This window comes from Gadus macrocephalus, chromosome 19, assembly GCF_031168955.1.
Source record: "Gadus macrocephalus chromosome 19, ASM3116895v1".
NCBI classification, from domain to species: domain Eukaryota; kingdom Metazoa; phylum Chordata; class Actinopteri; order Gadiformes; family Gadidae; genus Gadus; species Gadus macrocephalus.
Window position 1 is genome coordinate 3,688,615 of NC_082400.1, and position 71,706 is coordinate 3,760,320.

General features: G+C 45.9%; 3 protein-coding genes and 1 long non-coding RNA gene across 13 annotated transcripts; 2 read left to right on the top strand and 2 right to left on the bottom strand.

The window, feature by feature from the left end:
* The first annotated feature begins 966 nt into the window (after nt 1–966).
* Nucleotides 967–2,795, top strand: LOC132447544 (claudin-23-like). The gene has a single exon (XM_060038368.1). It carries the CDS (start codon nt 1,114–1,116, stop codon nt 1,927–1,929), a length of 816 nt encoding a protein of 271 aa, XP_059894351.1. The 5' UTR covers nt 967–1,113; the 3' UTR covers nt 1,930–2,795.
* A 2,563-nt stretch (nt 2,796–5,358) lies between these two features.
* LOC132447596 (fibropellin-1-like) lies at nt 5,359–10,243 on the bottom strand. 2 transcript variants are annotated; one of them, XM_060038446.1, is made up of 5 exons: nt 9,951–10,243; nt 8,160–8,319; nt 7,464–7,600; nt 6,977–7,034; nt 5,359–5,947 (listed from the first exon to the last, which is right to left on the bottom strand). In XM_060038446.1, the coding sequence occupies exons 2-4, from the start codon at nt 8,310–8,312 to the stop codon at nt 6,995–6,997; spliced, it is 330 nt and encodes a 109-aa protein (XP_059894429.1). In that variant the 5' UTR covers nt 8,313–8,319; nt 9,951–10,243; the 3' UTR covers nt 5,359–5,947; nt 6,977–6,994. The 2 variants fall into 2 exon arrangements, with proteins under 2 accessions (XP_059894429.1, XP_059894428.1); XM_060038445.1 differs by having other exon boundaries at nt 8,160–8,394; nt 9,951–10,230.
* A 561-nt stretch (nt 10,244–10,804) lies between these two features.
* si:dkey-88l16.3 (low-density lipoprotein receptor-related protein 2) lies at nt 10,805–46,132 on the bottom strand. Of its 9 annotated transcripts, none has more exons than XM_060038358.1 (47): nt 46,061–46,132; nt 45,282–45,404; nt 44,722–44,967; nt 44,238–44,351; nt 43,791–43,910; nt 43,408–43,530; nt 39,743–39,946; nt 39,444–39,612; nt 39,053–39,221; nt 38,430–38,655; nt 37,747–37,866; nt 37,112–37,327; nt 36,573–36,884; nt 35,938–36,156; nt 35,538–35,684; nt 34,918–35,166; nt 34,529–34,777; nt 33,068–33,316; nt 32,679–32,927; nt 32,063–32,311; nt 31,660–31,908; nt 31,214–31,462; nt 30,832–31,071; nt 28,406–28,672; nt 27,917–28,132; nt 26,787–26,987; nt 26,186–26,308; nt 25,634–25,792; nt 25,128–25,343; nt 24,537–24,766; nt 24,088–24,217; nt 23,525–23,718; nt 22,638–22,821; nt 21,975–22,187; nt 21,433–21,616; nt 20,978–21,179; nt 20,549–20,713; nt 20,061–20,279; nt 19,476–19,703; nt 18,518–18,655; nt 16,730–16,928; nt 15,523–15,648; nt 14,523–14,630; nt 12,399–12,563; nt 11,456–11,714; nt 11,204–11,306; nt 10,805–11,018 (listed from the first exon to the last, which is right to left on the bottom strand). In XM_060038358.1, the coding sequence occupies exons 1-47, from the start codon at nt 46,107–46,109 to the stop codon at nt 10,938–10,940; spliced, it is 8,850 nt and encodes a 2,949-aa protein (XP_059894341.1). In that variant the 5' UTR covers nt 46,110–46,132; the 3' UTR covers nt 10,805–10,937. The 9 variants fall into 9 exon arrangements, with proteins under 9 accessions (XP_059894341.1, XP_059894346.1, XP_059894344.1 ...); XM_060038363.1 differs by having other exon boundaries at nt 34,529–34,747; nt 45,282–45,407; XM_060038361.1 differs by having other exon boundaries at nt 32,679–32,897; nt 45,282–45,407.
* Nucleotides 46,133–51,448: 5,316 nt separating this feature from the next.
* On the top strand, nt 51,449–53,600 carry LOC132447520 (uncharacterized). Its single transcript, XR_009523098.1, has 3 exons — nt 51,449–51,522; nt 51,994–52,069; nt 52,217–53,600. It is a non-coding gene; the product is annotated as an uncharacterized LOC132447520 (long non-coding RNA).
* Nucleotides 53,601–71,706: the final 18,106 nt, after the last annotated feature.

Here is a 71,706-nt window from a genome sequence, read left to right on the forward strand (position 1 = left end):
CAAATAACCCACATGATTATATACATAATAGATTATCAAGGAATGTTAATTGAAAGTTAATGTTAGAAATCATTGATGTTTAGTGTTTGTTTATTTATTCTTTCCACTATATACCGCTAGCCGGCCTTCTTGCAGTAGGCTACTAATTGTGTAAAGGGGGCACTGGCACTCAGCCACTGCATGTATATTTATATATTTACCTCTTGTTTTTGAGGAAGTCCGTGAAAGGTCTTGAATTTAGTGGTAACTCTTATGTCAAAGGTAGGAAACCACCGACCTAAAATTAGCCCAAATTAAACAAACCGTTGCGTCTTCGAGGTGTCCCAGGGGGTGTGGGCCATATCAAATTGGACATTTCTCAAATGTTTTATTTGTACCTAAAAGCAGAAATAACGTGTGAATTTTGACTTTATATCAATAATTGTCTTTTTTTTTTTTACTGCTAAATATCTACACTTCTGTCGATAATGTCAATTATGTAATTTTGACATTTTGTAAGTATAGGCTAAAGGGAAACGACTGCATGCATTAACAATTATTTGACTGACATACCGTTTGGTAGTGATAGGCCTATCAGTGTTAGGTTGTGGAACACATAGTCACAATGACTGGTGGTTTCTGTGTGAAGGAGAACTATTTAAATCCAGTGAGAGCAGAGAAATGCAGTCGTTCCTGCCGATCTGCATTCTGATCGATGCATCCTCTCACTGGCACCTGTCACTCAAACCAAGAACCCAACTGCTTTGTAATGTTTTGATCGGGTGTTGATTTGATATTTAATGACAATAGTGGAAGTTCAACAAAGCCACATTTCATCAGCCGTTTCTTACGCATTGCTTATCACGATAAAATCATCTATCTTTGTTTTGAAATATGTCTTTTTGATTTCAATGAGGACGGACCGAAACCCCTTCGAGGTGACGTCACCGCAAACTCCGCCTCAGCAAAGTAGCCTACTCTATAAGTACAAAAGGAGTTGAGTGAAACTCAACTCCTATTGTCTGTCGCTGCTCACTGCACCGCTGATTGCACTGCAAAACGTCCAAGCAGCGACACAGGGACCACAACACCAGCACCACCTGCACCACCAGCACCACCAGCACCACCAGCACCATGCCGTCCCAGGAATGGATCCGCACCTCGCTGCGGACCCCTGGGATCCTGATCTTCGGGATGGTCCTTGCCCCGTGCGGCTGGATCCTTGACCTCGTCGCCACGGTGGCCCCCAGCTGGCGCACGATACACGGGATACCGGGAACCCCAACGAACGAGTTCATCCAGCAGGGCATCTGGGACATCTGCCGGGCAACGGAAACCAGCCAGCTGGGCTGCGGGCTGCAGGACACGGACTACTTCAACGAGCAGATCATCGAGGTGGCCCAGGGGCTGATGGTGGCGTCTCTCATCGTCACCCTCATCGGCCTGGCCGTCGCTATCCCTGGGGTCCGCTGCTGGCGTGAGACCCCACGCTGGACCCTGGCCGGCCTGGGCGGGCTGCTGATCTTCCTGTCGGGCGTCATGACCCTCATCCCCATCGCGTGGTACACGCACATCCTGGAGGACATCCCGGTGTCAAACCTCTCCACCGACTTGCGGGTGGGCTACTGCATCATCCTGGGCTACATCGGGGGCATATTCGAGGTCCTTGCGGGGCTGGTCATGTTCATCGGGATTTGCAGGTGCTGCGGCGGCAAGAACCGGGGGGAGAGGCCGGTCGACGAGGTCAGGAACTCGCAGTTCCGACACCGGAAAAACCCGCCGCCAAGGCGCTTGGAGGTGCCCAGTCTGTCAAGCTCCAAGAGCAGCGCGAGCAGCGTCGCTTACTCCCGGGACGACGACGTGTCGTTCCCGCGCGCCAAACCCGCTCCGGCCCGCTCCGTCCACACACCATACTCCAACACCAGCAGGCCCTACGACGTGGACCTCTAGAGACTCGAGCACCCCGCTGAGCAGATGCTCGGACCCGGACACAGCAGGGGGTCGGAGGTTAATCGAAGAAGCATTGGTATCCTGCGATATGTATTGTGGGATCGGGACTCTGGGCTGTTATGATTAGGACTACGTATTGGGATGGGTGTCATTACAGGTGGTCCGGGGTTCAAACCCCAATGACCACAGCCTCACCTGCATGAGGTCCGATCCTCTGTTACATGGATATAAAACACTGATCCGCTGTTGTTGAAGCGAGATTACCTTAAAGTAAAAGACCTAGAAGTAGTAGTAGGCTAATATATTGTCTTAACATCCGGAACATGGAAGAACAAACTTTTTTTTTTAAAATTTACGAAAAGTATTTGATTTTAGATGCTGTACATAGATTTTTGTAAAAAACCCTTATCTTGAAGGAACATATAGGTTAGGTTGTCCTGGTGTTAGCTGATATTTGTTGGCAACCATTTTTTGTACATTGACAATACTTTTATTTTGATATGCACTTTACATTCCTCGTTGAGATTGTAGATTAACAAACAGGATTGTAGTAAACTATACTGCTGACAGACAGACAGTAGAAAACGGTAGTCTTTAAAGACTGTAGAAAATTGTAGTCCTAAAGACTAGTGAACTGTAGTCCTAAAAGACTAGTGAACTTTAGTCCCTAAAGACTAGTCAACTGTAGTCCTAAAGACAGTGAATTGTAGTCCTAAAAGACTAGTAAACTGTAGCCCTAAAAAACGAATGAACTGTATTCCTAACTGACAGTAGTGAACTGTATGCCTTGTCCTAAAGACTAGTGAACTGTAGTCCTGGATTATGGATTAAGTGTTGTATAAATTCCATTAAAAACTCTGCAAGAAGTTCCTCATCGCATGACTCATTCTTCAGAATCAGAATCACTTTTATTACATCTTAATGTACAGTAAGAGTAAAAATCTTAGGCTTGGGTCCTCAACATTCACATAGCAGCAACAGTACAAGATAAAATAAATACAGATAAGAAACCATATGAAAAGAAACAAAGTAAAAAAATATAAAATAAGAATAAAAATAAATAAGTAAGTAGCAGTACCAATAATACTAAAAAGTAATGAGGTGTAATAAAGTGTGAAGTGTAGGGTGTTCAAGTGGTTGGGATAGCAGCCACAGGTAGGGTTATTGTGCAATAGACAAATGCTGTGCAAATACAATAGATGGTTAAACACCAGTCTGTTGTTGTGGTGTGCGTGTGGATGGTTGGGGGTCAGTGTGTTTCTCCAGGAGTCTGACTGCTTGGGGGAAAAAACTGTTTGTCATCCTCTGGGTTTTGGCCCTTAGGCTTTGGTACCGCCTCCCTGACGGCAGTAGCTCAAACTGTTTCTGGTTGGGGTGGCTGGGGTCCCCAATGATTCGGAGAGCCTTCCTGACAGACCGGGCCTTGTAGGTTTCCTGGATGGAGGGAAGCTCACATCCGCTGATCCTCTCAGCTGTCCACACTACCCTTTGCAGCATTTTGCGGCTTTGGGCAGTGGAGGTCCCGTACCAGGCAGTGATGCATCCAGTCAATATGCTCTCCGTTGTGCCTCTGAAGACCAATGGGTCTGTTACCAAGACCATGCTAACGTGTACTACCATAGCAAAACATCCAATGCATCATCCAAGACCATTAGGTAGTGAACAGCCGGCCTACAGCCCCACAATTACTGAGAGAGAATGTATACAGAGTTCAACCCTCATTATATAACAACCAACTATACACGTCTAAAAGGAATTCCGTACGTCACTGAAATGTTGCCTATCCTGTTCACCAAGAAGTTTGAAAGGTACAAGGAGACGGCCACCTATATTTAACAAGTACACACACACACACACACACACACCAACCCAGCCTCACGTCACAATGTGGTATAGCTACATTGGTCCGAGGTGGAAAACGTGTCCCGTTAATAGTTCTACATTGGTCAGAGGCCTACGTTTCTTTGGCCTCTTCTTTTCGATAGGCCATTTGATTATCAGTGGAAAATGCAATATCAACATTGTTTCAGCAAAATGTTAAATGTGTTTTGATACACGTTTTAGTTTGTGCCTTTCATTTTCATAATCAGGGTATATTCTGTAATTATTAAATAACTGAAATGACATATTTGATTACACAAGTCTTTCAAACACGTAGAGCAGTGAACAAGACTTTTGTTCGGAATCTCCTTGCCCCCCAGTTATTGTATATATTCATATGAGCGTGTTTATGACCTTGGCCATTATAAATCTTCTGTAATACGCACGCATATATCCTGTTTTTCATACAATGAATACATTTAATACATACTATTCTGAGACAGAATATAGCCTAACCCGACTATAGTCCCTCAGAACCCCAAATGAGCAGGAAAAACTCCACAAGCAATTTAACTGACTAATCAGACACAATCACTGTACGAAGATTATGACGATAAAAGCCACATTTATAACTATTTCTAACTGCTATCAAAACACATTTTAATGCAGAATCTGTATCAAAGTATTGCACTTCCCAAATTGTGACGCAGGCCTATAGAAAAGAAGAGGCACAAATGTTTAGAGGAGTTATATTACAAAGGAGTTACAGTACATTTTAGTGACTGGGTTGCACACACACACACACACACACACACACACACACACACACACCCCCACATTAATTAAGCCAGAAACAACGTTAACCTAACGAGGGATAGATTCTGGTCTAACGTTAGCACACAGCCCTTCATCTCCCCGACAACGTGGACCAGCACAGGAAGGGGTTTGTAAATATCTGCACTGCAGGAGTTGTGTACATGCCATATCTTCCGAGACGCTGTTGGAACAACGCTCCAAGTATGCATGCAATGCAGGCCTACTGGTTCACTGAGTCCTCTGGCAGAGCCACCTCACCCCGGGTCTGAACAAAGCAGTGCTGTGAGAACTGGACTTCTCTCACACCTTAGAGGGGCGAGGCTTCACTGGCTGGTGGGACAGGCACAAACACTGCAGAGATATATTCCAATCCCTCAATCTATAATCAGAGCACACAATAAAACTGCAGGTTCTAGCCTTTGTATATCAAAGAGTAGAGTATTCAGCTCATGTAAATGGCTAATAAATAGGTTTCGTCGTTCTTTGTGCCAAGTTTCATTATTTAGTAAACACTGATACTTATCGGATTTGAACACCATCAGCCACATTCTTTAACAATCAAAAACTGCAAATTTTGCATTTTATTCCAACACTACAACACTACAGAGTCTGTACATGCATTGAAAATATGAGTTGCTCAAGAAACACTAGCGCTAAACAGTCAAAATAAGAGTTGAACAACCAGCACTAATCCAAGCTGTTAAAATAAGAGCTGTTGTACAATGTTAAACACTTCTTTCAAATCAAGGCATTTTATTGTCATGTTTGCATTCAAATAAAAGGACCAACAGATATAATCCTTTCTCAGGAATATTTTAATGGAAAATACAAAAACTAAATAGAGCATAGAATAATGTATAAAAGCATAAACATATGTTTTATAGCCTACAGCTAGTTTAGCACAGAACCACTAAATAGCAAAATTAACTATAAAGGACATTTAACGGAAGGTAAGTGATCAATAACGTGAAATGTTTTTTGTTAAACATGAAAAATATTTCATAACTGCGCGGACCAATCAGACGGTCCCCTAGTTCCCAGCTAGCTCCAGCCAATCACAGGAGACCTCATGTTAAATGAAGACGAACTGTTTTTTCAAGTATTGACTCCTGTTAAATATGATGGGATGCAAATACAATGCAGGGAACTAGTTTAGGACACACATCTACCTTGCTTACAAAGCCTTTGCATGTCTGATAAATACTACACATCATGGTTAGGCGAAAACACAGTTGGCTGCATGTAAAGAAAAGTAACAATGGTCATCGTGATCGGTATTACAGCATTCATGTTATATGTTGGTGGTTTTCATCGGTCAGGTCTCAATGATCTTCAGTCAGTTTTGTGATCGTTGTGAATTATTCTGGTCCACGCTGCGCATCTGTGCATAAAGAATAAGACGACTATGTGAACACAATGTATGCACCTGATTCAGCAGTTAAGCACAACACTATCGATGTGATTTCATAACCCCCTCACCCTTAAATAATTAGTTGTTACACAATTAACATGAAGGAACAGTTGACTAAACATGAGTGCCATATCTGCCCTTCTCCGTGTGATAGTTTGAGTCGGTTCTGCTTTATGAAGTTGTCTCATTAACATTAGCTGAACACCGCCGCCTACTGGCGACCGGAGGTAGGACAACAACAAGGCCAGCCCTGCGCTGCAAGCTCTGGCTCTCAAAACTGGGCTCTTACTCAAAATTGGTGGGGAAAGACTGATTCAGGTGCTAGCATAGTGATGCTGACAGGATACAGCTTTTCGATTGAAGATGGTGAAGTCTTTGAACCCCATTAGACCCTGCATGCATACTGTTGTATAAGAGGGTAAAGCGCACAAGTTATGCAAGTTCTCAGTAAACAGCACTGAACGTAAAACTGCCTCCTTTGCCACCTATACAGTTTTTTGATCCGCGCTTTGGGGTTACTAGAGATGCTCCGATTGATCGGCGTCTGATCAATCGGAGCATCTGTAGTTTTAATGATCTTTTATAATTGTTCAGACACTTTTATCCAAAGCGACTTAATTCAGATGCATATGTGATCAAGAAGTAGTTAGGGATAAGGGGCGTTTTGATGGAGAATGTCGGCTTGTAGACACTGGGGATGTACTGAGAAGCAGTCCCTCGTTGGGTTCTTATACGCGTTAGTCCTTATGTGGTATGAACAGACGTCCTCCCGCAGTGTCCATATTGAACTGCGTGACTACTAGCATCCTTAACTGGTGTTCTTCCGAGTGAGGCTTGACAACCAGTCACGTGACATGACGTAGTATTTATCAGTGTGAATGGCAGCATAATGATTTACTTCACATCAGCGGAAGGATTTATACCACCACTACATTAGACCAAATGTACCCAAAATCTAAAATGAGGACCAATTTATTTAGCGTGTCATGTCCTGCCTACCGTGCTCAGACCTCCCGGTCACACATCCACCCGGTATCCCCTGGTTATTAACTCTGACCTGTGGATCAAAACGCACATTCAAAATCAAGATTCACGTGAACGATGTAAGGAGCAGCCCCAAGAGGCAAACACAGAGTCCACCATAATACCCATATAGTAGTACACACATGCAGTACACCCTAGTAGTACAGACCTACAGTACATCCATATACGGTAGTAGTAAACACACATAGTACACTCATAAAGTACACAAAAACAGTACACACGTATAGTAGTGCACCCATATAGTAATGCACACATACAATACACCCATAATATCGATATAGTAGTACACACATACAGTATACATATAATATCGATACATTGCGCCATAATATCAATACAGTACCCATAATACCCACACAGTACACCCATAATGTCTATATTCTATATATTAATATATACATTATAGTGCACCCATGCCACACATTGCGCTCCCAGTACCGACCTCTTCCTCTTCTTCTGCCTCTGTCGGATCTTGGCGACGAGGAAGGCGATGAGGATGAATCCCACGATGAAGGCCAGCACCCCGAGGGTCAGGGACACACTCAGGGAATCGTTCACCGTGTCGTCGCACCTATCCCCCTGGGATTATGGGACGGCACGTCAGAACCACAAGTATCCACTTCCCAAATACATCCACCACTCATCATCCATCGATCATCATGAATCATCAGTCAGTCAATGACTGCAGGTCAAGATAAACAAATGAGTTCCAACGTTAATGTTTTCACTGTGGGATCATCACTAACCGGTTTCAGGTCTTAATCCTGTGACATCACAAACCTGTGTCAGTACTTAATCCTCTCCGACATCCCTGTTACCTGTGTCAGGACTTAATCCTCTCTGACATCACTGTTACCTGTGTCAGGACTTAATCCTCTCTGACATCACTGTTACCTGTGTCAGGACTTAATCCTCTGACATCACTGTTACCTGTGTCAGGTATTAAACCCCACAATATATCTGCTAGACCTTCCCAGGGCACACTGGTTGATACCAGTTCCTTGTGATTTTCTATAGAAGCCTTTCATTCACATCATTTCCCAAACATCCCCGGTTGCCATCCAATGGCGTGTATATGCATACTGGAGTTCAGAGCGCACAGCATGTCCTATGCAGACAGGCCACAATCCCGTCCTACCTTGTATCCTAGCATGCAGTCACAGAAGCTTCCTCCTCCTCCTGCTATGGGGTCCTTGCAAGTTCCCCTCCCATTGCACTGCGTCTCTCCACAGGGGGGCAGGCTGAGGTCCGCCACTCGGGGCAGGAAAAAGGGGGCTATGGAGTTTGCCATGGGGGACCTGACGGATGGATGGATGGACCAGGAGGTGGAAGGTGGGATGGCTGGGTTTAGAGAATGGTTGGGAAGGCACTACCTATAGAATAAAAGATAGAAAACTATGAGGTTGATCAATGGTGTCGGGGTGAATATTGTATTGATTGTTAGACAGTTAGATATTGTTTTGCTCCATCCTGTTCTCCCTGCCTCTTACCCTATTTTGTTCTTTAAGCCATTGATCAAAGGAGCCACTGAGGGGTTGGCATTAGCATCAAATGGCCCTTCCCTCCGAAGACAGCCCAACGACAGATCCCTGTCCACACATCCCTCCCTACCAGTGCCCGCCTCTGTCCCCCACGTTGAGTTCATTTTTCAGCGCTCAGGACAGCCTATATTGTACGCGCTCTATTGAGCCACCGGGGCGTCACCCACGTTTTGTTCCTTTGTGTGTATTCTGTTCCTCCTGTTCTTCTGCTCCCTGTTGTCTGTCTCCAACATCAAATGGCCAATCTGTTGTCTTACAGCCCAACAACAGATCCCCTTCTCTGACCCCTCCTTTAAATTGGTATATCAACTAATCTCTCTTTCCCCCCCCCCCCCCCCCCCCCCAAGTATTGACTCTGCAGCCTTTTTGGAAGCTCGCAGACTTGATAGCACCTGAATTCGGATGAACTTCTATATTTGGCGAGCAAGTCAGGAGTGTAGAAGAGGACCGCATCAAATCTAAACTTCAACAATATCTATTCACTAATGAGGAGCTACATACGACTACACATCTTCCATGCAGTCCAGCATGCAGCCTTCATCAGTCTACAATGTGTTGTGTAGAAGGTGTGTTTTGGAACCAAACGTATTAAAATAGGGCCTCTGGGATATTTCTTTTTAAATGGTTCAACCAGTCCTTATACCACGTCTCAATGGAGTAATTACATGACAAGGTGGGACCCTATTTCATTGTGTTCATGTGCACGCCCATACTCTAGTAACCACAACGGAACTGGTTGGCTCTGGTAGTGAGCACAGCATCCACCCAAACTAGACTTCTGTCTGGAAAGATTTGACGCTTCTTTTTTTAGTAGGTCTGCAAAAAACTTTCAGATGCAATAAACTGAAAAATAAAGTCATGCGTTGCTAGAAGTGGAGTCCCTTCACTTTATTACCCTGGCCTGATCTGCCTACATTAATATCACCTACTAGAGGACCTCAAGGGCCTACGACACATCCAAGCTATTACTAATATTATGAAATACAACATTTAGAATTTACCTCGTCATACAATCACAACATGTTCTCCCTCATTTAAAGTTTCTGTTTGAGTTCGAAATAGAGTTCCACAACGTTTGAATCTATGAGGCGTTCTAGATGTGAGTTTGAACACATTCCTTCACTCCTTCTGAAGGACACATGGACATCACAGGTAGAAGCTAACTATTTAAAAATGTATTCAACAAATCGGTACATATGAGCAAGGCATATTCTCCAAACTCAGTTCCAACAGCATTCAGGTCAGCTTATGAAGACATGAAACCAAAATGAGGAACTGATCTGGTATGCTTTTGTTCTATGACAAGTCTGCACAGGCAGCCAGACATGGCTGTAGAACACGGGAGAGCTCCGAAACGCACACAAACGCACACACTGCAGTCAACTCACCAAAGAAGACTTTTGCAGGCTAGAGTTGTCTCTCAGGGCGGCCTCTCAACTGGTCTGTTGTCAGGGTGTGGGAGCAGAGGTGGGTTTCTGTCTCCTCTAGAGGAATCGGAGTACAATGGAAGGGGAACCCAACACCAGGTTTTGAAGAGCTGCCTCCCCCGTTCACACACACACCCCTCCCACTACCTGGACCTAGTCATGCCCCTACATGCCGTTTCAACTCTGTTCCAGTGATTTAGGAAGCATATCCCAAAGGAGTCGGCAAACAAACGCAGTCTCTAGAGATAAGACCGTTGCCCAACTATTGTTCTAGCATGGTGGTGGGTGGATACATCCAAGGAACTTTACATCTACAGTAGGCAACTTGTTGAACAACATTACACACATCAGTGATTTGGCAAGAAGGAACAAGAATGTGTGGCTCCTTTCATATTGAGGTCAGCCACTGCTCGGAGGAAACCCATTCTGCTCTGGTCCATAGGAGCGTTAACTCGGTTACAGGATTTTTCCTGGTGTTTCCAGCAGGGTTCAACTGTATTGAACCCAGTCAGTGTCTTAATTTGGGGCACGTGAAACCCTTTGGGACCGACTGATGAGAGCAACTTTATTTGTCTTGGAACTAGGTCAGCTGTTTGGACAAAGGTGACCAGTCTAGCCAATGGAATACCTTCTGTTGTGGACGAGAAGCAAAGAGGAGAGTCTGGTTTCAGCAGCATGTTTATTAGTAAAGATATCAAGCTATGACACACCCAAATAAATTGCCCAAGCATGACCGAAGTCAAAGCAGATGACTCATTGAGGCAACCAATATTTGAATAATGTCCAGCCATGGTAAGAAAGACTAACGTGGAGTATTTACATGTATTTTTGAATTATTTCATGATTACACGGTCGAGTCAAATGTCCATTTAAAAAGGGTATAATGCACTATAATGTCACATGTGGCCGGTTCATCCAGGAGTCTGGACAGTCTTAAGTTACTAGTCCTTAGGGTTGGGGCCCGGGGGGTTCTTTGTCTGGTTCTGCTGGCGTGCCATTCTCCCCCGGGTCCACGGGGGAGTCCAGATCCTGCAGAGATCAACAACGCAACAATGCATCTAAATTTATGAAGAACCCTGTGTAACATTCAAAACATTTCTAGGCAATTCATCTTTAACTCTGCATCTATTTCTTTACCGTCTCAAACGGACCTTCCCCGAACATACAAGCTCCAGGCTGGAGGAACCCTTTATAATTCAAAAGGTGTTTCTCACCTCAGTGTCGGAGTCATAGAAGTCCTCTGGCAGGGACATCGCCATGTTGGTCATCAATGTCTCCTTCTCCATGGACCGCCTCCTCCCCAGCCCACACGCCCGCCTGCGACAACACCTCACATTTAAGTCCCGCCCACCAGTTTCCACATGGAGACCATTATAAAGCCAAGTACATTAATAAATTGTGTCGTGCATGTTAAAAGACATAAGATTTGGACAGAGCAACGCAGCCCGAGTCAAGTGGTGCGTTACCTCTTCTTGTACCCCACCGCCGCAGCAACCAGTCCAGTCAGGGCACACAGGGTCGCTATGACAGCGGGGGCGTGGCTCCCTCCCTCTTCCACTTGGCAGAACTCGCCACTGTAGCCATGGTTACACTGGCAGGCCAGGTCCACGCCGGAGCATCTTCCCTGGCCGCTGCAGTGCGTGCTGTCACAGGAAGTCAAGTTCTTCTGGACGCCGGGAACGGCAGCGATGGCCTCATCCACTCCAACCCAAGCTTTGATACCGCCTGAAAAGAAGACCAGTGTTGCTTAAAGTGGAAGGGAACTCCTGGCTCAAACTCAGCCTTTTTTTCGAGTTTGAGCTGACCTAGGTCCTCATTGTTGTAAAATCACATCTGCCACTAATCTGAATTTTATATTCTTTACATTGAACGGGTAAGTCCTAAGGAGGCTTCAATGTCATTCCGTACTATGAAAAACTATAACGGCCGAGAGGGACATAAAGCACCACGTGGTAGGCTACTAGAAGGCTAACCGCGTTCTCGCTGGGAGCCAGCTCGACCGAAACATAGGAGCTCAGTGTGGCGCGCTTGTCACTGCCCCGTCAAATTAGAAAGCTTGCACTTATGCCCGTCCAAATTTAAGGACGTTCACAGAATAGTTTGCAGGGACTGGCATAAACATTTTAATCCTGGTTTCTTTAAACATCTTATTGCAGTAATTGACAAAAGATTTTGAGTCATTGGCCTTTAAAAAAAAGAAAAAACACTAGTGGGGCCTAATAACCACCCTATCACTAATAATCAGGGTTAGGCAGTCAACCAGCCTCAAGGTGAGGCAGTCAACAGCATCAGGGTTATGTAGTCAAACTGCATAGGTGTTAAACAGTTGAACTCTGAGCCCCAGGGCGTGCTATTGGAAGTACTTGAATGTTTCTGATTGGGGTAGACGTGTGTTGTAGGACTACTGACCTCTACCTCCGCAGGACTCCTGGCCAGGCTCACAGGGCGGCACCGAAACACAGGAAGTGACATCGGAAATGCGGAAGTCCCACCCACAGCGACAGGTCCGCCCGTCAGGGTGTGCGAGACACAGCTGCGCACAGCCTCCATTCTGAACGGAGCAGCTGTTGCTCCCTGGAAGACACAAGAACACAGGACAGAGCCATGACAGTTCTAGTAGTCACAAATGGTAGCAGTAACAGACGCTTTTATCCAATGTGACCGAGTGAGAACCGAGCCACGCAGTCGTGGAACACTGCCAACAGATTTAAAGGATCTTCATGTTGAACCCAAAAAGTTAAAGGGGCACTGTAGCATTTTTACTTATGTATTAGCTAAAATCAATGTCTTCATTGGTAAATAAGTCCTCATTGGTGTAAAATCACCTCTGCCAATAATCTGATTTATCCTAGGCTTCCATGTCCTTCTGGACTATGAAAAACTATTACAGCTGATAGGGACATAAAGCACTACGTGGTACTAGCAGGCTAAACGCGTTCTCACTCAGAGCCAACTTAGAAGGAGCTCAGTGTGACGCGTTCGTCACTACACCGGCCAATTTGAAAGCCTGCACTTCATAATGCAAGTTCAAGGAACCCACTTCCCAAAAGGTGCAAACCAAAAGGGAATTAAAACGCCAGCTTGACCAAAGACTAGGGTAAAAATCGCAGTAGCTTTTCCCAGGTTTAAAGAGCTAATGAAGGATTTTGAAAAGGGATGCTGAAGTTGCCTGCTTACTTCGACAGGAAAGTCAATGTTACGTTCTAACTAACAAGCTTTTGACATTGCTTGGATGTTTAATTCATAACATAGGCACTAGACAGGATAATAGTAGAACATGTATAGTTAGAAGCATAAACAGTCGTTGGTGGATAGCAGCGTAGGCCATGTTTGATTGAATAAGAGTTGCATTTCATGCCTTCTCCCTCCAAAGATTATCTGCCTCCCTGTCCCCTCCTCTCCCTACCCTATAGAATGTATCATTACTAATTACCACATGGTTCATGCATTGTAGAGCAATATAAGCACTGTAGTTGCAACGCACAGTTGAAAATGCGAGCACTATTCGTTCGAATGCAATTTTCCAAGTAGATAAAATATTCCTACAGAGTGTCCCTTTAAAGGTTGAAATTGATCAAAGAACAGACCTTTACCTAGATCTTTTTCTTCAGCCCCTGGGTGTGCACCTGCATAAATGTACAGCTGTTTTAATGCTGCTGTCCTGCCAAAACTATTGTGGCCCCTACATATGTTGTATTCAGTTAGCCTCTTAGCTAACTGACTACATATGTCTAATTAGTTAGTATATGCTACACGTGAACCACTCAAGATGGCAATGGATATCGTCTTACGTAATGGGGAGTCACGCTAATAAAAACAAATAAACCGTTTATAAAAACAAATAAATTGTTTTATCTTGCTTATTTTTGGAGCGTTAACGTGTAGCATATACTACATGTGAACGCTCCAAAACTAACCACTCCTCATATACACTACACAGAGCGGTTTAATGGAGAATCCACCTCTTCAAGCCATCCCTCTGGAACCAAGTCTTCCACCAGGCTCTCTTGAGCTTTACAGAAAGCCACTTTAATACTTACCATGTTAATCGTCTGGTTGTGCAAGCTGAGCACAACAAAGTACAATTGTGCTACTCTACTACTCATCCGATTCATTTGACTCTTCAGCCCATACAGGTGAGCATGTCATTAACCACACCCCCACCCCCACACCCACACACCAGGGAAGTACCATCAGCAACATAATCACCCCAATGTCTCATGCTCAACACTACAATGATTAGTGCTCTTCGCAGTTCTTCCGAAAATACAAAGATAGTTAACTTAACATCAACTTTTAGGATGAGTTGGAAACGTAGTAAGGTCGGTAAAATAGTGCCCTAGTAAGAAGATGGTAACATGTATTCACATTTGGTAACATAAAAACTTTGTCCTAGTAAAAGATGTTACCAGTTAAGGCAAAAGTCTCATCGTAAGCTAGCAACAGCAGTAAAAAAAGACACGTTTTAAAAAGAGCCAGTAACATGGCAACAGTTTTAACAGGAGCTAGCATCAGTAGTAAGGTGATTGGTACCCGTCTGGCTGGACCTGCTGTAGGCCTTGAGAGATAGCAGGGAGGACCTTATCTGGAACCAGAGCCGTCTGGGCTGAAGCCCGTCGCTCACCCACAGTCTGCTGGTTCCTACAGAAACAGTTATGAAACAGTTACATAGAAACTATGCAAATGCTCATTACCTCATATTCATTTTCATAGCTTTTTCAAATAAGCAAAACAATGAGAAACATCTGTTCAGGAAACAAATTAAATTTGTTTCCATCTAATCTCAACATGGAAATCCCTGGCCAGTAGAGAAACTATTTTACTTGTTAGGGTCTAAACATGAAATATTTGTTTGAGCATTCTGTTTTTAATTCTGCTTCCTGCCCTTTCAAACATTGTGCAACATGCATGACAGGCCTTCAAAACAGGCTATTTATTGTAGTTATTGTGCAATTTGTAGTCTACATGTTTGTGCTACAAAGACATGGCATGAACAAGACTCAAGCGGAAGTGACCAACACTGACAATTCTCTGTAAAACCTGTTCTGTGAGTTACTGGCAGCCCATCATGAAATACAAACATCCACTTCATCAAAACACTTCCTTGTTAAATCCTAGTGAATTGTAATCTAGCCAGCTGTCTAGACCATCTACTGCAACCTAGCCAGATATATACACAGCTACTACAACCTAGCCAACAGTCTACACAGCTACTAGAAAGAACCCACTCAACTGTCTAAATAGTTACATAAACCATCCGTCTATAGTTTTCTACTTTATGTTCGTTTTCTAACATACACATCTGCTAACCAGAGGCATAACTACTACAGCACTAGGATCGACCAATTGTTTAATGCAAGTGTATTTGGAAATGTCATTAATATGCATTTATTTGAATCACTGCTAGAACTGATGAGGTGAATCTATTATAAAAACCAATACATTCTTCCTCAAGCCAAAACGGGCCATCTGTAGAAAGACGCTTGCATGTTCTGAGGCATGGGCGTCCAAGAGCGTGTCGAGTCAGGCTCACCCTGGTCAGAGGTCACCCAGAGCAGCATGTTGTCCACACGGGTGAAGAGCATGAGGAAGCCTGGGCCCGTCTGGTAGGCCCTGTACCCAGTACCGTCCACGCCCATGGAGCCCACCACGCCCTCAGCTGGACACAGACATTACATCATGGGTGCAAGAGGATTCAACTATTATTATACTGAAATGTAATAATCTAATATTTTAATATTGAACAATATCTACTGAATGATCAAATGTTGCAGGGCTCCAGAATAACTTTTCTCTAGAAGCACTGTGGCCCCCCAACTGAAAATATTCGGGGCGCAACCAGAAATTTTAGGGGCATACAGCGTAAATCAACACGCCAACCAAATATTCACATTTCTACAAATGTTTGGTGTATTACTTATAAATATCTTGATAATAGATGCAGAAATTAAAATGTGCCGTTTTAAATTTGGGGTCACATTTTATTGTGATTCTCATCCATACCAAAGGTTTCCACGTGTGCGCACATGCGTTTGACGAGCACGGAAGCGACGGTTTCACGGGAGTACGCCCGCTTGTCGTACCGCTTGCCAGGACGCTGCGCCTCCTCTCTCCCCGCTTGCCTCTCCATTGAGAATGCATTAGCAGGCGCTACAAACGCCTCCCGTGTGAAGAGCCCTTTATGGCACCTGAAGCAGAATCCTGCACGTGTTCGGGTACCCGCGGGTAATTTGGATGAAAAATAATGTACCGGGTGTGTGCCGGACGCCCGAACAGCGCGGGTCAGTCGCAGGTTTTGCGTTTTTTCTGTCCTTTCTTCAGTCCTGGATATGTTACTCAGGACAGGAGGAGTCAACTAAAACCCTTAACAGTGGATGATATGCTTTTTTTGCACAGCAATCTATAGCACCACGACAAACACCAGATAGTGTATCGAATGTGCCTAATTTTCCTTCGGGTGCGGGTCGGGCATCTATATCAATTTATAGCAGGTCATGTCGGGTGCGGAATGTAATTCGCGGTACTGTCGGAACACGGGTCGGATGCGGTTTTAGGTATTACGGAATAAAAATAGCAAATTGACTGGTCGCATGTGCGCGACCAGATATAAAATTCAGTCGCACACTCAAATTTTGGTCGCAAAATGCGAACATTTGGTCGCAGTCTGGAGCCCTGTGATGGCCAACATCACACTATGCCCCGTGTGAGTCTGTAGGGTTATCCAACGCTCCAGTCCGTACCTAAATCAGCCCAGAAGATCCGCTTGCCGTCTTTGTCAAAAACCAGGGAGGTAGGGATGTTGCTTTTCTTCCACAGGACCACCCGTTTACGGCCGTCCATGTAGGCACAGTCAACCTGTGACGCAGACTTCCGTGACATCCCCACTGCCGAGTAGCAGAGACGCCCGGAGGGGGGGTGGACCGCAATGGAGGTACAGCCCTGAAAGACATCCCGCCATCTCTAGCAGTGATCCATGTATGACACCATCCCGCTAGCAATGATCCGTGTTCGACCCCATCCCTCTAGCAGTGATGTACCATTCCATCTCTCTAGCAGTGATGTGTACCATTCCAGCCCTCTAGCAGTGATGTACCATCCCATCCCTCTAGCAGTGATGTGTACCATCCCATCCCTCTAGCAGTGATGTACCATTCCATCTCTCTAGCAGTGATGTACCATTCCATTTCTCTAGCAGTGATGTGTACCATCCCATCCCTCTAGCAGTGATGTGTACCATTCCATCTCTCTAGCAGTGATGTGTACCATTCCATCTCTCTAGCAGTGATGTGTACCATTCCATCTCTCTAGCGGTGATGTGTACCATTCCATCTCTCTAGCAGTGATGTACCATTCCATCTCTCTAGCGGTGATGTACCATTCCATCTCTCTAGCAGTGATGTACCATTCCATCTCTCTAGCAGTGATGTACCATTCCATCTCTCTAGCGGTGATGTGTACCATTCCATCTCTCTAGCAGTGATGTGTACCATTCCATCTCTCTAGCGGTGATGTGTACCATTCCATCTCTCTAGCAGTGATGTACCATTCCATCTCTCTAGCAGTGATGTGTACCATCCCATCCCTCTAGCAGTGATGTGTACCATTCCATCTCTCTAGCGGTGATGTGTACCATTCCATCTCTCTAGCAGTGATGTACCATTCCATCTCTCTAGCAGTGATGTACCATTCCATCTCTCTAGCGGTGATGTGTACCATTCCATCTCTCTAGCAGTGATGTGTACCATTCCATCTCTCTAGCAGTGATGTGTACCATTCCATCTCTCTAGCAGTGATGTACCATTCCATCTCTCTAGCAGTGATGTACCATTCCATCTCTCTAGCAGTGATGTACCATTCCATCTCTCTAGCAGTGATGTGTACCATTCCATCTCTCTAGCGGTGATGTACCATTCCATCTCTCTAGCGGTGATGTACCATTCCATCTCTCTAGCAGTGATGTGTACCATCCCATCCCTCTAGCAGTGATGTACCATTCCATCTCTCTAGCAGTGATGTACCATTCCATCTCTCTAGCAGTGATGTACCATTCCATCTCTCTAGCAGTGATGTACCATTCCATCTCTCTAGCAGTGATGTACCATTCCATCTCTCTAGCGGTGATGTACCATCCCATCCCTCTAGCAGTGATGTACCATTCCATCTCTCTAGCGGTGATGTGTACCATTCCATCTCTCTAGCAGTGATGTACCATCCCATCCCTCTAGCAGTGATGTACCATTCCATCTCTCTAGCGGTGATGTGTACCATCCCATCCCTCTAGCAGTGATGTGCCATTCCATCTCTCTAGCAGTGATGTACCATTCCATCTCTCTAGCAGTGATGTACCATTCCATCCCTCTAGCAGTGATGTGTACCATCCCATCCCTCTAGCAGTGATGTGTACCATCCCATCCCTCTAGCAGTGATGTGTACCATTCCATCTCTCTAGCAGTGATGTGTACCATTCCATCTCTCCAGCAGTGATGTGTACCATTCCATCTCTCCAGCAGTGCCGGTGCTGGTGGTACCTTTAGCGAGCCCTCTAGGAGGGCGGTGGTGTAGGCTCCGTCGATGGAGGTCAGGTGCAGGTCGGGCAGGTTAAGGCTGGTCCAGTAGACGTTGGAGGTCACCCAATCAACAGCCAGCGCAGTTACCTCATCATCCTTCTAAGGAAGGAACAATTTAAGAACACACGTTGTACCCTTTAAACACTAGAGGAGTGTAGGCATGTAAATGACCAATGTACATTAGGCAGAGTATTGTTAGACAGTAACAAATACGCCTTCCATCAATTGAAATGTTGTCAATATAATGCAACATCAATATTGCTCAATCTGTAGGCGAATGAGGGGAAGGGGCTCGAGTCACACCGGGGCTCTACCCAAAATGCCATAACAGCAAAAGCAGTTTGCCGACCTGCCGTTACAAGTGATCCAAAAGGGCACGTTAATTTGTCTTTAGAATAAGATTAATTTACTCAACAAAAAGTGAATATCATAATTATTGAGTGAAGGTGTTTTTCGCCATCGACGCAGCGCGCTAGTTGAAGTCCTTCCACCGATTCATTACGGCAGCGTTTCACATTGGATTCATTAGTGGACTGAACAATAAGTCAAAACACTAGCTCCAGTGGAGCTGACAAGTTAACTGTCCGTCTTTCTCAGGGTCTTGACCCCGAGGGAGAGGGGGGGGGGGTTCTGGTTCTGGACCGCGAGCGAGAGGGGGATTCTTGGTCTTGACCTTGAGAGAGAGGGGGGGGTTCTTGTTCTTGACCTTGAGAGAGAGAGAGGGGGGGGGTTCTTGGTCTTGACCTTGAGAGAGAGAGAGGGGGGGGGTTCTTGGTCTTGACCTTGAGAGAGAGAGAGGGGGGGGGTTCTTGACCTTGAGAGAGGGGGGGGGTTCTTGACCTTGAGAGAGGGGGGGGGTTCTTGACCTTGAGAGAGGGGGGGGGTTCTTGACCTTGAGAGAGGGGGGTTCTGGGTCTACCTTGAGAGTGAGGATGTTTCCAGCTGGAGTCAGGGCCTGCTTGGTCTTGGAGGTGCTCAGCTTCAGGAGCTCCAGTGAGCCGTGGCCGCCGTCGGCCAGGTACACCGACCGCTCGTGGATGTCGGCATCCAGAGCGGACGCCCGGCTCACCGCAGGAATGCTCACGACCCGGTGGACAGCGGGCAGCTTCTGGAGAGAGACGCCGTTCTGGAGGGAGCTCAGGAACACCTGATGGTCGGAGAAGAGGCCGATCCAACAGAAGAACAGGTACTGTTGAGAATACACACCACTATCTGCACTTCACATCCTCTCTATCTTTGCATTGCATGAGCAATGTCAACCATTTTGCATAACATCGTTAGTTGGCAATAAAGTCTGAGACTCAACATCTTCCCATTTAATAATTTATCCCTTCTATTTAAAGAGAATTACAGGGAATTGATATTAGTCGAGTAAATTGAAGAGCAAACCCAGAACCTTTTGTAGGGTAGTCTAACACCCCAGCCACTAGACTACCTCAACATAAAAGCATGGCATGAGCTGTCTGAACAAAGTTTGAGCTGGGCGCTGGGCGTTGGGCGTTACCTGGGTGATGGAGGTCTGGGACAGCAGTAGAAGGAAGGCGCTCTCTGAAGGGGGGGAGCAGGTGACTCTGCTCTGGGAGAGGAACAGCCCCAATGGGCATCGGCACACAGCGGTGGGCCCCTGGAGGGCCCCGGAGCCCGGCCCCAGCAGGCAGATGTGGGAACACCTGGTCTTGTCACACGGGCTGATGAGGGCGGGCTGGGAGAGGGGATGCATCAGCTAGAGAGGGGACACGTTCCCGTTAGACGACAGCCACATGGCGGGGGACTTATAGTGCCTGGGATCTGGCCCGATTATTATTAAAAAGTTGGGGTTGGTGAGGTGGAATGTTCAGACCCAGAAATGGGGTCACAAGCCAAGGATGAGAAGGCAGTCAGGGGTCAGAGAGGGAGGCACTGAAGCAGTTCAGAAGGCTGGACAGGAAGGCCCTTAGTAATGTCGTGTGTGGCTTTGTTCATCTGTGAATATGATATGATGAAAACCCGAACCTTGAGTCCAAATGGTTGTCCTGGTCTTTTCAGCAGAACCTTCTGGTCTTTCCCGGTGGATTTGTCGGCTGAGCGAATCGTTCTCCTCTTGGTGTCCGACCAATACACCCTGTCGTTGAACACCGCTACCGAGAACGGACTTGGAGTTTCAGCCAGCTGGAGGATCTAGCGACCAAACAGCAGCCATCGGGTCAACTACATCATGACGACACCACAACTACGCCACTCACATCATATTAGCGAAGCATTTATGGAATGCTTTAGTCCGAACCATCAAAATATAACCCCCTTAACTCCCCAAAAACACTAATGCGAAAATGTCTTAATCTCAAAAGAAACATACTTTCTTCTATAGATATTAGTTGGTTCTAGAAATCTTGTGAAAGGATGCTTATGGCAGGCAGGTGGAGTCAAAATCGCAGACCTCACCTTCAGGTTGTCTCCGTCCAGGGAGGCGGAGCCAATGCAGCGGAGCTTCTCGTCGACCCAGTAAAGCCTGTCACCAAGGAGGTCAAAGGTCAAGCTGGCGGGCCAGCTCAGGCTTTTGTTGACCAGCACCTTCCTTTTGGACCCGTCCATCCCTGCCTGCTCGATCTGAGGACTGCTGCCGATCTCGGACCACACCATCAGGCTGGGAGAGGGGACAACCAGAGTGAACAAAGTAAGTTGTATCCTTAATCACAGGCTGTAATGGATTGACAGGTCCACATTATACGACCTCAATAAGCCTGAATAACTACAAATGTATTTTTTTTTATCTCGGCAAGACTTCCCCGGTCAAGGCTGACCTACATAGCAACCACTTGTACAATATTCAAACTTATTTAAAGTATAAATAATTGTGTATTGGATTCCCCTGCCCTGGTGTGTTCAGCCAGTGTTACCCTCGATGGGGCAGCAGGACCAGAGAGCTGGGCTGCTGCAGGTCCTCGTCCAGAACCACAGTGTAGTTCTGTGGACGCACCAGGTAGTCCACCAGTGGCACCGCCACGATCTGGGCCAGCAGGCCGTCCACCCAGTACAGGTTCATACCCACCCAGTCCACTGCCAGGAAGTCTGACCTCAGACCTGTAAACCAGTGAAAGGGGAAATCTAAATCCCCTTGATATACATGGCCTCACCCCAGAGTGATGCATGATTATCATTTCCTAAGGTCAAATCAACCAGATGGACTTCAGGAACTAGGTAACGGCACTATTCCTGAGTTTCTCAATTCTTTATTGGATGATTGGATGTTCCGAGTCAGCCGAGCTTTATACCATGTAAGGAAGTTTATACCATGACCAAGTAAATAGCCTACCTTCTTATACCAATCCCTAACATCGACATTTCATTTTATATTATCTGATTACGGTGTGAATAGTTTAGAGTTTGAATTCACCCTTTAATGTTGGGGTCACTGAGCAGCGTTATTGGTAGTCCATACCTTTGACAAGAGTCCCCTTAATGTTTGGGTCACTGAGATGCGCCCAGCGGACGCTCTGGTGGTCGGGGCTCAGCCAGTAGACCCTCTGCTTCTGCCAGTGGTAGTCCAGGGAGAAGACGGGCCGGCTGGCCCAGGACAGCAGCTTGATCTGGGCCGAGTGAAGCCCCACCACCAGCAGCTCTGACTGCACCGAGGCCAGCAGCATCGCCTCATCTGGCCACATCAACATCACATCTAAAAGACTACTAAAACAGACTGATCACAATATCCCTTCACTCACATTGTAGCAGATATTACACCAAACCGATGGTATGAAATAAAAAAAAATGAAATGCACAATTGTATTAGTTCAGTTTGACCGATGGAAACAGGGAGCTCAAATAAATATTGATCTGAGAACTGAGGTGGATAAACCACAAAGCCTCCCTGCAGACCCCGTCCCCAGGGGAGGCCTCCCTGCAGACCCCGTCCCCAGGGGAGGCCTCCCTGCAGACCCCGTCCCCAGGGGAGGCCTCCCTGCAGACCCCGTCCCCAGGGGAGGCCTCCCTGCAGACCCCGTCCCCAGGGGAGGCCTCCCTGCAGACCCCGTCCCCAGGAGAGGCCTCCCTGAAGACCCCGTCCCCAGGAGAGGCCTCCCTGAAGACCCCAGGAGAGGAGTCCAACCTTTGGGTTTGCAGGTCCTCTTGTTAGGCTCCAGCAAGAAGCCAGGGTGGCAGCGGCAGACGTAGGAGCCGGGCGTGTTCAGACAGCGGTGCATGCACACAGCGTCGCCCTGGTTACACTCGTCCTCGTCCACGCAGGACATCCCGCTGGTGTGAAGCCTAAAGCCCGGGGAACAGTAGCACCTCTGTCCCGTGGAACAGATGATTAAGAAACATGAGGAACCACAATAAAAATAAAGTGAACAATTTTCCTTCTCCCAGGTGCATACAGGAGTCATCTGTGCTCAATGTTACAGACAAAATAATAATGCATTTTATTTTTGGGCGCCTTTCTTGACACTCAAGGTCACCTTACAAAATCAAACATCCATAGCAGCAAACAACAAAAAGCCAACAACATGATATAACAGTGTACATGAGAAAAAAAACTGTTCATTCTAGTCCAAAGAATGCAACTGACTTAAAGGGAGTAGGCTTGGGTGAATAGATACGTTTTCAGGTGAGATTTGAAGGTGATAATGGAACTGTGTTGGATGTCATGAGGCAGACATAAGATGTCTGTCGATATAAGATGCAACACCCCAGAATAAAAAATGTTTCGTCCAAGTATATACAGTACTCATCTGTGCCACAGAGATAAAGTTCTAGCCCTCTAAAACTCATGTACCCAGTCAACCAAAGTAAGATAACAAGGAACCACCAAGTACAACCAGACCAGGAAGGAACCTCCATCCACCACAACCCAGCTACAGGAGAGTTCACCACGAAGGCCCAAAGGGAGCCTCCACCAACAAGAAGCCAGCTACAGGAGAGTCACATGACAGCTACAGGAAGACCAAGAGGGAGCCTACCAGACCCCAGCTACAGGCGAGTTCTTGGCCTACTGACCGCTCCATGGGGGGTGGTGACACAGCGGTGGTCACAGCGGGGTGCCGCTGGACTGGAGCAGTTCTGCTGCAGACACCCCGGGCCCTCGTCGGACCCGTCGGCACAGTTGGTGATGCTGTTGCAGACCAGGGCGGGGTCCAGACACTCTCTGCTCCCACACTGGAACGTCAGAGTAGGACACTTTGGGGCGCCACCTGGTGGAGGGCAACAGCATCACTGGCCTATATGCACCTTGCTTTGGACACAATTAAGTCTAGAAGCACAATACAGTCGTGCAGACTGCCATGTCATAGAAAGACATTTATTGGGCTTCACTATGGGGTTCTTTAGATCAATGCGTTTTTGAGGTCACGGCATCTCTGGTTAATTAATGTGGACAAAGACATACATTTTTCTGGGTTCTGGGTTCGCGAATGCATGTTGCATCACAATAAAATGAGCCTGGCCATCTAAACGATTTTTTTATTTACATACACCCATTATTTTTTATATGGTTGCTGCATATTCTATTGCCCAGAGTCATTTACTGGTGATGCCAAACTTCCACTTCCCCCTGTGCTCACATTTGTCTTCGTCCACACCGTTTTGGCAGTCCTTCCGTCCATCGCACCTCCAGGTGAGCGGGACACACTGGCTGCTGTCTCCACACTGCCACTGAAACGCCCTGCACTTCTCTGCAGCAAACGTACAGTCCTGGAGCGGACAAACCAGAACTCATGCTTGAATCCAATCCCTCACATGGGAACCTCTAATTGAAACGGGGTGATTGTTACAAGTTGTCCAGACCTCCGGGGCCGAACAATACCACAGCAGGACCCTAGGTTACCCAAGTTTCCCCTGGGTCATCCAGAAACAACTTGGAACTAGAAATGTAATTCATATGTGCACGGAAGTCTTTTGCATTTCCTCTCTTACTCCCCCGACCCATGCCAAATCCTCTTCCATCCCCACCCAAACCCTTAGCTTCCCTCCCACCCACCCCCTCCTCAATCCCCTCCCTCAAACCCCTCACCTTCTCGTCCGACCCGTCCTCGCAGTCCTTCTCCCCGTCGCACAGCCACGCCTTCTGCAGGCATTCATGGCTGTTGGGACAGCGGAGGTCCGCCTTGCACCGCGGGGGTCTGCTGCAGGCAACCTCGTCTGAGTGGTCCCGGCAGTCTGCGTATCCATCGCACCGCAGGCCGTCCGACACACAATGGCCACTGGAGCAGCGGAACTGGGCTATCCCGCACTGCTGCACAGCTGCCATGGTGAAATGCCGTCAGTATCGGTTCAGTTTGCTTTTTCTAATGAACAACCATTAGGTGGGGGACTGAATATGGGAATTCCACATTTGGTCCCCCAACGCGTTTTATAAATAAAATGCGGGGTGAAGCTACCTAACAAATAAGGCCCGGGGTTTAATTACCACTGTCGTTAAATAATGTTATTGTGGCACGTTAGAAGCAAATGATGAAGAGGCCGCCCCTTAGTACTCCTCATCCGGTCCTTTAACTCCAATCTCAACTAAACCTTGACGGGCCACTGCCGCCGCCCCTCAGGGCAGTCCAGTATGGAATGTGGAGTGGATTTAGTCTCTAGTGCAGATTCTAAAGTGTCCTACCACACGTCCCCTCATCTGAGCCGTCGGCACAGTCCCTCTCCCCGTCGCACAGGAAGCTCTGGGGGATGCAGCGCGTGTTGTTGTCACAGCCATGCTGGCAGCCCTCCATCAGCACCGGGCAGTCCAGCTCGTCTGAGCGGTCCTGACACTGGTACTGGCCGTCACACACCTGGTCCAGGGGGATGCACCTGCTGCCATGGGCACACTGGAAATCCCCTGGGAGGAGGGGCGGCACAGGAGGGGCATCACCACAGTCATTATTCCACCGAGAGTCAAATAGGTTTAGGATATGTCAAGACAAAATCTGATGGAAGTCCTAAGCTACACATCGCCACTTAACTGGACACGCTTATGGATGAGGTCAAATTACAAGGAGTCTGGTTTCTATAAAGCAGTCAGAAACCATTGGTTTGATTTTATCCGATGTCCCCGTGATTCTGAATGGCCGACTTCCAAGGCATGTTGAAAGGTAACCAGGAGATCCCCCTGAACTGGTAAACACCAACCTTTGCACTGGGAGCTGCAGTCCTCCTCGTCAGAGCCGTCTACACAGTCCGCCTCCCCGTCACACACGTGGCTGTAGATCACACACTCCCTGCCGTCCCGGCACAGCTTGGACCCCAGTCGACACCTGAGGGGGGCAGCCGGAGGACTGGGGCGGCGATCTGAGACGACAAAGACATTGGGCGGGGGGGAGGGGAACATTCAACACCCACTAGGTCAAGTACCTTCGGATGGGACCCGGGATGCACGAAAAGACTTGTTCCCACAGAAAAGAAATATTTGTTTATGATGGTCAATAATGTTTGCATTATTATCTACCCTTATTGTATTTATACATATTTAAAGATTTTGTAACTTCATGCCCGTCTTATAATTCCCATCCCGATCTTCCTGCTGAGACTGTGGCCAAGATTTACTTCAGCATTTCCCATCTGGGACTAATCCAGTACAATGATGAGTATCTCATGCCATCCCACTGGTGCAGAATAAGTGACGTTTTGAAAAGTGAAGGTCAGAATGTGTGCGACATTGTGGTCGAGTGTGGCCCTGCTCACAGGAAACCGAGGGGTCTTTAGCGTCACACTGTTGCTCATCTGAAGCATCCGGGCACTGAGAGCGACCATCACACACCAGCTGTCTGGGAACACAGCGACTCCCATCTCTGCACAGGAAGGCTGCTGAAAAGAAAAGGAAAGAAAGGAAAGGCTGCTCTTTACCCCCCTTCACTAATTCCTCCATGCCTTCTCTAGTGCATTAGTTCCTTCTTGCCTTCACCATTACAGTAGTTCCACCCTGCCTTCACCATTACAGTAGTTCCACCCTGCCTTCACCATTACAGTAGTTCCACCCTGCCTTCACCATTACAGTAGTTCCACCCTGCCTTCACCATTACAGTAGTGCCACCCTGCCTTCACCATTACAGTAGTTCCACCCTGCCTTCACCATTACAGTAGTTCCACCCTGCCTTCACCATTACAGTAGTTCCACCCTGCCTTCACCATTACAGTAGTTCCACCCTGCCTTCACCATTACAGTAGTTCCACCCTGCCTTCACTATTACATTAGATCCTCCATGCAGTCACTGGTGCATGAGTTTCTACATGCCTTCACTAGAGCACGAGTTCTGCCTTTCCTAGAGTCATTTTCTAGAGTTACCTGGGTCTTCACAACGGGTCAAACAGTCTTTCTCATCTGATCCATCCGGACAGTCTTTCTGTCCGTCACATATCTGCTTCCGAGACAGACAGAGGGAGGAGGTGGCACACAGCAGCCTGGGAGAGAGGCACCGATTCTGGGGAGATGCGGGGGTGCCGAGAAGCTCATGTGTGGGCCCTGGAGGGTCATTATGGTGAGACGCTGAGGAATCGTGGAGACATTTTACTGTTATTTAATGCTGTTTACGGTAGCAGGCTACAACAAACTATAATAACTTATACAAATGTAGGCAGGGTCTTCAGCTGAAATACTTATGGATTGGTTAACCAACATACATTAAATCCACCACCGAATAAAGTGCTGTATATAAGTGCCAATGGATGGCAATCCTTCGACCATTAGTGAGTGAAATGCTGTGAGAATATCCCGTTTCCAGTTCACTGCAACGTACTCTGAGAATGTGAATTTGCCTCCAGCTCATTTAAGACAAATCAGGGCATCCCAACCCTTATTGGTTCAGGGAAATCAATCTTGCACGTCAATCACAGCTACTCTAATGTAACAATTTCCAATAGAGCAAAACGTAGGGTGGAAAGGAGCATAGTCCTATAGTATATATGGTCCTACCATACACTATATAAACTCTCATATCCTCACTTTAGAACAGCCTTCCTCGTACTTCAGTCAGGACCCAAAACAGGTCAGTCTCCAGTTTTTACTGGTTGAGTAAAATGCACAAAAAAAAGCTATCGTATGCGGTCATGTCAGCCCTGGTTGCTGTGTGGAGCGGGAAGTTCTTTCAAATTGCAGGAAACTAGACTTAAACGCACACAATAATCTGTTTATTTTTGTGTATGAGACATCTCCATGCACAAAGAGTATGGCTAGGGTTATCAACAGCTTGACCATATCATTAAAAAAAAAACAGCTTGTTGAAATAGGACAGATTGGACTAGAGGACTAGAGATCTAACCATATATAACACTGGGAGATCGCAGATAAAGATATTCAACACATTTATCCCCCATCAAGGACATATTGTGGCACTCTGGACAATGTTTAAAATATAGTTACTCAATCGATATGTAAACTAAACCGATCTGAAAAGAGTGGACCCATAGGATTCCTACCACAGTTGCTCTCGTCATAGCCATCCTGACAGTCCCGCTCTCCATCACACAGGAAGCTTTTAGGGAGGCAGCGTTTGTTGTCGTCACAGCGATGTTGGCAGCTCTTTGAGGGCTTCCAGCAGTCGCTCTCATCCGAGTGGTCTGGACATTGGGGCTTTCCATCACATACCTGATCCATGGGTAGGCACCGCCTCCCGTCAGCACACTTGAACTCACCTACAACAGGTAGGGAAAGGGGAGTAACCAACCTAGCAGCACCTCTGGAAACACACCTGGCATATGCCCAATAAGAGAGGCTTGTGCAGTAGGAGAATAAACACTTCAGTGTTTCTAGAACAATCCCATTATCATTTGTCCCCACACCCAAAGCCTATTAAGAACATTCACACGTTAAAAATTTAATCAATTAGGCAAAGCTTAAGGTACCCTGGACATTTGCCAAGAAACTTTTGTATTGGCCAACTAAAACACCCAAATACGTTCCCTAACCTTCTTTACAAGCCAGTTGGCATTCTTCTTCGTCAGATCCATCTCCACAGTCTGGCTCTCCGTCACACACGTGGGAGTAGAGAACACACTGCTGGCCGTCTCTACAGGCCTTGGAGCCCTTACGACACTTGAGGCTGTTGGTCGGGGGAGCCACAGCCGCTACGGTAGGACAGCCCAACTCATCCGAGCCGTCGTTGCAGTGAGCACGACTGTCACACACCGAGCTCCTGGGGACGCAGCTCCGCCGGTCCTTACACCTGAAGTCAGCTGAAATGTACAAGAGCATTTCAAAGCCTTGTGGGAATGACACTAGGAGTATGTGTGGATGAGGGCTGATTGCAGCAGCCTCCCCTGGCAGAGTCTGATTGGACTCTGGGGCTGGGTGAGGCTGCACACATTTGATCATCTTCAAAAATCGCTTACCCGGGGTCAGAACGCAGGGGCAGCAGCTCTAGCAGGGGGCCCCAGACTTCGCTTTCCCAGGCCACATTGACCAGCTCTGACGGGGTGAACCCGAGGGGTTCCTAGGCCAGTGTTGAGATATAATCTCTCCACCTAGTCCTGGGTCTTCCCAGAGGCTTCCTCCCCAGGGAGGCACCCAGTGGGCATCCTTACCAGCTGAACCACCTCAACTGACTCCTTTCTAAGCAGAGGAGCTGCGGCTCTACTCAGTTCCTCAAGGATGGCTGAGGTTCTCACACCACCTCTAAGAGAGACGCCAGCCACCCTCCTGAGAATACCTGTTTCGGCCACTTCGGCCCCCGATCTCGTTCTTTCGGTCATCCCCCAGCCATCATATCCAATGGTGGGGTTAGGAATGACGATCGACCGGCAGATCGAGAGCTTTGCCTTGTGGCTAGGCTCTCTTCTCGTCACAACAATGCGGTAAAGCGATGCAATACCGCCCCCACTGCTCCGATTCTTGGGCTCACTCCCAACAAGACAGAGGTACTTAAACACCTTCACTGTGGCCGAGGACTCATTCCCTACCCGGAATAGGCAATCCACCGGTTTGCTGCTGAGATTCATTGCCTCAGATTTAGCGGTGCTGATCCCCATCCGAGCCGCGCCATCCGTCTGCGAGCCGATCCAGTGAGTGCTGAAGGTCACAGGCCGATGATGCCCTCAGGACCAAACCATTTGCAGAAAGCAGTGATGAGATCCTCAGACCACCGAACTGCAACCCCTCCCCACGAGGAGTACGCCTCGACATCCTGTCCATGAATATCAGAAACAGGATTGGCGACAAAGCGCAGCCCTGGAGGAGGCCAACACCCACCGGGAACGAAACAGACTTGCTGCCGAGAAAGTGGACAAAGCTCTCGCTTTGGGAGTACAGAGATTGGCTGGCCCTGAGAAATGACCCCCCTCACCCCATAATGACAAAATCTCCCGGGGGACCCGGTCATACGCCTTCTCCAGATCCACAAAACTCATGTAGACCAGATGGGCATACTCCCAGACCCCATCCAGGATCCTTCCGACTGAAGAGTAGGTCCCGAGATCCACGTCACAAAATGCATTGTTCCTCTTCAAACTGAGGTTTGACGATTGGCCGAACCCTCCTTTCCAGCACCTTGGAGTAGACTTTACCAGGGAGGCTGAGTAGTGTGATACCTCTGTAATTTGCACACTCTAGTCCACCTTTTCTAACAGGGGAACCACCACCCCGGTTTGCCACTCCTTTGGCACTGTCCCAGACTCCAACGCAATGTTGAATAGGCTGGTCAACGAAGACAGCCCTGCCACACCAAGAGCTTTCAGCAATTTCTGTCTGGATCTCATCAATCCCTGGGATTTTGCCACTGTTGAGTCGTTTGGCTTCCTCAGTGGCCTCCGACAGGGAAATTGACGACCCCCCCCCCCCCCCATCAGCCCATCAGCCTCAAGCTCTGCCTCCACCATAGAGGCTTGTTAGTTGGCTTCAGGGGTTCCTCAGTGTTCAACTACCTCCTCAGTTGAGGTCAACAGAGTCCCATCCTTACTGTACACGGATTGGATGGTTCCCCGGTTCCCCCTCCTGAGGTGCCAGATGCTTTTCCAGAAACAACTCGATTCCGGCCGAAATTCCTTCTCCATGGCATCTCTGAACTTCTCCCACACCCGCTGCTTTGCCTCCGACACGGCAGAGGCTGCACCCAGCCATCAATCAATGTGCACACGTAAAACCAGCCATCACCACACACACACTCAGGGGATCTCCTACATGGCAGCCGAGCACACTTGCTATGTTCATCTACAATGTCAACATTAAACCGGATACAACACCACCACCCTGTGTGCTATGTCTGGAGGAGCCCAGAAAGGTCACCTAGGTGGAGTGTGACAGCTAACTACGTGGCGTGTACCGTAGCTTTGACCATATTCTACACTGATCAGATACAATTTCAGAAATGAACACCCCTCCGTGTGCACGGACGCAGTACCTTTATTCGCACATCTTTTCACACAGTTCCCCTCATCCGATCCATCCGGACAGTCTTTCCGGCCGTCGCAGAGCTTGGTCTGGGAGATGCAGACTTCTGATTGAGGACACTGTACTGCCGGGCTGATGCAGGAGGGAGGGGGGGGCTTTGGAAGACCAGTAACCTCTCCAGAGACCACGGTAGGGAAGGGTTTGTCTGATGAGCCCAAGGCTGGTACCAGTGGAGGAACAGAATGATTTTCTGAAACATTAAGAGGAATGGTTTAACTTAGTGATCCAACATACACTGGGGCTAGGATGTTCAGCCCAGACGGTTTTTTTCCACATGGATTGACTCAAAACAAGTTTGCTAATCCCCCCCCTTAAAATCTAAATTCACCCACCACAGCTCTCCTCGTCAGATCCATCTCCACAATCTGGCTCTCCGTCACACACGTGGGAGTAGAGAACACACTGCTGGCCGTCTCTACAGGCCTTGGAGCCCTTACGACACTTGAGGCTGTTGGTCTGGGGAGCCACAGCTGCTACGGTAGGACAGCCCAACTCATCCGAGCCGTCGTTGCAGTGAGCACGACCGTCACACACTGAGCTCCTGGGGACGCAGCTCCGCCGGTCCTTACACCTGAAGTCAGCTGAAATGTACAAGAGCATTTCAAAGCTTTGTGGGAATGACACTGGGAGTGTGTGGATGAGGGCTGATTGCAGCAGCCTCACCATTCAGAGTCTGATTGGACTCTGGGGCTGGTTGAGGCTGGTTGAGGTTGAGCGCACCAGTTTAGAAACAATTTAATTTCAGAAAAGAACACCCCTCTGGATTCACAGACAGTACCTTTATTTGAACATTTTTTCACGCAGTTCCCCTCATCCGATCCATCTGGACAGTCTTTCGGGCCGTCGCAAAGCTGGGCATGGGAGATGCAGACATCTGATTGAGGACACTGTACTGCCGGGCTGATACAGAGGGCCTTGGGGGGAAGTGGGGGCTCTGAAGGACCAGTAACCTCTCCAGAGACCACAGTAGGGAAGGGTTTGTCTGATGGGCCCACGGCTGGTACCGGTGGAGGAACAGAATACTTTTCTGAAACATTGAGAGGAGGTAGAGATTACTCAGTGATCCAACCGCCACTGGGGCTAGGATGTTCAGCCCAGACACAATTAGGTTTCTTACCAATGGATCGACTCGAAACAAGTTTGCCCCCCCCCCCCCCCCCCCCAAATATATATTCACCCACCACAGTTCTCCTCGTCAGATCCATCTCCACAGTCTGGCTCTCCGTCACACATGTGAGTGTGAGGGACACACTGTTTCCCGTCTCCACACGGTGTGGAGCCCAAGCGACACTTGAGGGTGTTGGTCGGGGGAGCCACAGCTGCTACGGTAGGACAGCCCAACTCATCCGAGCCGTCGTTGCAGTGAGCACGACCGTCACAGACTGAGCTCCTGGGGATGCAGCTCCGCCGGTCCTTACACCTGAAGTCAGCTGAAATGTACAAGAGCATTTCAAAGCTTTGTGGGAATGACACTGGGAGTGTGTGTGGACGAGGGCTGGTTAATGCAGCCTCCCCTGGCAGAGTCTGATTGGACTCTTGGGATGGGTGAGATTGCACATTGATCAAGTAGTATGCACAGGTTCAACCAGCCATCTCCACACACACTCTGGAGATCTCCTACATGGCAGCGGAGCATCCGTGCCATGTTCAACTACATTTTTAACATTAACCCGAATTTAACACCACCACTCTGCGTCCTATCGTTGGAAGAGCCCAGAAAATTCACCTAGGTGGTGTGTGACAGCATTTGCTACACTATTCAGATATAAGATCAGAAAGGGTGCACAGACACATTACCTTTATTCGCACATCTTTTCACGCAGTTCCCCTCATCCGATCCATCCGGACAGTCTTTCCGGCCGTCGCAGAGTTGAGTCTGGAAGATGCAGACGTCTGATTGAGGACACTGTACTGCCGGGCTGATACAGAGGGCCTTGAGGGGAAGTGGGGGCTCTGGAAGACCAGCAACCTCTCCAGAGACCACAGTAGGGAAGGGTTTGTCTGATGGGCCCACGGCTGGTACCAGTGGAGGAACGGAATACTTTTCTGAAACATTGAGAAAAGGTAGAGATTACTCAGTGATCCAACCGCCACTGGGGCTAGGATGTTCAGCCCAGACATAATTATGTTTTTTACTAATGAATCGACTCAAAACAAGTTTGCGTATCCCCCAAATTTTCACCCACCACAGCTCTCCTCGTCAGATCCATCTTTACAGTCTGGCTCTCCGTCACACACGTGGGAGTAGAGAACACACTGCTGGCCGTCTCTACAGGCCTTGGAGCCCTTACGACACTTGAGGCTGTTGGTCTGGGGAGCCACAGCTGCTACGGTAGGACAGCCCAACTCATCCGAGCCGTCGTTGCAGTGAGCACGACCGTCACACACTGAGCTCCTGGGGACGCAGCTCCGCCGGTCCTTACACCTGAAGTCAGCTGAAATGTACAAGAGCATTTCAAAGCTTTGTGGGAATGACACTGGGAGTGTGTGGATGAGGGCTGATTGCAGCAGCCTCACCATTCAGAGTCTGATTGGACTCTGGGGCTGGTTGAGGCTGGTTGAGGTTGAGCGCACCAGTTTAGAAACAATTTAATTTCAGAAAAGAACACCCCTCTGGATTCACAGACAGTACCTTTATTTGAGCATTTTTTCACGCAGTTCCCCTCATCCGATCCATCTGGACAGTCTTTCGGGCCGTCGCAAAGCTGGGCATGGGAGATGCAGACATCTGATTGAGGACACTGTACTGCCGGGCTGATACAGAGGGCCTTGGGGGGAAGTGGGGGCTCTGAAGGACCAGTAACCTCTCCAGAGACCACAGCAGGGAAGGGTTTGTCTGATGGGCCCACGGCTGGTACCGGTGGAGGAACAGAATACTTTTCTGAAACATTGAGAGGAGGTAGAGATTACTCAGTGATCCAACCGCCACTGGGGCTAGGATGTTCAGCCCAGACACAATTAGGTTTCTTACCAATGGATCGACTCGAAACAAGTTTGCCCCCCCCCCCCCCCCAAATATATATTCACCCACCACAGTTCTCCTCGTCAGATCCATCTCCACAGTCTGGCTCTCCGTCACACATGTGAGTGTGAGGGACACACTGTTTCCCGTCTCCACACGGTGTGGAGCCCAAGCGACACTTGAGGCTGTTGGTCGGGGGAGCCACAGCTGCTACGGTAGGACAGCCCAACTCATCCGAGCCGTCGTTGCAGTGAGCACGACCGTCACACACTGAGCTCCTGGGGATGCAGCTCCGCCGGTCCTTACACCTGAAGTCAGCTGAAATGTACAAGAGCATTTCAAAGCTTTGTGGGAATGACACTGGGAGTGTGTGTGGACGAGGGCTGGTTAATGCAGCCTCCCCTGGCAGAGTCTGATTGGACTCTTGGGATGGGTGAGGTTGCACATTGATCAAGTAGTATGCACAGGTTCAACCAGCCATCTCCACACACACTCTGGAGATCTCCTACATGGCAGCGGAGCATCCGTGCCATGTTCAACTACATTTTTAACATTAACCCGAATTTAACACCACCACTCTGCGTCCTATCGTTGGAAGAGCCCAGAAAATTCACCTAGGTGGTGTGTGACAGCATTTGCTACACTATTCAGATATAAGATCAGAAAGGGTGCACAGACACATTACCTTTATTCGCACATCTTTTCACGCAGTTCCCCTCATCCGATCCATCCGGACAGTCTTTCCGGCCGTCGCAGAGTTGAGTCTGGAAGATGCAGACGTCTGATTGAGGACACTGTACTGCCGGGCTGATACAGAGGGCCTTGAGGGGAAGTGGGGGCTCTGGAAGACCAGCAACCTCTCCAGAGACCACAGTAGGGAAGGGTTTGTCTGATGGGCCCACGGCTGGTACCAGTGGAGGAACGGAATACTTTTCTGAAACATTGAGAAAAGGTAGAGATTACTCAGTGATCCAACCGCCACTGGGGCTAGGATGTTCAGCCCAGACATAATTATGTTTTTTACTAATGAATCGACTCAAAACAAGTTTGCGTATCCCCCAAATTTTCACCCACCACAGCTCTCCTCGTCAGATCCATCTTTACAGTCTGGCTCTCCGTCACACATGTGAGAGAAGAGGACACACTCCTGGCCGTCTCTACAGGCTTTGGTGCCCTTGCGACACTTGAGGCTGTTTGTCTGGGGAGCCACAGCTGCTACGGTAGGACAGCTCAACTCATCCGAGCCGTCATTGCAGTGAGCACGACCGTCACACACTGAGCTCCTGGGGACGCAGCTCCGCCGGTCCTTGCACCTGAAGTCTCCTACAACAAGGTAAACAGTGAAACTAGTGTTTATTATAAAGTGTCACCCCAACTTGGCTGTATGTGAGGTCAGGCATCCTGCCGTACCGCAATACCTAGTTTGTCTCGTCAACTAATGAGCAACCACTCGCAGCCGACAGCTGACTACCAATGGGCAAAATCACCCAAAACAAGCCACGCCCCAGCACGACATCTTGAGACCAAATCAACCACACTTCTTTACCCCCTAGAACAGGAAGGTCATCAGTGTCAGACCTGCCAGTACATCAGCAGTCAGTTCTGGCTCAACAACATGAAGGCAGGTAGGGGTTCCACCAGGTACAGGTAATAAACCAAACACATGTCGACCATGAGAAGTTCAGATTGCTTACCTTTCTGAGGACAGCTCTTAACGCATAGGTTCTCATCAAACCCATTCGGGCAGTCTTCCTTCCCGTCGCAGAGCTGGCTTGGGGTCAGACACACCGCCGAATCAGGGCACAGAAACGATGGCTTTGGGCAGATGGGCTGGTCTGGACCTGAAGAAAACAATAGATACCGTTTGGCTGACTTGACGCCAAATCCCATTAATAACGTTGTTTTTTTTTGCATGCCAATGATTATGCTGCCACATGCCAGTGGTGGTACGCGTGCCTAGGGTGGCCGACCCCTGGTTTATGGGGATCTTTTGACATGGCTAGTTTTTCCAAATTCTTACTCCAAAGATTACTACTTGTGTTACCAAAGACCGCATGGAATAGATTTCATTACACTTTTGCTCAGCAGCCCTACCTGCCCTTATGTCCTTCAGAGCCACCATCACCCCAAACACACTGCCATCCAGGGTCACGACCTTGAGGCTACGCCCATCTCGGCGGTCCCACAGTGTTAGGGCATTATCAGAGAAGGACAGCAGGTAGGGTTCGAATGCCGCAACCACTGATCCTGTGATGTTCCATCGAGGGCCGTAGACGTGGGTCCTTTTCTGGAGCAAGCTCAGTGTTGACAAGCCTGCGACAGAACAGCAGATGGCTGTGTGAAGGGTTCAGATGACAGACTGCGGGCTGGTCAAAAGCCCTTTACTTTATAGTAAGTAAACAGTGACTTACAAGTGAGGCGGAGGACAAGCAAAGCTTATGATAAGTTGACGTACCACTTAAGAGACCATTTGAGCATGTTTAATATGCCTAGATTAATTTAAGGTGGCATTCAACTTTTCAGAAAAGCAGCATCCGAGTTTCCCAAATATCTTCGAAGTCCATCCATCAGTCAAACATCTTTCACTCCACAAAAACCTGATTGCATAATTTCAACCACCAAAGCTCAATGATTAACAAACAAACCATAATTCAATGATTTGTTTTTCATAACCAAATCAAGTCAACAGGATGCTTCATCTCGAGGGATCTGAAAGTGGCTCCACCCACCTGCAGAAGCCGTGGTCCACAGCATGGCGTTGGCCCGCAGGTCCAGGGCAATGGTCCCAGTGAAGCCCGAGCTCAGGTTCAGCAGCTCCTTGGCAGGACCCCCCTGCACCCCCATGCTCAGGAGGCGGACGCCCTCCAGCCAGTAAACCGTGCCCCGCAGCCAATCAACATACACGTCCTTGATCCCGCCCCCCTTGGTGTGGTACAGTTCCTGCGGGTAACCACCGAATGCAACAGTGATGCCGATGGTGGCCTGGTCACATGACACCCAGAAGATGACTCCAGATCGCTGGTCCAACTTGATTAAACAAACTGAGGGAATCATCGCAGGAAAGATTGTGTCAAACACTACATCAGGTGAACAGTGTAGATAACAGTCCTTCATTGAAGGAATTGGTTATGACAGTATATGAAGATACTGCATCAAAAGAATTTTAGAACACTATTCCACAATTTCAGGATACATACCACATCAATTTGGGAAGCCTTTTGGAGATCAATATGCCCCATATGGTTAAACAGTTCACCAGACGGTATACCTGGTAGCAGCGTGGGGACAGGTTGGGTCTTGCGCTGTGTGAGGCTGGTGTGCTGTATCTGGCCGCTTCTGTTGGCCCAGTAAAGCCCGTCTCGGTACCAGTCTACGTCGTAGGTGAGGATGCCCTTTGTGGTGAACAGCTGGGTCTGAATCACTTCCCCCTCCTTGAACTCCAACATGTTGATGCTCGCTGCAGTTGCATACACAAACCTTGGGTCTGTCAAAAGAAAGATGTGCAATGTTTTTCAGGCTCTAACCCAGAAATATTCTTGCTTGCAGTTCCGTAGTCCCTTGAGCCGGAGATTTTATGTATTTGCCGAATTTGACAAAAACCTTGCTGGGTACCATGAAGATGAAGTCTGTTCTAAACAGTTTGGCCCAGATTCAACGCACATTATTGAAAGTCCTTCGTTTATTTAATTTGGACTTCGTAGAAAACTCCAAATGGTAAATAAATAATGTATTTTTTGTCAAACAAAGGCTTAATTTTTAACTATTTCCTAGAATGCGTCATTTTTATTTATTCAATACAGTAAGAACCAAAAATGCCTAAATGTAGTTCATCCATAGATGCAGTCCTGATCCAATGACTATGGTGTACATTTCTGCACGTGAAAAAGTCTGGTCAATACTTGCATTCGCATCTCCTGTCTGGCATGAGTATCTTTGAGTCGGGGCAGCTGCAGGTGAAGCCCAGGGGGTTGTTCTTGGTGGGCAGGCAGAGCTGGCAGGGACTGTTTGTACACGCAGAGGAGCCTGGGTCACAAGGAAAGACACCTTCACCACTCGCTACATGATGAGCAACACCTTCACCACTCACTACATGATGGTTGAAGATAGTGGTCAATGAAGGCAGAGACTTTGCAGTCAACCGTTTTGTCCACTGAGCATTGAGACCAACTCCTTACATTTCTGTGCATCAACTTCCCCCCTCTTAATTTTATGCCAACCACTGCCTGTAACATCGATGTCCACGAGAAAATGTGCATCGCACACGTGGTAAGTAGTAGGTTAACAAGTGGTTAAAACTATGGCTACACTAATGATTAATAGTGGTTCGCTGGTGGCTACGAATCATTAGGAAATATTCATCAAAACTGTTAAAAAATATAAAATATCTTCAAGCCAATATTGCCATAGAGATTTATGCCATAGCATTCATCTTTATGGCAAGACTCTTCAGTACTACCTGTGCTCTTACCCCAGAGATGTCTGTAGGGTAAAAGCAGAGGTCATACTGAAGAGCAAAAAACCGTCAGTGCAGAGCTGTAAACTCCTGGGCCTGCCCTTGGTCGAAGCCCTTCTTTCACCCACACTACCTTGTGGTTGCTGCAGCGCGTGGACGACGGTCATGAAGGGAAGAGCGGCCCTCTGGATCAACGCCTTCACGCTGGTCGGGTTCTGATCTGCCCTCCAGAGTCCTTGGCGGTCCGTCCAATAGAAGCGGTTTCCAAACACGGCGAGCCCAGTGGCAGCCCCGGTGCTGCCCAGCAGGCCGGGGAACGAGGAACGGCCGGTGCCGTCCACCCTGACCGTCTCCACGGACTGTAGGAACACAATGGGAGCTCTTCAGAGGCTCCGTCTTCAGGCACTCATCAGGAATCGCAACATTAGTTCAAACTAGTTGCCTGTATGGTTCTCCTTCACATGGTCAAGGAACCAAGGTCTTAATGTTCATCACGTTATGCAAAAATATTCACCGATACAAGATTGAGAGAGTCATATGGTTTGATGCGATGTGGAAACATAATGAAGTATTAAACTATAGCACATCTATACAATAGTTTATGTTTAGTAAAGCCACAAAATTTAAGAAAAACAAGCATCTTTGAAAATGTAAACTTCCTTTTGGTGTGTCCAATGGTGTGACTCTGCAGCAAAAGCTGTAAGGACCGAAAAACATTTTAGGACTTGTATAAAACATTGATTCCCCAAGTCGTACGTGCTTGAAGTCGCTGATCCAGTACAGTCTCCTGGAGGCCACGTCCACCGTGAGGCTGTGAGCCCCCTGAGTGGTCAGGACGACCAGGGCTCTCCGGTCGGCACCATCCATCCAGGAGCAGTCCAGAGTCGCCCTCTCTCCCGGGCCCAGGTTGATCCAGAACATCAGGCTGTAGACACAGATGGCCAATAGTGACCACGTCATACTTTGTTCAGGATGATTGTTGCCTAGGTCACTAATAGTCACACATTGTGTTGACTAATTGTGCTTCATGTATGCGTGCATCATCATTTCCTTATTGTATGCTTTCTTTTTCATCACCAACCAAAATGGATGCTGAAGGAATTAGAAGAGGTCAGCCAAAGCCAAAGTACCAGCAAGCATGAGTTACCTTTCCGTGGGTAAAACCACCATCTCGGATGGACTGATGCTTTTGCTCAGTAGCGTTGTGAAGCCCTTCCCATCAGCAGAACCCATGTAGATCGATTGAGTCTTCCGATTGGTCCAATACAAATCTCCATTCAACCAATCACAAGCCAAAGATATGATCCCTGGCAGCCCTGTTGATGGAAGACAGATTGAACGCATCATCTGCATTAGAAACACCATGATCAGGTCTTCATCATTAATCCTGTAGTACACATGCTACCACTCACAAGTCATTATAATGAACAAAGCGGACCAACCCACCAGTGTACACAGTGTGGTTCTTCCTCCCGTCAGTCTTGAAGATCGAGCCCTGGCCCTCTGCCCAGTAGTACCACCCCCTGACCAGGTCAAAGGTCACGGCAAGAGGCTCAGAGTCCGCTGTCCAGAGCGTTTTAAAAGCCTGGCCTTTGATACCAACGAGGCCCAGGGATCGTTTCTGGACAGACAGCAGTCTTGGGGCGCCACCTGGAGGAGGTACACAAGGTGACAGTGAGACAGTGTCGCCACCTAGAGGAGGTAGACAAGGTGACAGTGAGACAGTGGCGCCACCTGGAGGAGGTACACAAGGTGACAGTGAGAGAGTGGCGCCACCTGGAAGCGGCACACAAGGTGACATTGAGACAGTAGCTGGTGTCTTCACCTGCCAGACAGAAGAGACCGGGTTCAAGCCCCGATTTCTACAGTCTACCTGTAGGCTTCCCAATACCTACCTGCTCCTAATGACATTAGGATTCATTGTCAACTAATCTGAAATGTTCCTCAATGATCTCAGGGCAAGTAGTTAAAGGTCCCATGACATGCTATTTTATGTATTCTTTAATATAGGTATTAGTGGGCAACTAACACAGTATTCAAAGACGTTCCCTAAATTCAGCCGTGGTGCAGAGTTACAGCCACTCCGAGCCAGTCGCACATTGAGCTTTCCCCAAATGCGCTGTTTCGGTGGGCGTGTCAAGGAGGAGGGTGGGGGTGTGACCCTGAGCAGCTTGCAGCCACCATGCGCTCTGTTTACAGTGGATGTATCGCAATGGCGAGCCGCACACAGCCTTTAGCCGTGTTCTGTAAATATTCTAGAACACACGGGAGTCCTGGAGCTCTATATCTAAATATGATCATATAGCCTACACAGATATCTATATCATATAATATATATTATCACGGCCAAAAGCTGTGTGAGCCGATATTATGAATCTCAAACGACCGCGTTGGGTTCTCCGACGTTCCTGGTTCTTCAACGTCCACATCAATGTGAATACACACACTGTAACGCAAGTGTTTCTTGTCGGTTCTTTGACGTGTCTTGTATTTCCACAACGAGACTGTCGTGGGGGTTATCTGAGCCATGGTTGAGAAGGAATTGGGGGAAAGGAACTTTGATTTGACTCGCTGAAGTAGCCTACATGAACTGCGACATGCCGCCGGTTGCCGCGAGGCACTGTCACGTTAAAATTGTACCGGGGGCGAAAATTGTACCGGCCTACGTCATCGTTTGTTTACATCCTGACAACCTGACAACCTGCCCTGCAACAGACGACGCGATGCAGAAAACATGTTTCCAAACGACGAAATAACATAATACAGATAGCGGATCGCCATCTGAATTATGATATATAGCGATAACACTTGGGGGAAAGGAACTTTGATTTGACTCGCTGAAGTAGGCCTACATGAACTGCGACATGCCGCCGGTTGCCGCGAGGCACCATGGCCCGGCAGCGGGCAGCCGGCAGCAGGCAGCGCGCGGTTCAGTCGACTTCAGGTTGATGTGAAAGTGGAAGAACCAGAGACGTCGCAGAACCCGACAAAGTCGTTTGTGATTCATAATATCGTCTGGAGGCGCACACAATATGTTATATGATATAGATATCTATGTATATGATATTATTTAGATATAGAGCTCCAGGACTGTAACGCAAGTGTTGTACACTTCCTTGTTATTTGGATAACCGTTCTGCTGTTGGTGTGACGTCGGACTCTCGTATCTGGTATTTCTACAACGAGACTCGTATTGGGGGTTATCTCAGCCAAGGTTGAGAATGAATTGGGGGAAGGAACTTTGGCTTTGACTCCCTCAAGAACATGAACCACGACAAGGAGGAGAAAGGGATCTTTGCCGGGCAGCGCTTATGCACCTCCGCCTCCGGCGGTGGTCCCTCAGCGGGGCTCAAGCGGGAGACATTCGCCGCCAACAATCCCTTTCTCCTCCATGTCGTGGTTCATGTTCTTGAGGGAGTCAAAGTCAAAGTTCCTTCCCCCCAATTCATTCTCAACCTTGGCTGAGATAACCCCCAATACGAGTCTCGTTGTAGAAATACCAGACGTGTTATGCGCCATCACACCAACAGCAGAACGGTTATCCAAATAACAAGGAAGTGTACAACACTTGCGTTACAGTCCTGGAGCTCTATATCTAAATAATATCATATAATACATAGATATCTATATCATATAACATATTGTGTGCGCCTCCAGACGATATTATGAATCACAAATGACTTTGTCGGGTTCTGCGACGTCTCTGGTTCTACCACATCAACCTGAAGTCGACTGAACCGCGCGCTGCCTGCGGCCGGCTGCCCGCTGCCGGGCGATGGTGCCTCGCGGCAACCGGCGGCATGTCGCAGTTCATGTACTTCAGCGAGTCAAACCAAAGTTCCTTTCCCCCAATTCCTTCTCAACCATGGCTAGATAACCCCCACGACAGTCTCGTTGTGGAAATACAAGACACGTCAAAGAACCGACAAGAAACACTTGCGTTACAGTGTGTGTATTCACACACACACACACACACGTGGCGCTCGCACGGTCGAGTCTCATTGGCGGGCCAACGTCTCTGGGCGGGCCAGGCAGAGTAAGGGGAGGAGCTGAGATTCCTCATGACGTCATGAGCACAGATTTCCAAATCAGCGCGCTTGAGCCTCCGTTTTTTCAATGGCGAGCAGAACAGCTAGTGCTCGTTTCACACCAAACGCAAGTTTTAGCCACTGGGGGACCATAGGCAGGCTAGGGGAACTCATATTTATGTTAGAAAACCTCATAAATTGAGATTTTCATGTCATGGGACCTTTAAGAGAACAGGGCTTTGACAGACTAATCACAGGAGGGGATAATGGATAAGGATCAGGTTGACTTTGAAAAGTGTACTTAAAATTACTCCGGGGAGACAATTTAGAGATCCCCTTTGATCAGATTCTATACAACTCAAAGAATACTAATTTTATTTGATAAATTCTTTATTTTAATAACATCTGATCAAAAGTGTTGAGAGGATATATACCCTTCAGAAGGCCCATTGGTTTGTGTTGGAACGTGAAGAAGTAAATGAAAAATTAGAATGCTGCTGACTGCAGTTGATGGGAAGGAAAATGCTATGCAGCACTGTGATTGGTGGGCCCGCTATAATTTCACAGAGGTCGAGTAATAGTAATTCAATGACTCATTTCAAATGAAAGTCAAAGTGACTTATCATAGTTTCCCTCTGAATGGGTGGGTTTTGTTATCACTAACTTTACGTCAAGTTCCACCCGCTGTGGGGGACACAAATCCAATATACCGGCTCGCTAGCTTATGGTCACGACTTTGTTTACTTCACGATGGCAGCCGCTGCGAGTAACCTAACCGCTACTGAGGTTCGGTTCCTGATTTGTCATCTACTCCGTTTTCAGGGGTTAACTTTTGACAAAAAGTTAACAGGAAGACCAACACAAGAGCTAAAATGAAAACCCGGGGCGGGCAAGATTTAAGAGTCACGGTTCGCTACTACCATATGTCGGATCAATTCGTAATCTGCACACAAGTCTTCTGTGCAGGTTACATATTGATCGGACATGGTTTGAAAACCAATGCCTATTCCAAAATGCAGTAAAATAAGGCTCCATGGTTACAAGATACACAGGGTCTTCATGAGCAGCGGAGGCGGACCTCACCTGAGGCCAGACATACAGACTGGTCCAGGACGAACCCCTCCCGGCAGTGGCAGTAGAAGGAGCCCACAGTGTTGGTGCAGTATTGAGTGCAGGGGGGAAAGGGCTTGCTGCACTCATCCACATCTGGAAAAGCCAACCAGCCCGATTAGGAACACAATACAATCCCTCAATAGTTCCATCGGCTTTTCAGTTGCTTTACGGACGTTTATGCTCAACTTTTCAGGACACCACTTTGGGGCTCCCGACATTCGCATCGGGGGCCAAAACCGATTTATATGAGGCAAAGGTTTAAAAGTGGTCTCAAACATCCTGCCTGAGACAAGCAGCCAGGGGGCTCATCCCATACCGTGGGTCACATGCTGTGTTAGCAGCAGGTTGCTTACCCTCACACATCACTCCGTTGACCGACAGTTTGAGTCCAGGGGGGCAACTGCAGCGGACCCCGCCCGGTTCATCCGTGCAGTCATGGCTACAGCCCCCGTGAGCCCCAGAGCACGTGTGACCTAACATGAACAGAATAAAACTTCAAAAGGTCACTGGTACGACGGAACACTGCACCTCTGACATGAGCCATTTGATCCATTGTGCAGTGTGAGCCAGCTGCTTCTGCTGAGACAAGTGTTCAGTGGGTTAATCACGTAGAGGCTGGGCAATTTACTCATAGATGAACCATTAGTTCACAGAAGTTAATGCAGTAATAAGCATTATATACCACTAGCATAGATCTAGTGGTCGGCTTAGCTCAGCAGGAAGAGCAGGTGGACTTGAACCGTAAAGTTGCTGTTCGATCCCTTAGGACTGCTGATTATGTGGCAGAGGTTCAGTCTTACCGCAGCTCAGGGGTTCATCGCTTCCGTCTGAACAGTGGCGGATTCCATCACACCGCTGCTCCGGAGACACACAGAGCCCCTCGGGACAACGCAACCAGCCCGCCTTACACAGCCCTGCAACACAACGCCTTCCATCACACATCTCACCCCGGTCAGGGCCCTCACAACTCACCCCCCCGGTCAGGGTCCCCACACACACAGCAGCCCCCTGTCAGGGTCCTCTCACCTCACACACCTGGTCAGGGTGCACACGCCTCACACTCCCCTTGTCAGGGTCCCCACAGACCTCACCCCCAGGTCGATACACCTCAGTCAGGGTCCACACACCTCACAAGTAATTTTATCATCCATTCCCCTCTCCTATACGTCAGAAGATTGGTTTAATTGCTGGGTTGTTGGTCTGGTCTCTTGAAAAAGGATTACATTCTCAATGGAGACTTTCCTGGTAGAATGCAGGGGACCAGTACACCAGTAGTTTGCTCACCACAGTCCTGTTCGTCCGAGCGGTCCAGACAGTCATCGTTGCCGTCACAGCGCGCCTCCCTCGGGACACACATGGCGTTGTGACACAGCCAGTCTGCCTCCAAACAGCCGCCACTCGTCACACAGTCCTCCTCGTCCGAGCCGGTGGGGCATTGGCGCACGCCGTCGCATCTGCCCGACTCGTTCACACACCCCACAGAATCCACACACTCAAACTGCCCCGCGGGACACGGGCTGGAGGGGGGCCCTGGACGTGGAGAGCAGTAAAATGGAAGTTCTGAGCAACATTAGAGTTTAGAGCAGGCTTAGAGATGAGGAGCAGGAGAGTTGAGAGCAGGTTTAGAGTGGAGCAGCAGTAGAGTTTAGAGCAGGCTTAATGTTGAGTAGCAGTAGAGTTTAGAGCAGGTTAAGAGTTTAGTAGCAGGAGAGTTCAGAGCAGGCTTAGTGTAGAGCAGCAGTTAAGTTTAGAGCAGGGTTATTGTTGAGCAGCAATAGAGGTAGCAGCAGGTTTAGAGTTGAGCAGCATAAGGCTGCTAAACTCTAGCTGAAGAGTATTCATACTTTGGCACTCAGTCTCATCCGAGCCATCGAGACAGTCTCCATCCGCGTCACACCTCCATTCTGCAGAGATACAGTTACCGTCGTCACATTCCCACTGGCCTTGGGGGCAGGCTCGACGCTGTCCTGCTACACACAAACACACTTCAACATTTAATCATTAGTAAAAAAAAGTTTTGATTATTGAAAAGTCCATATAGTTTTAGTTAGAAGCCCATTAGTTGATACAGATACGAAAACTTTGCATTACAATGGGCATTCAAAATATAGTGGGCTTGGATTATGTACAAATGCATGTAGGCCTACAAATACTCAAACTGGATTACAATTTACTGTATTGGTCGCTCATGTGGGAGGAAAAAAAGCAGATGCAACAGCAAGAAACAATTAAGTTGTTGGGTTGTATCTTAAGAAATTCAGGGGGGGGGGGGCGCGCTGAGCGACGGTCATGACTGGCGGCGATGCATTGCCATCGCTCCCGACTTCCGGTCTCGTACATCTATAAATCGTGTACGAGAATAAATAAGGATCTCTAAGAAATATTTGACAAAACAATTTATATATCCGTCAAAATATCCGTCCATCACAAGTCCCGCCCTCTCCCTTTCTTGTCAATAACGTTTATTTGGCGTATCCTCTTCAGACATCCCGTCGTGAGAGTAGAACGAAACGTCAGAGTGATACAGAGAGACGGCGGCCAGCTCAGTTTCACAAGCCCAACTACGTTACATTAATTGGACGCATTGAATGAAGTGAAGGGATTTAAAGTTCCAGGTAAATACCTCTCAGCCCGGCGATAAACACCAACCAAAGCACGTGGAGGAAGTCCATTGTGCGACATGGGGCTCACCTGTAGCCAGGTGCTTTATCACATCGGACCAGCTGCAGCTCATCAGCTCATGATTAACCGCCACTCTTCAGCTGAGCCTCCACCTTTTGATTTTTGGACAGGAAAAATATATAATAAACTACTGTCATCCTTTATATTACTTTATTTAAAGTTGAACATGACTTTCTGTGAATTACGCATCGGGGGTCTATGCGTGCTGCCCTCTGCTGGCGTAAACCAGTAACTACATCAAGACCAAGGTTTGGATAAAGGGTACCACACAGCCCAGTGGATACAACCAGAGTGATAGATAACAGAGTGGCGACACTTCCATTGGACTCCGTTGTAGCGTTTTTTGCCGCCTACTTCCGGGGTATGGAACCTCGCATAGTTCCAAAACATCCATTTACGGCGTAGGAAATCATTCATTTCCATTGCTGGCCGTCGAGTAACTGCTGAGGTAAGTGCATTAATAGCTACCTCTTTTGAATTGTCAACTGTCTATATTGTATCAGAGAACCTTTATGATGCATATACTGATATTTATTTGTATATGCACAGCGTAATTATGTATATTTTTTATCTTGGTAGACGACAGATTGCCTGCTGCTAGTTTGTTAGCTCGACTTCGCCATCTGTGACGAAGCTGAAGTTGGCAGCCGATTCGCAGCACCCGATTCGGCAGTTAAGGAAAAGTTAAGCGGCATGGAGCGACTGATTCTCCGTTGTTTAACCTCCTAAATCGCCGCGGTAAAGCCACATTAATTAGTTTAGATTATCTAAGAGAGTCTAAACATTCTTTAAAAACAGTTTACAATTTATGTAACCTTTATTCAGTTTGTTAAAAAAAAAGAGGGGAGATTCCACTGCTTTTTTTTGCACCTGGAACACATTAGAACTGGTCCTGATTGAAAACCACTACACCTCGACTCTTCAAATCTGGACTAGATTATCACAGTGAGGATATACATTATGGAAAACATAGTTTCAGATTTGTGACATTTTTACCCTATTTGTGAAAATGCAATAAAGGCACATGTCAACGATTTTTGGGGGTCCAGACCGCATTAGAACTGATCCTGATTGAAAACCACTGCACCTAGACTCTTCAAATCTGGACTAAATTATCACAGTAAGCCTATAGATTATAGTAAACATAGTTTCAGATTTGTGAAACCTTTATTCTATTTGTGAAAATGCAATAAAGGCACATGTCAACGCTTTTTGGGGGTCCAGACCGCATTAGAACTGGTCCTGATTGAAAAAGACTACACTAGACTCTTCAAATCTGGACTAGATTATCACAGTGAGGCTATACATTATAGAAAACATAGTTTCAGATTTGTTTCAGACTTTTACCCTATTATAATTAAACCATGTTTAATTATACACTACCCTTAACAACAATTTTTCCACACAAAAAATATAAGCCATAATGACGAGCTTTCAAATGTTATTACAGTCAGTAGTGTCATTCTTTTTTTTCACACTAAGCTTCTGTCCACAGGCTATTCAAGGTCTTCTGATTATTTTCACTTTCCTGCAGGTGGTGGCTGCTGCTGCTGCTGATGGTGTATGCGGCTGATGGTGTATGCGGCTTATGGTGGATGCTGCTGATGGCGGTGGCTGCTGCTGGTGGCTTGAGCTGGCTGGTGCCGGCAAACACTGCTGCTGCAGGGCGCTGCTGCTTGAGGCGATGGCTGCTTGAGCTGGCTGGTGGTGGCGAAGGATGTCGACTTCTGAAGGATGTCGCCTTCTGCGGCTAGTGGTGGCGGCTTGTGCTGGCGACGGCTGTTGGTGCTGGCGACTGCTGGTTGCTGGTGGTGGTGGTGGCGGCGGCGGCGGCGGCGACTGCTGTGATTGTTGTCCTTCCTTTCGACCTGATGCACTTTGCTATCCTTAACATCAGCCTGATGTATGTGGAGTATTTTCTTTGTTTATTAATAACTTAAATATTCCTCCCTGTTCCTTCACTTTGTTCTTGTTTTACAAGTTAGATATACACGCACACCTGTTTACACATTTGTTGTTCCTGTTCCACACATGACTAACATTGTTTTATTTATTGATACCCCCTGGCTCTACTTTGCTGTTCTTGTTCACTTACTGTATGTTTGCTTCGTTGTTCTTAGTCCTTGTTCCCACTTGTTTTTGGTTCCACAAACCTCAGCCTGATGTATGTGGAGAGGATTTTTTTCTAAACACTCAGCATCTCAAACACTGGGTCCAGCTTTGCATGGTGCATCCTCCTTTGCAGTGTGTCGATGTTAGGCAGTGGAATCTGCATTTGCTGGAGGGTTTTAGATTGTAGGGTGCCAGCATGGAACAGGCAAACCTGCCTAGTGTGAGTGCGCCCTAAGGGCGCACTCACACTAGCAAGTTTGCTCCTTCATGCATACGTCGTAATACGATAAATACGTCATCCCCAAGCGTGGTGTCCAGCTGCGACTGAATGCTATCGTCGGCCCAAATTTCAAGTAATCACTCGACTTCACTATCGCACCAACGTAAACCCACTCGTGAACCGCTTGCCGCCATTGTTTAAAATGATTTTTGTGGGGAAGAAGGGCATGGACCTATAAAGAAAGAAGGGTTGCGCAAGGACTACGTCATCCAGCTCACGTTGCATATCCGCGTGTCATCTCATTAGCATCTGTACTTTGGCCACGGCACACCTCTCCCAAGTGTGCCGTGGCCAAGGGGCTGTTCCGTGCTGGAATACGGATGGCGTGGTCACATTAGCCAAACGTTCTAGACTTTAGTATGCAAATGACCTCGGGCACGGGGCCGCGGCCCTAGTGTGAGTGGCCCCTTATAACCAGTGATCCATTTTACTTGTATTGCTTTTTTAATTGTCTCCTTTCCTCACCGTATTCCTCTCTTGTTAACACTTGTATATACAATATTCATCCCTGTTCCTTCACTTTGTTCTTGTTTTTCAAGTTGGATACACACGCACACATTCTTTTTGTCTCACCCATTGTTTAATAAAAAAAATACTATTTCATTCATCCAACATTCATTTGTTATTCTTTAATATACGTGATACTTTGTGTATGGCTTAGTCTTAAAAGTATCATGGTTGTGTGGTCAGCTCCTGCCTCATCATAAGAAGTTGCCTGGAAACTAAATGCTAAATGGACTGTTGCTACTCTGCTTTCTCAATCGCTCTCTGACCACGGGTAAGTGAATCGGAATTACAAGCAAAATCAAGAAAATCCAATAGTCCAGTTGCGCAAAAATTAACATCTTGAATCGTCTTTGATTTCAGAACATGTAAACGCATCTAAGTAGCTTGCAGTTGTCACCCTACCACTCCAAATGTAAAACTGACATCTACAAATATGCAACAATAGTCAGAAAAGTACTTGGGGAATGTGTTTTTTAATTTATATTTACCATTCAATATTGCAATCGCTGCTGTCAGTCCCATTGAAGAACACGGCAGCGCCGCGTGTTTTCGAACTATACAGGCTTATACATGAACCACGTGACCACCCTGCCAGCGAGATCAGAGAGGGTCGCAACTCTACTCTCTGGCTCTGGATACAACCAACGTATGATCTGCTTGGTAGCCTTCTGTTGTATGATATGTAAGGATTTCTATTGGATTATATCTGCGTTACTAGGCTGAATAAAAATATTGAATTTAAGGCATATATCTCACAATAATATTGCATATAGGCATACTGAAATGTAAGTAATTCCCTCTCAATCATTGGGTATGAGGAACCGAGAAAGGAATTTTATATTATTTGTATTATTAGTATTATTATTATTATATCATCATATCAGTAAACGCCACAACCGACTTGCTGCGTGTCCCTGTGTGAGCGCCTCCCACCGACCCCCTAATCAGCCCCCAATCAGACAGCCAGCACAGTGGAGCCGCCGGCTAACGATCACTATAGTATCTGAGAGGCAACGGCACCATGGCGCCTCGGGCACGGCCGTGTATTTTCCTGACTTGTGAGTAGTGATCTGTTTAATATTGGATGATTAGTTTGGGGAATCAAAGTTGTGACCGTCCTACTGCTGAAAAGGGTTAAATGTGGTGGTTGAAGTTGAGCGTAGAATCTATTGGACAGCTTCTGTCACCGCCGGTTGTTTCATTATCACCCCTGAAGTATGTTTAGACAGTAGCCTAAGTTTTCGGATCTGATAATATTTTTACAAGTGAAACACTTGTATACTATTTTAAAATATGTTTAACTTTCACCCCGTAAACATTTTGGAAGGGCAATGGGATCTGAACTAAGTTTAGAACACGGTGTGTGTGTGTATGTATATGTGTGTGTGTGTGTGTGTGTGTGTGTGTGTGTGTGTGTGTGTGTGTGTGTGTGTGTGTGTGTGTGTGTGCGTGCGTGCGTGCGTGTGTGCGCGCGCGTGTGTGCGCTTGCGCGCGAATGTGCGTCTCACTAACTATTTGTCACTTTGGACTGTGTTGTAAAGTTACTCCTTAACAAAGGAATCCATTTCCTTAATGAACTGCAGGTCTGCTGTTCATTGTGGGCACTACCCAACAGAGCGCAACCGTTCCTCCATTACCTACATCCTCCTCATCTCCCTCCACCCTATCAACACCTCCACCCTCCTCCACCTTATCCACCCCTCCGTCCCGGACCACGACCGAGGCAGCCCCAGTACACTCCACAGAGAACTTGAAAACCAGCATCACCTCTTCTACTGACGGGACGACCCCGTCCGCTGTCGTGACAACTAGCTCGTCTGCTGCCATAACAACCAGCACAGAATCCACCGTGACAACCAACTCACCTGCTGCCGTAACAACCAGCACAGAATCCGCAGTGACAACTACCTCATCTGCTGTCATAACAACCAGTACAGATGCTGCCGTGACAACCAGGACAGATGCTGCCATAACCAGTACAGATGCTGCCATAACAAACAGTACAGATGCTGCCGTGACAACCAGTACAGATGCTGCCTTGACAACCAGTACAGATGCTGCCGTGACAAACGTTACAGATGCTGCCATAACAAACAGTACAGATGCTGCCGTGACAACCAGTACAGATGCTGCCTTGACAACCAGTACAGATGCTGCCGTGACAAACGGTACAGATACTGCCATAACAAACAGTACAGAGGCTGCCTTGACAACCAGTACAGATGCTGCCTTGACAACCAGTACAGATGCTGCCTTGACAACCAGTACAGATGCTGCCTTGACAACCAGTACAGATGCTGCCATGACAACCAGCACAGATGCAAGAACCTCCTCATCGATCACATCTCCCTCTACTACCTCTACTACCACGACTACAACTAGGACTCCTCCTCCTACTACTACAACTACTACTACTACTAGCAGAACCATACCAACCAGCACCTCAAAACAAAATACCACAGTAATCCAGGGGGAGACCGACCACTCCAAGGCTCTTAGCCCAGGTCTGAGAGGTTAAATATTATTATGCTAGAGATGGTTAAATGCACTGTTGCTAGAGATAGGGGTTTGGATAGAGGAGGAAGGGGTTACATGAGGGGTAGAGTCAGTTAAGAGGTAGGGTAGAGTCCGGTAAGAGGTAACAGTCAGGTAAGTGGTTGCTAGAGCCAGGTAAGGGGTAGGGGTAAGATAAGGGGTTGCTAGAGCCAGGTAAGGGGTAGGGGTAAGATAAGGGGTTGCTAGAGCCAGGTAAGGGGTAGGGGTAAGATAAGGGGTTGCTAGAGCCAGGTAAGGGTTAGAGGTAAGATAAGGGGTTGTTAAAGCCAGGTTAGGGGTAGGGGATTAGGTTAGGATTATGGGTTGAATGTAGGTGTTTTTATCATATTGTCATCGCATGTGACCTAGACACAGCATCTAGTGCTCACGTGAATCTGTGTTGTTTTGTAATTTCATTATATGCACTGTCTGTCTTTCAGGGAGTGTTGCTGTTATCGTATCAGTCTTCATTCTGATTGTCATCATTATTTTTGGAGGAGCATACCGACACAAAATGTGAGTTGAAATCAGAATTTCCATTGAATCAGAAGTCATCATAAACATCAGGGTCATGTTTCATTCCATTACGTCATAACACGGTCAACAATAGGGAGATATTATTTATCCTCAATAACATCTGCTCTCTCTCCTACTCCTATCCAGGCGTTCAAACTACGGCCGCTTATTAAACGACGACTACGGCTCTTTAGGGACCTTCCACAACCCCATGTACGACCCCTGACCTTTCACCGATCCCTCCAACGTACCAGCCCCCTGCCCCACATCCCCAGACCCCTCAGGACGCCACGCAGAGGAAACCCTGGAGGGCCGTGTGAAATTGCTGTTGAGAAAGCCACAGGACGATGACCCAAACATTACAAATTAATCTGCAGGGACCGGGTTGTCTGTGGTTGCACGCAATGTCACCGTCCATATATGGCAAGTACCCAGTCACATTCTGGTTTCTGACCCGCCAGTCTGGTTAGTTCTGGCCAGGGCCGTTTTTAAAGAATGGTCTCTAATCTCAAATCTCTCTGAATGTTTATGGATCTTTAGGAGTTACCTTGCCTTTTCTGTGCCAGAGTTTAACTACTTAAAGAAAAGGAAGAGAATAATTTTTGTAGGTTAGAGTATTCCAAACAAACAAAATTGTATTTATGTGTGTGAGCTTGTGTGATAGCCTATGCGTGATTGTCCATACGTTTTTTTCTGGTTGAAGAAAAGAGAACCTGAAACAGAACAACAGTAGCCCCCTCGTAGCAGTCTGGTATTTTAGGTTCTCTTCTGTTCCACGGAGGGCTTTGCTTTTAGTATTTAATGTATTCAGTAACCAACAATAACCAATGTTAAATAAGGGTTTACTTCATTGAGCTCAGTCATCTTTTTAACTAGTCCTACGTGATTGGACATCATAAACTTACTACTGCGGTTGATAAATATGGATCCTTGGTGTGTAAACCTGATGGAACTAAGGGAAGGTTCATCACATCTTAATTAAAGCTCATCTGTGGTGAGGTGACTCATCCCAATTGCTCTTGTGCAATAAAGTCATGTAGTCCTGGGAGAAGCAGTTCACTGGGTGGTTCACAGGTGATTAAATGTGTTCATGTGTGCGTTTACTGGTTCTGGTATAGAAACACGCACCCCTCTCTTCCATACATATAGTGCCAAAACCCTCTGTGACATCAGCTATATGGAACTATATATATTACACTGCTTTTATTAACTATACACAGCTTCTGTCTCTCCCATACTAATGTATACACACACACCTTCCGTCTCACACCCTCACAGACACACAGCAGCATTTTAGTGATCACCTTGTTTTCATGTTCTCTTATTAAGCAATCTCACCTGAGAGGGAGTGCTGCTGAACATCAGCACGGCTGGGACTGAAGATAATCACAGCCGTGCAGACGTTATGTAAAGCAGCACGACCTACGGTGTGATACTGCTTTTATACCACAGTTCTTCAGATGTGATTTGTTTGTTTAAATGTATTTGAAAATTTATTTGCCTCTGACAACATAAACTGTACCACAATTGGACTTGCCTTGTCATGTTTGTTGTCAAATTATCCTGAATACTAGCTTGATTCGTTGTGTAGGACTACACGGTTGGTCCAGCTAGGTTGCATGATGTACATTTATCTTAATGTATACATTTGTTGGGCAGACCGTGAAATGAGAGTCTGTCCACAGTTGCTTTGCTGGCATGTGTGATTGCAATAAGTTATCAGCTTGACCAGACAGTGCGTTGCTCCATAGTTTTTAACACCTGAACAGAATGTATTGTTGGGGATGTCTGCTCAGTGTGCTATTAGACGCTATATCAGCACTGATGGAATGCCTCTTGTCTAATCAAATGACAGTGACGCTTTATATTAAGGTCCTTGTACTAAGCCTTAGTTAATATGTAATAAGACCTTATTATATGCTTATTAACATTAATTTGTGGTAATAAGACTATCAATGTGTTAATAATAACATAATAAACATGTTTATTGTGAGATTATAAGATTTTTATATGCACTTATTTCGATGATTCTTATAGTTCTTAAACGCGTTACAAACCCATTTGAGTCTTACTAACTTACCTATTATGTCATTTATAAACCTTTACTAAGCATTCTTTATGCTTATCAAGGTTAACAAGTCCTTTACTAAACTGTTAATTATGCATTTTGCAGGTACGGGATCTAAAGCGGGAACCTGCTTATCAAGGTTGATAAGTCCTTTATTAAACTGCTAATTATGCATTTTGCAGGCACGGGATCTAAAGCAGGAACAATGCTTATGGTTAATGGCTAATAAGTCCTCTAATATACACTTTATAACAGTTAGTGAGTAGTACTATATGTTATCAAGATTGATGGGTCAAATAGAAAATACTTATACCGTAAATACAATGGCGGTGAAGCACATCTTTTGAAAATATCAATTTTCATTTTAAAAACCTCAGAACGTATTCTTGAACATCAAGATTTAGAAAAAAGGACTAGACAAATCCAAGTCCGGCTTCTCAATCCGTGTATGGTTCGTTCTTTGAATATTCCGATTTAAAACAAAATCAGAAAAAACAATTAACAGAGTCGTTTTTTGGTTTTTCTGATTTGGTTTTGAATTGGAAAAAGGGCAAAAGGAATAAACTAATAAACGGCATTTTATTTGTGTTTGTGTTTTGTGTGATGGTTTTTTAAACCCGAAACAGAAAAACAAAAATATACATTTATAGTTATAGGCAACACCAGAAGGCAGAACGCAGCAAAGACAAAAGAGCCAACCACTTAAACCAGCAATACACTGTCTAATTATATTTAGCCTTAGTTATGGCCGCACTTGAACCGTATGGTGATTTTATTCGTGAACTATTTGACACTGGAAAGACACACGACGCGATCAGTAGCCTACCGCTCAAAAGCAATCTGGTGCCCCGAAGTGCTCCGTTATGACGGTGAGGAGGTTCTGTGTGGAGCACAACATTCGAAGAAGAAATCTTTTTTCCGATTTATATGGAGTTAGAATCATGCCAAAACCCCGCACACACACAAAACGTGTTTTGCTCACGCATAACGATTCACACACGCACACAAAACGTGTTTTACTCACGCACAATGATTCACACACACGCTCAGTGTGGTTTGCAAATACAGAACATCATTCACAAACTAATGCATTTTGCTTCAGAAACAAATACAGTATGTTTTACACAAAGTAAAAAAAAAAATCCTTAAAGTAGGCCTACACAAAACAATTCTACAAGTACGGAACACTGAAAGCTGCGCGTGGATCGGAAGGCATTTGCGCACGGATCAGCAAGGCGGAAAATTAGTGCCAAAAGTCACGTGACAAACAAATGTCTTGTGATTCACACTACACAACAGCAGGTGGCGCTGTTGAGTCAGTTTAAGGCCGCCAGGACGATCTTTTTTTCTCCCCAAAATCTTTATTTGATGCCGGCCAACCGTGTGTGGATTATGGAAAGCCAAGAAGGCCACTAACTGGCCCTAGAATGGCGCGGTAAAAGTGCTAAACCGTACGGAAACCGTACGGAATCCGTGCGGTTTGGTAGGAACAACGCCACCTGTTGTTGTGTAGTGTGAATCACAGGACATTTGTTTGTCACGTGACTTTTGGCACTAATTTTCCGCCTTGCTGATCCGTGCGCAAATGCCTTCCGATCCACGCGCAGCTTTCAGTGTTCCGTACTTGTAGAATTGTTTTTTGTACTTGAAGGATTTTTTTTTGTACTTTGTGTAAAACATAGGCCTACTGTATTTGTTTCTAAAACACGTTTTAGGTGCGTGTGAATCGTTATGCGTGAGCAAAACATGTTTTGCATGTTTGCGGGGTTTTGGCATGATGCTAACTCCATAGATTTAGTTTCAGATCGTCCACTCGCAGACTAAATGCCCATTCACACCCTACGGTAAATACGGATACGGGCAGTTTCGTCCGGTCCCGGAGGTGTTTCATCCGTAAATGGGTCCGTCGCCTCTGAGTTTACGAATCCGGTGTGCTCCGGGAGAACCGGAGCAATACCACCGGAAATCGAGGCGGCAGTATAGAGTCAAAAGTCAGAGTAGGCCTAGTATAATATCTATCTATCTATCGATCGATCGATCGATCTTATCTATCTATCTATCTATCTATCTATCTATCTATCTATCTATCTATCTATCTATCTATCTATCTATCTATCTATCTATCTATCGATCTATCGATCTATCTATCGATCGATCGATCATAATCTGAGAGATAATCTGCGGGTTGGTGAGGGGTGTCACATGCCACCGCACACTTTTTTTTCGGATGACACAAAGCAAAATCATCTCTACAGATGTCATGTTTGCGATTGTCGATGACGTTAATTTGTGAAACGACAGTCACTGCCCTCTAGAGGATTTATTGCGTAACTTCCATAACAACGCTGAAACCAGACGGAGGTATGAAGGGTAGTTCCGGGGGCAACGTTTGGGGCAACGGACGAATTTCGTCCGGATCCGGAGGTAAGGATCGGCCTTAAGTCGCCGGCTCCCACGGAAAACAATAAAGCTGGCCATTGTAGAATGCGAGAGACTCGATGGAACGTTACAAACGTCTTTATATGTATTTTTGTATCTTTTCCCGGCATTCATTGCGGTTTTATCTAAATATCACGCAAACAAAACAAGCAACAGGATCAGCTAGGTTTCTTAGTTAACAGCCACCTGGAATATCATGGCGATCTTCTCCACGGTCATATCGTCCACTCGCAGACTAAAAGTCGCCGGCTCCCACGGAAAACAATAAAGCTGGCCATTGTAGAATGCGAGACTCAATGGAAAGTTTGAAACGTCCTTATATGTATTTTTTTAAAACCACGTGCCCTTTTCCCGGCATTCATTGTGGTTTTATCCAAATATCACACAAACAAAACAAGCAACTGGATTATTCAGTATTCCCGTTTTGATTTAAAAAAACAGAAAAATGCCGTTTATTTGTTTATTCCTTTTAGCCCTTTTTCCGTTTCAAAACCAAATCAGAAAAACCAAAGAACGACTCTGTTATTTGGTTTTTCTGATTTTGTTTTAAATCGGAATATTCAAAGAACGAACCATACACGGATTGTTCTCCATGGCCTCAGGCGATGGTTGGGAATTCTTCTGGCGGGTCTTTCTTGTTACGGTATAAAGAAACACAAGGAACATTGACCACAATAGACAGTTAGCAGACAGGTTACATTAAGCATTAAGCCGTTTAGACATGGATTCATGACACAGCTTTTAGAATTAGATACGTTTGGTTACCTAATTTCATATGATAGCATAAGCTAAACGTCAGCTCAAATGTAGCACTATCTGGGCACTGGCCTGGGAACGCCTAGGGATCCCCCCGTCAGAGCTGGTCAATGTAGCCCGGGAAAGGGAAGTCTGGGGCCCCCTGCTTGAGCTGCTCCCCCCGCGACCCGAGACGGATAAGCGGATGAAGACGAGATCACCTAAATGAATTCCCGACGATTTGTGTCGTTTGGTATTGTTATTAATAAAGACATGACTAGGCTATCTATCTATCCTAGACTATTTAATTAAAAATGATTCACCTCAGGCTCCGTGAATAGTGGGGAATAGCGGAAATAGAGGGATAAAAGAAAAGAGATATATCCCTTGTCATTTATCCCTCGTCTTGTCGATTAGTTTGTGTAGGCCTATGTGACGATTTAAAAAAAGTGTTTTGTTTAAAGCATGGCTACACGCGATCGTTTGCCTTAGATTGGTGGTATGGAGAGAAAATGAAGATGGTTCCCGCTTAAATACGAACGTTCTAGATCGCAAACATTTTCTATAAATACTCCCGATTATCATCACTTTGTATCAAAATCACTATGGGTGTTGCACTCAACCATTGAACACAAAACCGAAAACACAGCTGTCATCAGTGGCGAAGCTAGACCTCTTTTGGCTGGGCTCAAGCCCACCCAAAACTTGCCTTAGCCCACCCTATCGTTTTGTCCTCAAATCTCATATTCAACCTCTTTTTTTTTTACACAAGCAATGAGAGAATGGATGTTGTACAGGGGCGATTCTAGGTTCTGACTTTTGGGGGGGCTCAACCCCAGGAGGCCACAGGGGTATATGAAGTAGCCTATATTAAGTCCTGTCCAAGATTTTTTTATTCCACAACCTTTATTTTATTTGATTTGATTTGATTGAAATTTATTTCGAACATGTAAAAGAAAACAAAAAATATATATCATACACAAATTATTGATGTTAAACAAAATAGAAAGCATAATTCGATACATAAATGATAAATACTTGATAATTGTAACATGTTCGAAAAGGGGTGGGAAGAAGTTTACACTTATTTAATCCCATCCCTTCTCCGTCATTCATTGAAATTAACATTCCTTAGTCATAATAATTATTAACATTTTCATTTATTAATAAATATATATGTATATATATATATATTAGATATATATATATTATTCCGTAACGTATCCAAACATATATATTATTATTATTATTTATTTATTTTCCTCTTTATCTTTTTTTTTTAAATTTTTTTTTTTTTATAAAATGTGTAATTTATATGTTCATATCAGATATATACTATAATTTCTTACACATTTGTCAAAAGAAATAAATAATAATAAATAAATTAACAAAATAAACAAAAAAAAAAAACATTCATGAAAAAAAAAAACATTCATGAAAATATATAGATATTATCTCACTATTGATACGTTTTTGTATCCAAACAATATTTTTCATTCAGAGAGAAAATAAATACAAAAAAATAAAGAATAAATAACAAACTAATTAAATAACTAAACAATTAACACCCAATGAAAATCAAACACCTTCATCCTTGTACCCTGTGAGAATCACTTCCTTTAACCTTGTTTTGAATAGTTTTAAGTTAGGACATTGTTTGAGCTCTTCTTTTAACCCATTCCACAATTTTACTCCACAGACAGAAATACAAAAACTTTTTCTGGTTGTACGCACCTTTTTCATTTTAAAATTAAACAATCCCCGTAAAAAATAACTCCCTTCTCTTTGCGTGAACATTTTTTGAATATTTGCCGGTAGTTTGTTATTTTTTGCTTTAAACATTAACTGTGCTGTTTGAAATTCAACCAGATCTGGTCATTTGAGTATTCTTGACTGCATGAATAATGAGTTTGAATGATCCCTATACCCAACATTGAAAATGGTCCGTATTGCTCTTTTCTGCAAAATGAAAAGTGAATGTAATGTACTTTTGTAATTATTGCCCCAAACCTCTACACAGTAACTTAAATAAGGTGAAACCCGTGAACAATAGAGGATTTGTAACGACTTATGATCCAGAACCTGTTTAGCTTTATATAATACTGCAATACTTCTTGACAACTTCGAGTGTATATGTTTTACGTGAGATTTCCAGTTTAATTTCTCATCAATTGTTACCCCAAGGAATTTTATTTGACTAACTTGTTCAATGTCTACGCCATTAATCTGTATCTTTATTTGTTCATTTGTTCTGCAGTTTCCAAATAACATAAATTTTGTTTTGCTCAAGTTTAACGATAATTTATTATTATCTAACCATAATTTTAATTTACTAATTTCAAAATTGATCGCCTCTACTAATTGATATAAATCATCACCTGAAAAAAATATATTTGTATCGTCAGCAAACAGAACAAGCTTCAACACATTCGATACATTACATAAAAGATAAAGAATAAACAATTTTGGGCCCAACACTGACCCCTGTGGGACACCGCAAGCAATGTCCAAACACGCAGAGGAACAATCACCAAGTGTCACAAATTGATATCTGTCACTCAAATAACTCCTCACCCAGTTGCCCACTATACCCCTGATGCCGTAACGTTCCAGTTTTTTTATTAATATGTCATGATTTATTGTGTCAAATGCTTTTTTTAGATCTAGGAATATCCCTATTGATGTTGTTGTTTTTTGTCCATAGAATTTGTGATTTCTTCAACTGATTCTAATAAGGCCATTGATGTAGATCTATTTGCTCTGAATCCGTATTGATTGTCAGTGAGCAGTTTGTGTTTATCTATGAAATTGTCCAGTCGATTATTGAATAGTCTTTCAAGAATTTTGGAGAATTGTGGCAGTAACGAGACCGGTCTGTAATTTGTGAAGTGGTGTTTGTTTCCAGATTTGTACAAAGGTATGACTTTAGCTATTTTCATTTTGTTTGGAAATGTACCCGTTTGGAATGAAAGGTTACAGATGTATGTGAATGGTTTTGTTATTCCTTCAATCACTTTTTTTTACCACAGTCATATCTATCTCATCACAATCATTTGATTTTTTACCCATAAAATTCAAAAGCATATCAACAATTTCCCTTTCGTCCACTGCTGTGAGAAACATAGAGAACTCATTTCTACTAATTAATTTTTACATATTTTGCTCAGATGATCCTTGATCTGGAATTTTTTCTGCTAGGTCCGAACCAATATTCACAAAATAATTATTAAAGCAGTTGGCCACAACATCCATATTGTACTCCTCCTTATCATCAACCAAAAAATACTTAGGATAATTTCTGAGTCCAGAACCATTTTTATAACACTGTTCAGTATGTTCCATATTCCTCTCTTATAGTTTTGGTTTTTTTCCAATAAATTCCTATAGTAATCTTTTTTATTAGTTCTTATGATTTTAGTTAACTTATTTTTATATGTTTTATATCTGTTCTCAGCATCTTCAGTTTTCAGCCTTATAAAATTCAGGTACAGTGTATTTTTCTTTTTACAGGCATTTTGTAGGCCCTTCGTGATCCATGGACATTCAGAGTATTTAATTTTTCTTGTATATTTCCTTATTGGACAGTTTTTATTGTATAATGTTTTGAATATCCTGAGAAATTCTTCATATGCACTGTTAATGTCTATTTTCTCATATATTTCATTCCAATTCTGTGCCTGCAGTTCATTTTTAAAAGCAATCATCGATTCTTCAGTTCTAACTCGTCTGTAATCATTATTATTGACTGGCTTATTGATCTTATAGTTCCTGTCATAAACTGTAAAAACTGGTAGATGGTCGCTTATATCATTTATCAATAGTCCGCTTAGTGTATTGTTTTCAATGTCATTGGTGAATATATTGTCTATGAGAGTGGCACAATGTGATGTGATTCTGCTAGGTCTGGTAATGATGGGATAGTAGCTCATGCTGTACATTGTGTTTATAAATTCCTCATTTTATGTTTATTTGGATTAAGAAGGTCAATATTGAAGTCTCCACAGATGAAAATGGTTTTGTTACCCTTGTTGGAGAAAATGTCTTCCATCCAATCTTTGAACACCTCAATATTAGAGCCAGGTGCCCTATATAAACAGCTAATGATCAAATTCTTTCTTTTTTCTTTGCAGATTTCTATTGATATACATTCCAAAACATTGTCCACCACTGTTGTCATTCTGTCCAGCACCTTGAAATGTAATGTCTTGTCCACATATATGGCTACACCTCCTCCTCCTTTATTTTGTCTATTTATATAACTAAGTTCATAACCATCCATGTCAAAGTCCAGTTCTCTATCCTTATTGAGCCAGGTTTCAGATATTGCGATGATATTGAATGGTTGTGAAAATGTATCCAAGTAATCCCTGATAGAAGTGAAATTTGCATACAGGCTTCTGCTGTTGAAGTGAATAATTGATAATTTGCCAACGGTCTTAATGCTCCCCAGTGTAATAGTGACAGTTGTTATTGATGGTAGAAAAAAAATTGTTGTCCGGGTCTATTTCGTGCTCCAAATCCAGTGCACTATGATCAGTATATTCAAATGTGTTTAGTTCCAAAGTGTCATTATTCATAATCCCCTGAGTTATGTGGCCACTGTCTACGGATGCATTAGAGCGAACACTTTGAGTTTGTGTCATTGTTGAGCGGTGTTTTTTATTCACTGGTATTTATCCAGTTCCTCAATGTGCTTGACGACCAAGACTTTAGCCTCCTCGGGAGAACCATTTAATTTAATGAATATTTTACAGTTTGCAGTTCAAGTGTTCTGAATTTTCCCCTGCTTTTTCAAATTGCGAGCCATTCTGGCTAATTATTAGTTTCTATGCTGTTGTATGTCTAAGCCAAAAGCTGGCAGTGTCAGCTAAATAATGCAGTTAAAGTGATGAAAGGAAAAAAGACTGTTTGGATGAAGGAATAATCAATAAATGTGAACTGTGATAACAAATTTGAGGTATATAAAATTTCCTTTATGTAAGTTTCAGTCAAAAATTACCATATTTCCCCCCCTTTTTTTTATTTACACAGTTACTGAAACACATTGGTACAACATGTACTAGATTAATAATATGAGAAACATACCACCATTTTGGGAGCAATAAACTACGTTGTCTCACTTTCAGGGACCCATACATTTTTATAAAAAATTCTAATTTTCAGTTAAAACAAAACCGTTGGGATTATTTTATCAGCTGTGGGCGTTTTCATAACAACGTGAGCTAATCAACAAGTACAACATGTTCTAGACCAGTCATTCCCACCCTAGGAGACAGATATTTTTTCGCACCCTTCCTGAATTGAAATCGCCTACTATTGAGAACCTGCTAATTTTTATTGATTTAGATTAATAAAATTAGCGGAGATAACATCTACAACAATTTAAAACAATTTCCAAGTTCAGTTTATTAAAGGTCCCATGACATGCTATTTTATGTATTCTTTAATATAGGTATTAGTGGGCAACTAACACAGTATTCAAAGACGTTCCCGAAATTCAGCCGTGGTGCAGAGTTACAGCCACTCCGAGCCAGTCGCACATTGAGCTTCCCCCAAATGCGCTGTTTTGGTGTCTGTAGCTATAATGCAAATGAGGAGGAGCAAGGCGGGTCAAGGAGGAGGGTGGGGGTGTGGCCCTGAGCAGCTTGCAGCCACGGTACCATGCGCTCTGTTTACAGTGGATGTATCGCAATGGCGAGGCACACACAGCCTTTAGCCGTGTTCTGTATATATTCTAGAACACACGGGAGTCCTGGAGCTCCTGGATATCTAAATATTATCATATAGCCTACATATATATATATATCATATAATATATATTATCACGGCCAAAAGCTGTGTGAGCCGATATTATGAATCTCAAACGACCGCGTTGGGTTCTCCGACGTTCCTGGTTCTTCAACGTCCTCATCAATGTGAAGTAGACTGAACCGCGACAAGGAGGAGAAAAGGATCGTTGCCGGGCAGCGCTTAGGCACCTCCGCCTCCGGCGGTGGTCCCTCAGCGGGTCTCAAGCGGGAGACATTCGCCGCCAACAATCCCTTTCTCCTCCATGTCGTGGTTCATGTTCTTGAGGGAGTCAAAGCCAAAGTTCCTTCCCCCCAATTCATTCTCAACCTTGGCTGAGATAACCCCCAATACGAGTCTCGTTGTAGAAATACCAGAAGTCGACTGAACCGCGCGCTGCCTGCTGCCCGCTGCCCGCTGCCGGGCGATGGTGCCTCGCGGCAACCGGCGGCATGTCGCAGTTCATGTACTTCAGCCAGTCAAAGCCAAAGTTCCTTTCCCCCAATTCCTTCTCAACCATGGCTGAGATAACCCCCAATACGAGTCTCGTTGTAGAAATACCAGAGACGAGAGTCCGACGTGTTATGCGCCATAACACCAAAAGCAGAACGGTTATCCAAATAATAAGGAAGTGTACAACACTTGCGTTACAGTCCTGGAGCTCTATATCTAAATAATATCATTTAATACATAGAAATCTATATCATTTAATGCATATTATCACGGCCAAAAGCTGTGTGCGCCTCCAGACGATATTATGAATCACAAACGACTTTGTCGGGTTCTGCGACGTCTCTGGTTCTTCCACTTTCACATCAACCTGAAGTTGACTGAACCGGGCGCTGCCTGCTGCCGGCTGCCCGCTGCCGGCTGCCCGCTGCCGGGCGATGGTGCCTCGCGGCAACCGGCGCATGTCGCAGTTCATGTACTTCAGCGAGTCAAAGCCAAAGTTCCTTTCCCCCAATTCCTTCTCAACCATGGCTCAGATAACCCCCACAACAGTCTCGTTGTGGAAATACAAGACACGTCAAAGAACCGACAAGAAACACTTGCGTTACAGTGTGTGTATTCACACACACACACACACACACACACACACACACACACACACACACACACACACACACACACACACACATGTGGCGCTCGCACGGTCGAGTCTCATTGGCGGGCCAACGTCTCTGGGCGGGCCAGGTAGAGTAAGGGGAGGAGCTGAGATTCTTGGTGACGTCATAAATACAGACATTCCAAATCAGCGCACTTTAGCCTCAGTTTTTTCAAAGGCGATCAGAACATCTAGTGCTCGTTTTACACCAAACGCAAGTTTTAGCCATTTGGGGACCATAGGCAGGCTAGGGGAACTCATATTTATGTTAGAAAACCTCATAAAGTCAGATTTTCATATCATGGGACCTTTAACTCAATTTGTAACATCTAAACAAGACTGCTAAGTCTGTGTGAATCTCAAAACAGAGAAACAAGAGCAAATGAGTCACTGGGGTATGCATTTAATTCAAAATATTTTTAAACAGTAAACATTGGTCACTTGTCAGCTTCATCAGATTATTCCCTTTCAAAAAAAATAAGATATGTTCATCTTTCAAGCATGAATAAAGACACCAAGTCCCTCTGTCATGACTTTGTACGATCAAAATTCTTGTAAAACTTCTGACCCTTGATATTATGTTTATTTAAAATAAAATAAGTAACTTATTAAAATAAATAAATAAATAAATAAGACACTAAGTCCCGTCTGCCACTCGCGCCCCCCTCCCCCTTTTATAAGCTGAGGGCATTTTCATCGTCTCATAGTATTAGAACAAGTAAAAGGTTGTACTTGTTGATTTGCTCACGTTGTTATGGCAATGAATACGCCCTCGGCTGATAAAATAATGCCAGCGTTTTTTTTCAAATGAAAATTAGCACCCATGTCAACTTCTTCTGCTCCTTGCACCTTATCATGCTTATCATGCTACACAGCATTGCAAGCCCCAGCCGACTAAAACATGAAGCAATTCAAGAGGAGGCATAGATAGAATCGCCTTGTGGTCAACTGTCATTTAATAGTCATCTGACAGATTATGTCAAGGTTTTAAAATGATTATTATTATTATTATTAGCTGGTCATGTTATAACACAGCTGGAAATCGTGGATTTTCTGATAAAGACTAGCAAGCAAGCCTTTTTTTAGCAAGCCTTTTTGACAGACAAAACAGCAGAAACTATGTTAAATTTGCTCGTGCTGCCTTTTTGGTTTTGTCAAACAGGAGACGCCCACCCACCAATCAGAGGGTAGAGATTCCTGCAGGAAGGTTGCGCTCGATTTCACTAGCCCAGTTGTGCCTGTTCATGTACAGGATCCATTCTCTCATTGCTTGTGTAAAAAAAAAAAGGTAGAATATTAGATTTGAGGACGAAATGATAGGGTGGGCTAAGGCAAGTTTTGGGTGGGCTTGAGCCCACCCAAAACCCAAAACGATGACTGTGCAGTCATCGTTTTATCCACTGTAAAAATTTAATTGTACGTCATGAGCGACTTGAGCGACTTGAGCAAACAGAAATATTCGCAGCGATACTTTATGAGTGACCAAAGCGTCTTTGCAGCGCAATTCGATCGGATGTGAACGTACAGTTAGACACCATAGTTCTACTTGGCTCTGCTGGACTACTATGTATCCCCACATCACGACTCATTACAATGGGTGCCCGGTCATTCAGCTGTTCAGCACCCAGGCTCTGGAACTCCCTCCCCCCACACATAAAACAGTCAGACACCATTACAACCTTCAAGTCACAACTCAAAACTCACCTGTTCAAATTCGCACACAACGTCTAACTGATCACTGTCTTGATTGTTTGTTTGTTTGTTTTGTCTTGTTTTTGTTTTATTTATTTATTTATTTATTATTATTATTTTTCCACATGTCTTGTTTTTAAACGATTTATGATAACTTTATGCTCTGTAAGGTGACCTTGGGTGTCTTGAAAGGCGGCCATTTTTTTAGGCTGAGGCTACCTTCCACCACGTCTCCTCAACGTGACGTCATCGCCGAATGGCGTTAGAAAACACCCGTTACTGCTAAAAACGACTAAAACTGGACTTTAACACTATTTTGGAGAAATTGTATAAATGATACACATATTTTGAGTGCTTTATATACCCATTAATCAAAACACCCGGTTAACCTGCACGTAGGCCTTTAACAAAGGCTTATTACAACGGACCTTAATATAAAGCGTTACCCAAATGACTTGGTCAGACCTAGTTGCCGCTCTGGATTCTAACGCTGGCTGCTCTCCTCCCAGCTGGGTAGGCCTATATCTGAGGACCTAATAGAGGCCTGTCAGAAGTCGAATGCCTCCTAATAGAGGCCTGTCAGAAGTTGAATGCCCCCTTCTCCTAGCCTCCCCACGCCCCTCCCAATACACACCGTCTTCAATGCGTCGAAAACATTGAATAACCTAGTACACCACGAAATAACATAACATTTAATCATAGGCCTATAAATACTATATTTATTATATTATTATTATGCCCCTCCCCCATGCCAAACACACACACAATAAGATACAATTATATATATACAAGAAGAAAATATTTATAAATATAATGAATTATATCGTATCATGGAATGTAATATTCGTTGCCATGGCGGCGCGCACGGTCGCAGCGGCTTATAACGGCTCTTCCCTTTCGGTGCTTTATTTGTTTTTTATGCTTTTATTTACGTTTTTGTTTGTGTCTACTACGCAAGGAAACAATTGCTACAGTAGACAGGCTTTACTGGACGTGGGTTTTCACAGAAAATCACCGGTCACAGCCGACTTTCATTGCCACAACAACATCCCGGACGAGATAGCGAGACCACCAGGCTCTCCGTGGATCGTCATCAGCTGCGGCAGGCGGCGCCGACGGAGAAGGGAGAGGAAGCAGAAGCGGGGACGTCGCTCCGGCCTCCTGGCAAGACTGAGGAAAGACCCACATAAGCCTCCTCTACCGAGTATGTTCCTCTCCAACGCAAGATCTCTGACACACAAAATGGACGAGCTGGAACTACTCGCCAACGGTAACCGCTATGTACGAGACTGTTGCGTGTCTGTAATATCCGAGACATGGCTTCACCCGTCGATCCCGGACGCAGCCGTACAGCTGGGGGGGCGCACCGTCCACCGCTGGGATCGCAACAAAGACTCCGGTAAGAGCAGAGGAGGTGGTTTGTGCATCTTTATACACAACAGCTGGTCTATAAATACAACAACTATAGACACACACTGCTCCCCGGACTTAGTACATTACAGTTAAATGTCGCCCATTTTTTCTGCCCAGAGAGTTAACAGTAGTGCTAATCACGGCTGTTTACATTCCTCCCGATGCCAACGTTGGCATAGCTCTCTCTCTACTGCTAAAAGCCATAAACACTCAGCAGCGTGCTCACCCCGACGGTGTTCACATCATAGCCGGTGATTTTAATCAGGCAAACTTAAAGTCTGTCCTGCCGAAGTTTTATCAGCACGTGAAGTGTCCGACCAGAGGGAAAAACACATTGGACCATGTTTACACCAACATTAAACATGCTTACAGAGCCATACCACTACCTCACTTAGGCCAGTCAGACCACCTCTCTCTGCTCCTTACCCCTGCATACACCCCTCTCAGGAGAAGTGCACCACTACAGACCAAAACCATCACCACGTGGCCTCAGGATGCACTTTCCCAACTACAAGACTGTTTCCTACACACTGAGTGGGATGTTTTTAAACACCAGGACCTGGCTGTCCACACAGAATCTGTACTTTCCTACATCAGGTTCTGTGTGGGAAACGTCACAGTGGACAAACGCATTCGTGTGTTCCCCAATCAGAAGCCCTGGATGACCAGCCAGGTCCGGACGCTCCTCAAGGTCCGCAACACCGCCTTCAGGTCTGGAGACAGAGAGCAGTACAGCGCTGCTAGAGCCGACCTGAGGAGGGGAATTAAGAAGGCAAAGGCGGACTACAGGAGGAAAATAGAGGATCACCTCTCTGAAAACAACCCACGGCAGGTGTGGCAAGGCATTCAACAGTTGACAAACTACAGGGGACACAACACCACAACTGTGAACTCAAGTATCTCGCTGGCAGAAGAACTGAACTTCTTCTTTGCCCGCTTCGAGACATCAAGGACATCACAGACCTCAGCTTCATCACCACCCGAGCCCCCACCAGCTCACAGCACCCACTCACTGACTGTACAGGTGCAGGATGTGAGACGTGTGCTTAGTGGAGTCAACCCCAGGAAAGCGGCCGGACCAGACGGACTTCCTGGGAAGGTCCTCAAGGGCTGTGCTGACCAGCTCTCACAGGTCTTCACAACAATTTTCAACCTCTCCCTGACACAGGCCTTCATCCCAGCCTGTCTGAAGTCCTCCACCATCATCCCCGTACCCAAGAAATCGGCACCGGTCACTCTAAATGACTACCGCCCAGTAGCACTCACACCCATCATTATGAAGTGCTTCGAGCGGCTGGTCCTACACCACATAAAAGCCTTCCTCCCCCCCACCTTAGATCCTCACCAGTTCGCTTACAGAGCGAACAGATCCACCGAGGACGCCATTGCCATAGCCCTTCATGCTGCGCTGAGTCACCTGGAACACCGGGAGAGCTACGTCAGGATGCTCTTCATTGACTACAGCTCAGCCTTCAACACCATCATCCCGGCTATCCTGGTCTGCAAACTGTCAGCTCTGGGTCTCGACCCGCTCACCTGTTCCTGGATTAGTGACTTCCTCACAAATCGACCCCAGAAGGTGAAACTCGGTCCCCACTTCTCCTCCACCCGCACCCTCAGCACAGGCTCTCCACAGGGGTGTGTGCTGAGCCCACTCCTCTACTGTACACCTTCGACTGCAGTCCCACCCACCTCAGCAACACCATAGTGAAGTTCGCGGACGACACAACGGTGGTTGGACTGATCTCAGAGGGAGACGAGTCTGCCTACAGGGATGAGATCCTGAAGTTAACATCGTGGTGTTCAGACAACAACCTGGCATTGAACATCGCAAAAACTAAGGAGATCATCCTGGACTTCAGGAAAAGCAGAGCAGACCCGGCTTCCCTCTACATCAACGGTGACTGTGTAGAGAGAGTCCACACCTTCCGCTTCCTGGGCACCATGATCTCTGCTGGCCTCTCCTGGACTGCCAACACAGCGGCGGTCGTCAAGAAGGCTCAGCAGCGGCTTCACTTCCTCAGGGTGCTCAGGAGGAACAACGTGGGAGAGAAGCTGCTGGTGACCTTCTACCGCTCCACCATCGAGAGTCTTCTGACGTTCTGTATCTCAGTGTGGTTTTCACAGTGCACTGAGGCAGAGCGGAAGAAACTCCAGGGAGTGGTAAACACCGCACAGAGGATCACTGGCTGCCCCCTCCCCTCCCTGAAGGACATATACATCTCCCGCTGCCTAAGCAGAGCGGAGAGAATCATAAAGGACAGCTCCCACCCTGGCTTTCACCTGTTTGACCTGATGCCCTCTGGCAGGCGCTATAGGTCCATCAGAACCAGGTCTTCACGGTTCAGAGACAGCTTCTTCCCTAAAGCTGTATCCACCCTGAACACACACATGCACTGACCCCCGACTGACTGACCACCCCCTAACCTCCCACTGCTGTATTGTACTTTACTTTATTTTACTTTATTATTTATTTTACATTATTTACATTTCTATTTGGTATACTGTTGTTCTTGTTCTATTTATATATTATTTATTTTCTCGAATGCACCAATTGGGAAAGCTTACTAAAAATTTCGTTGTACTTCACTCGTGCAATGACAATAAAAGGCTTTCTATTCTATTCTATTCTATTCTATTCTATTCTAATATAAACAATATCATTATAATCCCTCCATCTCTTCTATGTTGCCTCTCTTTCAGCCCTCTCTACAGTTATAGGAGGGCTTGACTACACTGTTATTATCAGGACACTTACTAGTATGTGGGCGTGTTTGTGTGACTGTGTACATGTTTGCGTGTAGAGGGTGTAGGCTTGTGTGTAACAATAACAATGTTTGTGTGTGCGTGTGTTGGTGTGTGTGTCAGCGACAGGCCATGATCTCTGTAATCATGAGGGTTGCCGATGTGCTTGGTAGAGTATGACACACAAGCTCTATCTTTGTACCATTGTATCATACATAGAGCTAATAGATAACTCGGTCCTTGCTAGCTCAGATAACTACCTAATGTACCTGTCATAGGTAGCTGCCAGGTACCATATCAACGTGTGCCTTTCCTTCCCTGTTATTATTTATATTAGAGAAATTATTTAACAAATCAAATAGAAGACATTCCCATGTATTATGTTGTGTTTATTTTTGTTTATTCACGGAAATAAATGATTCTGTATTTTATTTTTATTTTAGCTTACTTTGGCAACCGGGTATGGAACAGTCAAGGGAAGAAAGATCGAAAGGGAAACCGAATTCGATGACTGTGCAGTATCTTGGCCTCCTGGAAAGTCCCTAGGAGGTGCAGCCTCTAGCTGTGTGTGTATCGTACACACACACACACACACACAGTGAGAGAATGCGTGATAAACCCATTCTGTAGGATTTGGCACTATTTTCTGTGTGTGCTGGTATCTTAATACATTGAATATAGAGCTTGATTGATCATTGGTGTAACGGGGGGGTTAGGCAAGCGCACAGACTGACAATGGTGACAGGGCAGTCCATAGGTTTATTGTTGGCACAGATGATCAGGATCGGGCAGGCAGAGTAAACGGGGGCAAGCAAGAGTTCGGGGACCGGCAGGCAATCAGGTAGACTGGGGGTTCTGTCTGTGAGCGGGTAGTCGGGCAGGCGAGGGGTCGGTATCAGGAGGGCAGACAGGCAGGAAACAGGGAAGCAGACAGGCCGGCAGGGACTCGACAACAGGCGGGTGGTCAGACAGGCGAGGGTTCTGGAACAGGCATGATCAGCGTGGTAGAAACAGTTCTGGAGTTGCGGGAAATCTCTGTGAGTAACGAGAGACGATCTGGCAGAGACTGAGTGGAGAGAGAGGGTTTATATAGGGGGAGCACAGGTGAAGGTGGTTGGGTTAATCAGGGGAGATCAGGGTGGCAGGCAGGTGAATGGGAGAACCAGGGGCGGACCATGACAATTGGATGAAAATAGAAAATGCATTTCCTGCAGAAAATGCGGTGAGTGCTGTAGTACAAAGTGAGGTTGAAAATATGTTTTACTAATGCCACATAGATTAAGACATAGAAACGTTAAATGGCTTGAAACAAGTGGAGGGATTTGAACAGAGTTCAAAAGTCTAAATGGAGTAAACAATGTAAACATGCATTCCAATTAAAAAAATGTAAATGGTTGGAGACAAATAAAGTGACAGCTGAATGAAAAGCCCAAAGAATTGCTAAAAATGCAGAAGTGTAAGAAGAATTGAACTGAAGATTCTGACAGGTCAAATGTATTGCCCTGCACTGCTAAAAATCCTGTATGATGAAATCGAAAACTGACCGACGCTGAATTGCATTATCTGAAGAAGCAAAGGGCTGAAATACAAGCTGGAAGCTGAACTGTAATACTGTCAAAGCTGGAAGATAGTAGTAGTAGTTGTGGAACGTTG

Excerpts from the sequence above, each read along its gene's own strand:
- LOC132447544 (XM_060038368.1), top strand. The coding sequence starts at position 1,114 with ATGCCGTCCCAGGAATGGATCCGCACCTCGCTGCGGACCCCTGGGATC.
- LOC132447596 (XM_060038446.1), bottom strand. The coding sequence starts at position 8,312 with ATGGCAAACTCCATAGCCCCCTTTTTCCTGCCCCGAGTGGCGGACCTC. Across the intron at positions 7,601-8,159 it reads ACTGCATGCTAGGATACAAG|GGGGATAGGTGCGACGACAC; the intron begins GTAGGACGGGAT and ends CCATAATCCCAG. Across the intron at positions 7,035-7,463 it reads AGGCAGAAGAAGAGGAAGAG|GTCAGAGTTAATAACCAGGG; the intron begins GTCGGTACTGGG and ends TTTGATCCACAG.
- si:dkey-88l16.3 (XM_060038357.1), bottom strand. The coding sequence starts at position 46,109 with ATGGACTTCCTCCACGTGCTTTGGTTGGTGTTTATCGCCGGGCTGAGA. Across the intron at positions 45,408-46,060 it reads GTTTATCGCCGGGCTGAGAG|CAGGACAGCGTCGAGCCTGC; the intron begins GTATTTACCTGG and ends GTTTGTGTGTAG. Across the intron at positions 14,631-15,522 it reads CTGGGTGACCTCTGACCAGG|GAACCAGCAGACTGTGGGTG; the intron begins GTGAGCCTGACT and ends CTGTTTCTGTAG.